This window comes from Bolinopsis microptera, chromosome 7 (assembly GCF_026151205.1).
Source record: "Bolinopsis microptera isolate Bmic1 chromosome 7, MBARI_Bmic_1.0, whole genome shotgun sequence".
Lineage (NCBI taxonomy): Eukaryota > Metazoa > Ctenophora > Tentaculata > Lobata > Bolinopsidae > Bolinopsis > Bolinopsis microptera.
The window spans coordinates 3,219,298-3,283,184 of record NC_087078.1 but is presented as its reverse complement, the minus strand read 5'-3'; the positions used below and the strand labels follow the sequence as shown (position 1 = coordinate 3,283,184).

The 63,887-nt window shown below is 37.3% G+C and overlaps 3 protein-coding genes across 4 annotated transcripts; 2 read left to right on the top strand and 1 right to left on the bottom strand.

The window, feature by feature from the left end:
* Positions 1-15,335: 15,335 nt before the first annotated feature.
* On the top strand, positions 15,336-26,332 carry LOC134817705 (calmodulin-A-like). Of its 2 annotated transcripts, none has more exons than XM_063826942.1 (5): positions 15,336-15,535; positions 23,961-24,018; positions 24,254-24,435; positions 25,205-25,311; positions 25,612-26,332. In XM_063826942.1, exons 1-5 carry the CDS (start codon positions 15,398-15,400, stop codon positions 25,685-25,687), a joined length of 561 nt encoding a protein of 186 aa, XP_063683012.1. In that variant the 5' UTR covers positions 15,336-15,397; the 3' UTR covers positions 25,688-26,332. The 2 variants fall into 2 exon arrangements, with proteins under 2 accessions (XP_063683012.1, XP_063683013.1); XM_063826943.1 differs by lacking the exon at positions 15,336-15,535 and adding an exon at positions 17,386-17,519.
* On the bottom strand, positions 26,266-47,054 carry LOC134817703 (dynein regulatory complex subunit 7-like). The gene is made up of 20 exons (XM_063826941.1): positions 46,822-47,054; positions 46,415-46,540; positions 46,085-46,222; positions 45,737-45,877; positions 45,418-45,573; positions 45,174-45,305; positions 44,907-45,026; positions 42,334-42,400; positions 41,999-42,127; positions 32,012-32,097; positions 30,862-30,968; positions 30,444-30,600; positions 29,935-30,045; positions 29,667-29,768; positions 29,331-29,441; positions 29,071-29,181; positions 27,588-27,666; positions 27,332-27,447; positions 27,043-27,182; positions 26,266-26,578 (listed from the first exon to the last, which is right to left on the bottom strand). Exons 1-20 carry the CDS (start codon positions 47,044-47,046, stop codon positions 26,494-26,496), a joined length of 2,439 nt encoding a protein of 812 aa, XP_063683011.1. The 5' UTR covers positions 47,047-47,054; the 3' UTR covers positions 26,266-26,493.
* LOC134817989 (glutamate receptor ionotropic, kainate 2-like) lies at positions 39,094-41,816 on the top strand. The gene is given in 2 exon segments (XM_063827393.1): positions 39,094-40,279; positions 40,282-41,816. Coding segments are annotated over 2 exon segments (2,721 nt in total).
* Positions 47,055-63,887: the final 16,833 nt, after the last annotated feature.

Here is a 63,887-nt window from a genome sequence, read left to right as displayed (position 1 = left end):
GCAGCTTTGCAACTTGAGTGAAGAGCAGAGTACGAAAACACATAGCAGGTTAGCAACTCATTTTGGTGACTGTCTCTCACCTACCATTGTGCGAGACATCGATTTAGGTTGGTTTTACAGCGAACAACACTCAAAATTCATGTTTTACTCAAACGAAGAATATTTTGATTCTGCAACGAAAGAACAAGGATATCGTTTCATTAAGAACTCGAACAGGTACTATCACAATTTTCAGAGCAAAGTACGATAGCTAAGTCAAAAGGAACACAATGAATGTAGGTAACCAACACCATGATATAACAATCATAATAACAACTGAATCAAATTGTTTTCTGAACGACGGGCAGCCATGCACTCCGTGATCCTGACCGAGCGACCAATTGTAATAGAGGTGTTATGTCACGTGACGCCGATCCGTCCACTCACAAACAGGAAGAGTGAGCAGACGGATATTATTATATATATCGTTTGTTAACTTTTCTTATCTGTATTTGACCCTCTGTTCAATTTGTTATCTCTACCACAGCTTGGCTCGGCAATTTCAAGGTGCTTATATCTGTACCGCGGTACACACGCCATGGTTACGTCATGAACTAGAAATAGTTGTACAGAATGCAAGTCACATTCACATTTCACATACTTGAATTAACATTTAACCCTAATTTTGATAGCTTTGAGCAACTAAAGTTCGTGGCTTTCAAGTGTCGCCAATCACCACACTCTAACTACACTAGTGAATTTTATAAATTCATAAGGTAAAACCTACAGGAGGACATGACAATTAGGGTAAAGTTTGACCCAATTTCCCGAGCTTACGAGGTTCTACCATGTGTCAGGAGCCGTTGGGACGCTCAATGTAAATAGTCCACCCCGGGTTTGACCAGGTGACATTTTAATCTCTTTTTGCTGTTTCTTTTAAACAAAACTCAGTTACAGAACTTTAGTACGTAAATCGTCCGATAGTTAGTGAGAGGAGGAGCAATTGGTTTACAATTATAGCTCAAAGCTATCAAAATAAACCCGAAGTGATTCGACTTCTAATAAAATCTACTGGAAATCCATTCATCACGGCCGTGAATCAAAATAGGATTTCTATCGTGGGAATAGCTACAGAGGTAGGGAACTATGATAATTATGAGAAACTCCGGCACCGGTCATATCCGGCGGTTTTTACATTTACGAGCCGACTATCCCCTAGCAACTATTGACAGCCTGACAGGGCGGCTAACTCAAATTTGAACTGTGACACGTCCAAATTCCACGTTAAATTGGGTTTAAATGTAGTAACCAGATTCATTATAAATAACATTTTTGTCATGATAATCAATATGACCATCAGCTGGTTAGGTCAGCGTGTAAAAAATATGCAATAAATTGTTGAACGTGAGTAAAGTGACCAGCCTTACAGAGCCTCTATGAGGCTGGTCAACAAACCAGCAGGACAATAAGAAAATGTAAAACATGCCCCGTCAATAGGTCTCAGCGAATCTTAACATTAGTTGAAATATTCTCCTTAGCATCACGAGGCTATTGTTAACAAAGAAGATTAACATTGTGTGTAACTGAATAACTTGATGAACGTGTTTATAAACTCTTCACACCACATTATATTTGCCGTACGGATGCCAATTATGGATCGCTTCCCCTGGTTTAAAGTTTTGACTGAAGATTGATTAAAAAAGGAATTTTCAACTAAAACGATAAATGAGGAAGGAATTTAAACAGGCAAGATATGATAGAATAATACGACAAAAATCAACGAATTTCGTAAAATTACGCGACTCTTACACCTAATTTTGCTCCAAAAGCCGCGCACCATCAAATATGGCACCTAGGCGAAACTCACTGATCATTCCAAAAAAGTATAGCAAATTTGGTACTGTGAAAATTCTCACAGTCTCTAGAAAACAATGGTACAAAAATTTTGAAAATCCGAGCAATTTTATTTTTTATCGTGCACCCCCTACTAATTTGGACCAAATATGGGCGTGGCTGCCCCGCGGGCACCGTTTGGCGGTTGGGGTCCGGAACCCCCTCAAAAGTTCGGTCACTGGTCCTAGTTTGTTGGTCAACTCCCCCCTCCCCCCCCCCCTTAATTGATCGAACAGGTACTAACACAATTTTCAGATAGAAATGTTCGTTGCAATATGTTTATTGCAGCTTTGCAACTTGAGTGAAGAGCAGAGTACGAAAACACATAGCAGGTTATGCAATAAATTGTTGAACGTGAGTAAAGTGACCAGCCTTACAGAGCCTCTATGAGGCTGGTCAACAAACCAGCAGGACAATAAGAAAATGTAAAACATGCCCCGTCAATAGGTCTCAGCGAATCTTAACATTAGTTGAAATATTCTCCTTAGCATCACGAGGCTATTGTTAACAAAGAAGATTAACATTGTGTGTAACTGAATAACTTGATGAACGTGTTTATAAACTCTTCACACCACATTATATTTGCCGTACGGATGCCAATTATGGATCGCTTCCCCTGGTTTAAAGTTTTGACTGAAGATTGATTAAAAAAGGAATTTTCAACTAAAACGATAAATGAGGAAGGAATTTAAACAGGCAACTAAGAATTTGCTTCATGGGTTAAGTGCTGACATGCACCCTGTTAGCGTTCACGTGCACCCTCTCAGTTTCTCACTTGATCTCATGCAGATGCAGAAGAGGTGCCGACCAGAGTAACAGGTTACTGTTAGAACAGTGATTATTGAACGTATGATAGATAACAACCAATACTACAGCGGTGGATTCAAATGTCACCTGGTCAAACCCGGGGTGGACTATTTACATTGAGCGTCCCAACGGCTCCTGACACATGGTAGAACCTCGTAAGCTCGGGAAATTGGGTCAAACTTAACCCTAATTGTCATGTCCTCCTGTAGGTTTTACCTTATGAATTTATAAAATTCACTAGTGTAGTTAGAGTGTGGTGATTGGCGACACTTGAAAGCCACGAACTTTAGTTGCTCAAAGCTATCAAAATTAGGGTTAAATGTTAATTCAAGTATGTGAAATGTGAATGTGACTTGCATTCTGTACAACTATTTCTAGTTCATGACGTAACCATGGCGTGTGTACCGCGGTACAGATATAAGCACCTTGAAATTGCCGAGCCAAGCTGTGGTAGAGATAACAAATTGAACAGAGGGTCAAATACAGATAAGAAAAGTTAACAAACGATATATATAATTATAATATCCGTCTGCTCACTCTTCCTGTTTGTGAGTGGACGGATCAGCGTCACGTGACATAACACCTCTATTACAATTGGTCGCTCGGTCAGGATCACGGAGTGCATGGCTGCCCGTCGTTCAGAAAACAATTTGATTCAGTTGTTATTATGATTGTTATATCATGGTGTTGGTTACCTACCTTCATTGTGTTCCTTTTGACTTAGCTATCGTGCTTTGCTCTGAAAATTGTGATAGTACCTGTTCGAGTTCTTAACGAGACGATATCCTTGTTCTTTCGTTGCAGAATCAAAATGTTCTTCGTTTGAGTAAAACATGAATTTTGAGTGTTGTTCGCTGTGAAACCAACCTAAATCGATGTCTCGCACAATGGTAGGTGAGAAACAGTCACCAAAATGAGTTGCTAACCTGCTATGTGTTTTCGTACTCTGCTCTTCACTCAAGTTGCAAAGCTGCAATAAACATATTGCAACGAACATTTCTATCTGAAAATTGTGTTAGTACCTGTTCGATCAGTTAAGGTGAGGATTGCCTCGATCTTTCGATTTCAGCTTAACTCCCTAGGCCCTAGGTCATGAGTAGAACCGAAGGATTAAAATATATGTTGCTTGTTGCTCGTATTAACTATATAAAACATCCATTTTGAGGGATGACGAAGAGTTTATAGGTTCTGAAACCTAGTTAAATCGATTTTTCGTGCAATTTTAGGTCAGTAATATTCATCAAAATGAGTTAATAAGAAGGTCGATTTCTCGGTTATTTTTAAGTTTTCGTTCAGAAAATAATTCGGGACCTTCAAAGGGGGGTAACAAGAAGGAGTTACAAGTGTTACAAGCGTTCTATAATATAAAATTTGCATCACCTCTTCAACCTGCTGAATAGAGGCGCCACCTAAAACGTAAACAAACAATGATCACCTCCCCGCCAGTATCCACATCTATATATAGTAAGATTGTATTTGGCAAATGGCTATGAATTAAATTTTCATTACCGCGGTATCAATTTGCATTTGCGGACGGTTATTCAAATTAATATCATTTCCTTTTGTTTGGAAAAGAGAGACACTGGCAGCGGTACACTCTACCCATGATTATGGGTTTTGGTCAAATATATATATATATATTTTACCAAAACCCATAATCATGGGTAGAGTGGACCGCTGCCAGTGTCTCTCTTTCCCAAACAAAAGGAAATGATATTAATTTGATTGACCGTTCTCAAATGCAAAATGATACCGAGAATGAAATCGGTCGCTCGCTTTTCCCATTCATTTACAATTGTAATAGATTAAGAAGAACTACCCAAAGGCAGCTGTACTCGGCAATAAAGATTCAATAAACTTCAGCTAATGCAATAAGTGATAACTACCACCCTTACCCCGAAATACTAGGTATCGACCCGAACGCAACCCAAAGAGATTTTTACAGCATCTGATTGACATGTAATCAATCGAAAATTATTACAATTCGTAAGCCGTGAATGAATGGGAAAAGCGAGCGACCGATTTCATTCTCGGTATCATTTTGCATTTGAGAACGGTCAATCAAATTAATATCATTTCCTTTTGTTTGGGAAAGAGAGACACTGGCAGCGGTCCACTCTACCCATGATTATGGGTTTTGGTAAAATATCATCTCTTTTTGATTATAATGTCAGGGTACTTTATAAAGTCGAAATATAAACTGATATCTTCATTACAATAAGGAGGAAGTTTCAACGATTTCGAAATTTTTCCTTTAAAAACATTTCCTTGTGTTTAGGGAAGCATATCGGTCCATCACTGACTGAATATACCACTTAATACTCATTCAAGTTGACATTAAATTCATATATAATGACATTAAACTGTCGTGGCAAAGCAGAATTTGTTGGAAATCACGAATGAGCAAAATTCTCACCTTTCGCACGTGCAAACTTTGAGCGGACGTTGCATGCGCATCCAATATTGAATCGCCGTAAATTTTTGTATGTAATTGTTTTATATATAGCTTGATAAGCATGCAAAGTTTCAAAGTATTTCAAGAAGAACTGTAATCACAACGGCACTCTAAAGTTGACAGAAAATGACGAAAACAGCAATTTTCAGTGATTTTAGCAATTTTCTATCAATTTGGGCGTGTCCCCACGTGTGCAACTTTTCGATTTTCAACTTTAAAACTAGCCTAATGCACAATTTATACCTATAAGAAGCAGAACTGAGCTCCACAACCCAAGGCATGGCCCAACACCAGAGAATACTAAATCGCAAAATTGACGTTTTTATAAAATAATTCTTCAAAAAAGCACAAACTTCAATGACAAATATCTTTATGAAGGAGCAAGCTAGAAAAACTTTCCGGTAGATTTTCAGAATGCTTGAACAATTATCTAAGGTACAAATTTCCTCAGATTTTGAATAAAATTACTCCTTAATGGGTTAAAATTAATTTTAAAAGTTATTACTTTGTCAACAAGAATTGCGCCCGTTGTTTCGTTTTGGCGGACGCTAGATTTCCATTTCACATTTACTATAAATTTAAGTATAAGTATAACTATAAGCTCCAATCAGCTCACTTCAATCTTCATGATAATAATATTGATCAATTATGCATCAAATACGGGAAACACTTGAAATTCAGTTCAATTGCCGTAGAACTTAACTTGTATCTGTAATTCAAGAAATTATCAGCAAAGGTAAACTATACTCGTGTACACATCAATACACTACGCGTGCCACGTACAAATTGGGTGTATTACCTAATAGTAATATTATACATTACATGCATTATATACACAGTCGCGCCGCGCATTCATAGATCACAGGCTATCTATACATCACATCTCCGCAAGCAATCCTCGCGCGCGCCCAACTTTTTCGTTGCATGGTAACGAACGAACACACGACATATTTAAACCCACCTATCTCGTTCTCCAAAATCCACGTTTTTCTGCAAAAACCTCCATTCGTAACCTTTCACTATTGCCTTTTTTCAAAAGGGTGAAAAGGAAAAAATCAAGTTTTAAAAACGGTTAACTTGATGACGTCATCAAGGGGTGTTTATGACGTCAAATAAATTTTTTATACAATGTAAACTAAAGTGTAAACAATTATTTGCAAGACCTGTGGTCGGAAATGGCTGTATCTTTTATACTTTTGAATCTATGGACACTTAAATACAGGCTACAATTGACTGGCAAAGCGTCTATCCCTGAATATATATGTATGTATGTATATGTCCCGACAATCTGTCGTAAATCAAGTGTTCTAGAAAACCCATTTCCCGATGCTCCTGAAACCTGAAACTTTTTTTGCAGTCAATTTGGTCAACGTCTAGACGCCCTGAAAAATTTCAGATCTCTAACTCAATTTTAACTTTTAACATGGTTTTTAGGGCACCTGAATATGGCGATTTTGGGTTTTTTACCGAATTTCGTATAACAGTGCTGGCGAGTATTTTATGGAAATTTCTTAAAAATCTGAACATAACTATTTTTTATTCCTGTCATCTTTGACATCAAATTAGAATGTTTTGAACTAAAAATAAATCTGCTGAACGACTTCCGATGAGTCTTAATGCCTGGAAAACTCCTGCCGGAGGCGGCGGCCTTCGCGTGCACAAAAGAGGCTTGTAACGTGTACCAAAGGGGGTATAATAGTAAAAGGGGGATAATAGTAAAGGGGGTATAATAGTAAAGGGGGTATAATAGTAAATGGGGAACATAGTATACCCACAGTAAATGCAACGGTCGTGCTTGCCAGCACTGTGATTCAGGGATAGACGCTTTGCCAGTCAATTGTAGCCTGTATTTAAGTGTCCATAGATTCCAAAGTATAAAAGATACAGCCATTTCCGACCACAGGTCTTGCAAATAATTATTTATACTTTAGTTTACATTGTGTAAAAAAATTATTTGACGTCATAAACACCCCTTGATGACGTCATCAAGTTAACCGTTTTTAAAACTTGATTTTTGACAAAGTATTAACTTTTAAAATTAATTTTAAACCATTAAGGAGTATTTTATTCAAAATCTGAGGAAATTTGTATCTTAGATAATTGTTCAAGCATTCTGAAAATCTACCGGAAAGTTTTTCTAGCTTGCTCCTTCATAAAGATATTCGTCATTGAAGTTTGTGCTTTTTTGAAAAATTATTTTATAAAAACGTCAATTTTGCGATTTAGTATTCTCTGGTGTTGGGCCATGCCTTGGGTTGTGGAGCTCAGTTCTGCTTCCTATAGGTATAAATTGTGTATTAGGCTAGTTTTAAAGTTGAAAATCGAAAAGTTGCACACGTGGGGACACGCCCAAATTGATAGAAAATTGCTAAAATCACTGAAAATTGCTGTTTTCGTCATTTTCTGTCAACTTTAGAGTGCCGTTGTGATTACAGTTCTTCTTGAAATACTTTGAAACTTTGCATGCTTATCAAACTATATATAAAACAATTACATGCAAAAATGTACGGCGATTCAATATTGGATGCGCACGCAACGTCCGCTCAAAGTTTGCACGTGCGAAAGGTGAGAATTTTGCTCATTCGTGATTTCCAACAAATTCTGCTTTGCCACGACAGTTTAATGTCATTATAAATGAATTTAATGCCAACTTGAATGAGTATTAAGTGGCATATTCAGTCAGTGATCGACCGATATGCTTCCCTAAACACAAGGAATGTTTTTAAAGGAAAAATTTCGAAATTGTTGAAACTTCCTCCTTATTAATGAAGATATCAGTTTATATTTCGACTTTATAAAGTACCCTGACATTATAATCAAAAAGAGATGATATTTTACCAAAACCCATAATCATGGGTAGAGTGGACCGCTGCCAGTGTCTCTCTTTCCCAAACAAAAGGAAATGATATTAATTTGATTGACCGTTCTCAAATGCAAAATGATACCGTGAATGAAATCGGTCGCTCGCTTTTCCCATTCATTTACAATTGTAATAGATTAAGAAGAACTACTCAAAGGTAGCTGTACTCGGCAATAAAGATTCAATAAACTTCAGCTAATTCAATAAGTAATAACTACCACCCTTACCCCGAAATACTAGGTATCGACCCGAACGCAACCCAAAGAGATTTTTACAGCATCTGATTGATGTACCTAATCAATCGAAACTTATTACAATTCGTAAGCCGTGAATGAATGGGAAAAGCGAGCGACCGATTTCATTCTCGGTATCATTTTGCATTTGAGAACGGTCAATCAAATTAATATCATTTCCTTTTGTTTGGGAAAGAGAGACACTGGTAGCGGCCCACTCTACCCATGATTATGGGTTTTGGTCAAATACACTATACGCTATACAGCCTACATACAGTTCGACGTTATCAGATCGTATGCAGATCGGCGAGATGCGAAGGATTGACATCGTGAATCAACTTCAAAGTTTAATTGCAATTTTTATGAAAATTATAGACTAGCTTGGAGCCCTATATAGGGTATCGGCCCTATATAGGGGATCGGCCTAAGTAAACTCGATTCGTTGCCAATTAAATAACTGGAGCCTTTCCGCGCGTGTTACCTAGTTTGCTCTATCCAGAGCCCTTGCGTTTAATTGCACTTGCAGTAGCACGCACCTGCCGACCCGGCGGTATAAAAATTGTAAAACAAGCGCGCCCGTGGCGGCGCGAAAGCACATGGTTACTGTTATTAGCTTGTTACTAGCTTGCTACTGTTAGTGTTATTCACTATTGATCGCTTTTCTCAGTCTCAGTTGTCAGTTCTCACGACCGGACGTATACGAGATTACGCGGAGGAGCTCAAAAAAGCGTTATAGGTTTATAACTTACTAAGACGCACGCTGAGTTGGACTCGTAGCGACAGTCTAATACTAATAGTAATATTTGAAACAAATATTTTATACGAGTATCACCTTATTACCCGTTAAGAAAAAGCGACGCTCATAATCATATTGGGATAGGCCCGCGCGCCTGGTAACCGTGTGTGCAGTATATATATATAGCACTGAGCTAGCTGAGCACGCTCCCGCCTTGAGAAGTATTGTCTATTTGCTATTAGTATTGACGATACCGCGAGTATAGTATAGACGTATAGTATAGACGAGTTCATCACGTAATAGAGAGATAAATATAGAGATAGAAATATAAAGATAGGGATAAAGATAGAGATTCATTTTACAAACATTACACATGTAGTAGGACGCTAGGTGGAGCATGTGTGTCTGGTGTCACGAACTTTAGATACACATGCGCTTCGTAGGTAGTCGGAAGTGTATGTGTTGCTACACGTTGTATACCATTACCTCTCTCGTGCACGCGAAGCGTGTACTCCGGCCGCGGCCGGATCAAAAGGGGTTTGCAGCGTGTTAACGCATTTACGTGTGTTATAAACGCAGGTGTGTTACTAATTTTTGGCAAACATGCGTTTCCATAGTGCTACGAACAACTGTCTCCAAATTCTCTTCACAACATTTCGAACCAAGTTGGTACTTGGAACTGCACTTACGGTTTCACTTTACTTGGGGACCCCAGGCTGATAGTGTTCATAAACACATAAATATAACTATAAGCTGCGGCGAAATGACAAACTGAGCCCGCTGCCCGGCCCAGTAAGTGTATAAACAATAAAGAGCAGAGCAGAGCGAATTTCCGTTTGAACTGTATTTATTTATTTATTACTATTAGTATGGTATTTATTAATATTATGGTCAATTTTTGTATTGAAGTGGCTTCAACTTTTTGTTTTTTCTGTCCAATATTTCTTTTTGAAGTTTCACCACTTTCTATTCACTATTGGCATTGCGGTGTGATCAGTTCATTCTTCAAGTTCGACTGGTCATAAACAACTACTGAATTACTGATCCGTGTAAATCGGCCCGGTCCTCGATTGACCCGTTGACTGAGCACCTCTTTCTTAGCTTTATTTTTGTTAAAAATGTTGACAATGAGATTATGTTTTTTACATTACAAATGATCCACGAGTAGTCAGTAGCTGCGATGGCGCTGATAAGCAGTGAACTGATAAGATACGAGTGAAATTACAACATAACTGAAATAAATTTTTCAAGTATAAAGTAACACCAGATACTATACCGAGATAAGCCCAGAGGACCGACTGTTTCTGCTCATAACAACAATATATTAACATACATTACCTACTTTACAGCACGATAATCTGTAATTGACGTCTAATGGAAGTAATTAAATGATAAATGCACGTGCTAAGCCTAAAGGTTGTCTACTCCTGTACTACTGATATTAGTCATTATATTAGTTAGAACCAAAATTGATACATCTTAATTAAGTTAACAATAAGTTAATGGAAGCTTTGTCTACGTTCTCTAGTTCTACAGGTTATGTTGCTATGTCAGTTGCTAAGTGTGTTGCTATGTGTGTTGCTATGTCAGTGTACATCAAACAAATAAAAACGTCGACTCTTCTGATCGTTGGACTCGTTTTTCAGAGAAGACAAAATGTAATATTATTTTATGAAAACTTTAAAATAACTTACATTTTTGATTATTCGCCAAAAATTATATTTCGCCAAAAACTAATTATGCACTTATGACTTATGAAAGGGCCATGTGCAATGTCGAGTAAACCAGTGATTAACTATTATTCGCACTACAAACTAACATTATAGTTATTTACGTCTTCAGTTTACAAATCAGTGAAACACAAACATACTATGCGGGGGGACTACAGACCCCCTCAAAGTCCTTTACAACGTTACTGCCATGGGTTACATAGCACTGAAAGTGAAAATCAATATCATCAGAAATTCAAATTCAAAGCAATGCCGTCATAGTATTACAAAGCCCCAAAACGCAACAATGCTTCAAACTCTATTATAACATGAGCATGCAAATAACATAAATCATCTAAAAACTGAAAAGGGTAAAATAAAATAAGAATATAAACTATGTCAACTAAATAGTACTAATACAACAACTCATCTATACTATAGACTGATCGTTACACGTCTATTACTGCAGTGGTTCGAGAACAGCAACGGATCAGACAGTGACTCAGAAAACGTTAGTTTCGCCTCTTGCTTATCACTTGATCTAGACGGCTATGCAGGAAAGAAGAGACTGGCGAAGAAGGAATACGATTTGTCATCCGAGGAGGTAAAGATTCTTAATCAAAATGTAAGTTTTGATAATTCTTCTTTTTGTGTTCGCATAAGTGTGATCAATCTCCAAAGTGAAACGGAAACGGCGGGGGCTGCCGGCAGGGTTCAAGAATTTCGAGGTCAAAGAATAACGATCTGCCTACAAAAGGTTATCTTTATTCGATGAAATCAAGATAATCAAATAAATTGCCAACATGATTGAGTGCAATTGAATTACAAAGGTGGTGAATAAACACTAACAGTGAATTAGAATATGAGCTTGGAGCTGATGACCCAAATCAAATTGTTCTCGCTTGTTTATATTTGCTTTTCCGTTACTGTTCAACTTCACGTATGACTATGTGGTATGTGGGTTTTTCCACAATGACAATTCGTTTCATCGTTACTTTCCGATTTCAATTATGAATGACATCCGATATTTTATATACGTGTTCTCTTCGACTTTCTATTGTTGCTTTCTATTCATTGGTTCACTAGACATTTGACAGGGAGTGGCTTGTAGAGAAACATAAGAACACTTGCACACTGTTAGTCTCAAGTATCGTCGTCGTATACATTTATAACTTATAACTTTGTCATACGTCATGACGTATGGAAAATCGTACGTCGCATGACGTACGTATGACAACTAACTTATAATAATCTTAATTAATTAAAGTCACTAATTGTGATGATCATTTGAAAGGATCTTCAAAACTAAGACATCTCTGCACATTTTGCAATTGTTTCTCGCATAGTCATATGCTCCTAGTCCTATTATAATAGCTCACAGTCATATGAAATGAAATCCGTTACCTGCAACACCCATCTCATTGATATGTTTTATTATTATATTGTCGTTCCATTCGATCGCTGGAGTTGAAGTAAAACACCAAATACTTTTACAATTTGTGGAGACTAATGCTACATGGTTAACATATTCTGTGATTAACGATGGTCGGTTTTAACTGATTTGGGATTTTAAAACCGTTTTAAAATTTGTTATTCAAGTATGTAATATCAAAATCAAACTTTAAAATCCTGAGAAGGTAGCACCTTCCCTGTTACCTGGGAATCCCAGGCTATAATGTTCATAAACATATAGAATAGAGATTCGGCAGAGTGACAGGCTGAGCGCCGCCCAGTAACTTCCCTGGAAATTTGTAATATTCAGTATCGAAGTGAAACGTTAAAACAGCGTACAACTACAACTTACAAGCTGCCGTAATCCTCAAAAATGTCATATCCAGCAGCGATTAGGCCATTACTCGGCGGCGCTCAGCCTGTCATTCTGCCCAATCTATATTATATGAACATTATAGCCTGGGATCCCCAGTACAGGTTAATTATGACAATGAGATGGACTCAAATTTTGAGTTCTCAAATTCCCGGATACGTTAGTATTTTTTCTCTCGTTTGTGATTTGAGAGGCCACTGTGATCGACGTCTATCTGTGATTTTTTCGTAATTCATTTAAAATCAAATGTAGAACTATAATAGATTCCATTGTGATTGACCTACGTTTCGACCACTAGCCTTTGGGAAACCTCACTTCTGCTCTGATTTAGAAGGTTCCATCCTACTTTACTTCACACGCTAAGTAGATGATATGAACAAATACTTAGTATCTTCAATCTTGAATCATGTGAACACTGTAGCTTATTTTCAGTTCCTGATATTTTAATTGCGATTGTTTATATTTTATTTTTACAACCCGTCCGATCAAAACTCGGTCAAATAGAACACGATTAAGTTAAAGTAAGATAAGATTGCAAAAAAGCATATACTTACCAACCCATAGTTATTAGTTAACCTTAATAAATATACCGGAAGTCAATACTCACAACAGACAAACCCAGTGTCTAGTATAATAGCCAGAACTCACAAATTAGCATATTGTGGTAGGTTTACAGCTGACTGGCATGCAGTCATGCACCCACGTGCCACACTGGAGAGAGAGAGAGAGAGAGTCAAAACTTTGCTTTTATCCGCAATCCGGGGTCGTTGATCCGATAGACTGCTTGGGCCGTGAAAACATTACGCACAATTAAGAAAAATCAGAGAGAGATATTTTTTTTCTCAGAGAGAGAGAGACGTTACTTATTAGTACGTGATTTTATCTATTTAGTAATGGAGGGTCATAGAGTTTATATTACGGAAACCGTTAAAATAACCACTGGTTGTGTCGTATTATATACTGTAGAGCTGGTAGAAAATATTCCTAGGTCTGCGGTTGCGACTTGTGTATATTTTCCGGGGAGAAATATTATTGTTTCTTGTGAATGTACGTGATTTTTCTTAATTGTGCGTAATGTTTTCACGGCCCAAGCAGTCTATCGGATCAACGACCCCGGATTGCGGATAAAAGCAAAGTTTTGACTCAGTGCGTACGTACGTGAGGTATGTATTATCTCACGAGGAAATGTTATCCCAGATTATGACTTCAGCTAACACTGTGTATGAAGTAGCCTAATGTTAGCCTAGCAGCCGCAGTACGCTGGCACATTTTGTATACCGTATGCTTATATGTGCGTGCTTATTTAGATTTACCTCATTTCGTCATTGTTAATTGAAATTAGGCTCCCTTTAATGAAGATTTTGAAGCTACAGCGGACAATGACAAATTAAGAGATCTCCTTTAACAACATAAACTTAATTGGACAAATTAATTTTCGAAGGCTCTGAGATTTTGTTACAATTAGGGCAGAAAGGTATGGTAGGATGCCCACAACAGGTCACAGTATGTTACTGCACTTAAATACTTAGCATTCCAAGCAGATGACTCTTTTGCTTCTACGTCTAGCAGCTAGGTAGGTGCTGTTAACATTATCATCTTGTGGTTCTTAAATTTCTCTTATTTTCTCTTGTCTCTGGTATAATATTTGGCTGGTTATATTTGATAAAAGGTAGCAAGATAACGGGAATGTATTTTGTTTCCAGAGTCCTCGTAGTACAGAAACTGACACGAGAATCTCCAAAAATAAGGAGATCCTGACAGTAAATGTCCAGACATCAAAATAGACTGAGTTGACATCATAGTGTATTTCGTTCCATGACTGCAATGATTTCTCAACGGTGGCCTTTAACTATGTTTATCTTTGAAAATTAATACGTGTAGCTCTGGTAATGTTGTTGAAGAGGAGTGAGGACCTCAATTTATCAATAATCGAAAACAATTAGTTATGGATCGAGGATCAGCGCGGTCTTCTATGTTAGAAATTACGATGTAATTGGCATACTATTTCTTAGGTCTTTTGTTATACTGGAAATCAGGAAATGTTATTATTCGAAAGTCATATTTAAGCTAGATACATGCACTGAATGATTCAGTGAATCTTTAGGCAGAATTATGAGGTCCGAGCTTTAGAGTTCTTAAGTTTTTACCGGGTTTTAGTAGGTTTTAAAACGTGTTATATTATTATAATGTTGTTTTATCTTTTTTGTAAATGGGTCATTAGAACCGCCACCACGGCCAACAAAAAGAATTCAATATTTTTAAAAATCTGTAAACCTTGGTGTCCATTTCGGATTTAGAAAGCACGCCGCATTGTGCTATAAATCCTTAGCTTCCATACTAATTATAAATAGTGATTTCATGTTCTTTAAGTTTCAAACTGCCGTACCAAGTGTTCCATAATTCATTTTAAATCTCGAGACCATTGGTCTAAGAAGGTGTGAAGTTCTTTGAACGACTGTTCTTTTTGTAACTTTAGACTTCGAATGGGACATATAAATTATCGTATCCGTCCAGACTATGACACAATATAACATTTGTTTAGTGACTGAGGAGATATTATTCATCTTATCCTATTCCAATTACGAACTTCCTCGGCAGCTAGCTCACTAACTGTTCTTATGCTCATAGTTGCAACTTTTTAAAAGGACAGCAATCCGTTTATACTATCGTTTTGAATCAAGTTTGATGTTTCGATTTTTGATTTAATTGAGAATCAAAGAAAATTCCTGAAACTAACCTTCTGTTCTTTTGAGTATAGTACTCATACTGTATGTAATCAATTACTACTTGCATGCACTTATCGGTTCCACCCCCCTAACATCATCCCGATATTCATAAAGCAGATGCTAACAAAGGACCTACGAGTTCCTTTAAAGGGATGCTATTAGACAACAGACGATATGAATAAGAAAAAAGAGAGACAAGAGATGGCGCTCATGTACACGCTTATCAGTAATGAAGAGGACGCTAAGAAACTGCCGAAACCGGCTAAATCTAGCTATGATAGCGACATAATGCACAACCTTACTGACATGCAGGTAACTCACCAATCACCACCACCTTTCTTTGCAGATTTAGCTTACAGTTTGTAGGTACTAAGTTTAACATAAACAATATTTCATTGTTAATAATAATAGGTAATTGTAAAATATAATTGGCCGGTATCTTACTTATAATTCAAAAGATTATCTTTGTATGTCTGTATGTCTGTGCAACCACCCACGTCAAATTACGTAAAAAGCAAAAGGTTGCATAGTAACCATGGTAACGAGGATTGTTACACGCACGTGCACGTGCAAAGATTTGCGAGCGCTATTTTGATCGGTTTTGTAGTAATTATGTTGTGTTTAACGTGTTAAGAGGGGGGGGGGGGGGCCAATGGGTATTTTTTGGCCCAATTTAGCCAAATACCCTGAACATGCCCAAAACCCAGGTTTAAGGTGCTTTACTTGTAGCTAGTGGTCTCCTGAACTCGTATATGAAATTTCATTAAGATTGGACAAAAAATGACTGAGTTATGAGCCAAAAATCATATGCCCATATTTGGGCATACGCACCAAATTTGGTAGATTTCGTCCCATAAATTAGCCAACTATCAATATTTTTGAATGAAACTTACTTTATATGAAAGGTAAGCCTAAACTACATATTCTCTGTAAGTTATAGCTTTATATCTGTTTAAATGTGGATACTAAGGAAGCCGATTTTTGATTTAAAAATTGGCGGCCAAATTCCAAAATTTGCCAGGCAAAATTCAGACGATAAGCGTACTTATAGCTGACAAGGTCTGAAGTGAATTTTGAGCACGAGGTCTGAGCTAACAAGCATATACCGTACGTGCGTTCACCAAATTGGGTTCAATTATCGGTCAATCCTTACTTGGTCTGGTTTATTAATAGTTAATGATTTTGTGACTGGTTCTAATGACATGGATTAGTTTTTAGAAACACGATATATTCACTGAAATGAAAAATATATTCAAACTGCAGTTAAATTCACGGACGCTCCTGCCTTAATTCCACGTCAACTGAATAGTATCCTGTTATATTGGAACGTGATTCAGGGAAAATGTAGCTAAATTGGTAAAAATAATCACACTTATGCACTTTCAAGTATGACGTCATTGCTACTAGGAAGTATGCACTACAAGGGTTTTAAGGCTTACACCCCGGGCCCCGGCGTTATGTTCCCCAGTCTCGCGCTGTTCAGTTAGATAACAACATCATATCAAGGTATCAGAATGCGTGGCACTGTCAACTGTGTACTGGCCAGTACCACCGTGTACCAAGCTATAATACATGGCACCGTGTACTAAAAGTAAACAGTATAGTACACTAATTTAATTTTATACATATTGACTGAAAGTCTGAAATGTGTGTACTTGGAATCATAAGGTTAGACTTTAAGATGCTGAAGTGGAGGCAGAGAGGCTTATATAGTTATAACATGAGGCACTGACATGGGTTTCGGTCACCACCGCTATACTTTAGATACTCTTGGACGCATATTTTAGACCCGTTTTAAAAGATTCTATCAGTATCAGGTCCACTTGTTAAGCCTCCTGTACAGAAATACTGAATATTAAGCGCAGTTTGAAGTTTTCAAATCTGTGAGGAAATCACAATACGGAAAAGAGAATTCCTGAGCACTCTTTTTTCCGCACAGCTGCGTACAATTCTGAAATATAAAGGAATCTCATCAAAGACACTGTCAACAGTTCGGGATGGAAAATGAGGCGGACTTTTAAAAAAGCTGTGTTGAACGCGTCGTCACCTCAGCTTTAAATACAATGATACACAGCTCTTTCGAAAATCTCAGCTGTGGCCATTTCTGATACCCGTAGCTCGTTGTTTTAAACCAATTTTCGTTAGTTTGAACATGATACCTGGATATGCGTGCTCTTGTTAAAATTTAGTGAGAGGATGTGAGGTACTCGGAAAACCACGTGCAAGCTCCGACTCATCTTAAGGAGGGATGAGAGGAGGAGGATCCAACAATGAGAACAAAATCTCTGATTTTCAAGTGAGTGAAAATAAAAATATGGCAATAAAAATATAAATGAAAATAATTTAAAGGAGGAGAGCTAAGGTGTTGTCCGGTGATTTTGGGCTTGATAATGGTTTGTAACCGGCTGTGAAATGTTCAGTAGTTTGTGTCACAAATACCTGTTTGATGTTTATGAGGGGGATGCAACCACTATTCTGAATTCTGACTTTATTTTTTGTACGACCATTTGTCAATTTTTCTTTAATTCTAACGAACTCTAAATTTGTCCTTGATGTTCTAACGAACATTAAATTTCATAATTTAGTTCTAACGAACTTAAAATTTTATTATTTATCTCTAACTAGCTTATTTTAATTCCTAAGTTTTAACTGCTAACGAACTTTAAATTTTATTTTTTAGTCCTGTCGAACTAAACATCTATTCTTTATTCATTAAGTTCTCACGAACTTTTAATACTTTTAACTCACGAATAACATTATCGACCATTCGCAAGACACGACCGCGTTGGATAATGTTACTAAATTTTAACATTGGGATACCAAAGAATGAAATCTGAAAGGTATAATTGACCGATAAAACAATTCTTTTCAAGATCACTAGATTTTCCCGAATCCACTGATCGTCAGCGTTAAAACTGTCAGGATATCAACCTTTAAAAAAGATCGCGAAAGTTGTGCTTGTTGGATCTGTTAACAGAGCAACCACATCGTAATCTCATTAATGTTTGTGGAGTACCCCGTCACGCAAAATAATAAAAGAGAATAGTTTTGCCGTGATTTTACATGTTTTCATTGGGCACGTGTTGGAACAGTGTCGCAGATTAGCAGATTAGCCAGGTAATGTTCCAGAGTCGCGCTATATTAGCTCCATCAAATTAGACAGAACCAAGGTTTGTATGTTGATAGTGTTACCATGGCAATGTAAGGTAAATTATCAGCTGTAACTAGGTGAGGTTGATCATGGTGATCAGGTACAAGCAAGACAATGTTCGTGTACTTGATAATTATTCGTGCTTATTTTGCTCCGTCATTATCAAGGGTTTAACCCACGGAAGACGTGTCTACTGATAAATTTCACATTTTTATATTCCAAATCTCATCTGGATTCTGATCACGTGATAAGCTTGTTAAATAACGTTAAGACAATATTTCTTCTATCTGTGTATAAAGCAGGCAGGATGCAGATACATCTTATTCTTACCACAACTATAATTGACGACATATTCGCCATCTAGATACGTTAAAACTTAAACGTAATGATTATCAGCTGCATAACTGGCGGGCGAAATTGCACCGCAATTGCAAAGATATGCACACTATGATCAATGATTGCACAGAAAATGCTCGAATTTAACTCATTTGGACATTTGTACTTTCGTTTTGTTGAAGGGCTGTCGGGATCGTGCTTTATTGTTTATACAGCCCTAGTATTCAGTTGTTAATTGTTAAGTGAACCATATTCCTACTCAGTACTGATATGATATGAGGGTGGTAGCATTCGCCGGTTAGGTATTCTCAAACTGGTACGCCTGACTTATGTCACCAACCAAGCCTTGAGCTGCAAGTTATCAGTTAACAAATGCGCGTATTCACCCCCATATTCATTATTCACTACTAGTACTAAACGTGGTTTTAAACATGCGTTTAGGTTCGCTTACAACAGTTTAAATTTTTGAGAGCAATTGCTTATGTAAGCCACATTATAGGGAAATGGATGGAAGTGCTTTAACCAGGTGCAGCCAGTCCACACCATGGCTCCATAATATGAAGGATTTGTTTTAATTCTAAATGAAAAGCTCGGATAGGTCGCCATTACTTGAAATATTGCAATTATTGTATTCAGTAGAGGAATTATATATATTTTTTGTTGATATAGAGCAGCTTGCCACTTAGGTCCAGGATCATTATAAAACATAACGCCGGACTTCTAAGCAGTGTGCTTGGTTGTAGGACAGAGAAATTATAACTACTAAATAAGTTAGTAGTTAATAGACAGAGGAATCATAACTACTAAATATTAAGATATTAATATTACTAAATATTAAGATACAGGATACTGGATAGCAGCTACGACAATAAATATAATCGTTTCTACTCTTCTACGTAATGTAAACAGTAAAGCACTCCTAAGAAACGATTAGAGTTATTAGTTAGCGCACTGTTAGGCTCATAAGACGTTGCTACAGCACACGGTACCCATATAACTTTGTCATTTAGTAGTCGCCATTTTACAATTTTCTGATATACAAGTAGAAAGATGTTGATTAATTCCCTAAGAATCAACCGGACGAGGCAAACAGTTTGGCAACATCTTTAATTCTTTTTCTAGTGTACAGTGTAACGATTTTGTTTCCTGACTTGACTGTAAAATCAGCTCAACAAATGTGACAAGTTGTTGACCGAGTGACCGAGGCTGAAAGATGCAGATGGACAGAGTGGCATCCCTAGAAAACCCTGAATCATCGAGGTCAATGAGGAAATACCCCCTACATCGGTCGTCAACCTCCGGCCCCCTAATTGTGTCTTCTGCTCGAGAAGAGCCACTGGAATTGTCTTTGATTAGAGCTTCCCCTAGTAGACCTAAGACCGGAAAAACTTTAGACTCCAGAATGAAAGAACCATTGAAAGCAAAGCTGAAGCTATGTGAAAGTAGCTTCCCCTTCATGGATAGCTCAAGTGTAAATAGCTTTGAAGAAGCAGATGTTGAACTATCCTTACCGGAGGTACATCAAACACGTTATAATTGTAAAACATAATATTTTTAAACGTGTTATTTCATATTTTCAAACGTGTTCTTTTCAAAGTTAATGTTGGGGAGCCCCCAATGTTATCAAACGTATTATTTTCAAACGTTTTTTCAAATCACCCCGAACCAAGCCTGGTTACTGGTTAGCAGTCGCTCACAATCACGTCGATAGTAACGATGGTAACGTATAATATAAACATAGAGCTATCCCAAAACCTTATAAATCTACTTATTTACAGGAAATTAAACTCACATAACTGTCACGTTCCACACAAAACCATTTAAGGGGCCAGTAAAATAAAATATATCGGTCTATCTTACCAGAACGTGTTGTCACACTAGATATGCCGAATAGGTAACAGTTCATTATAAAAATCTAGGTAAACTATAGGTAAAAATATAATATTAATCATAAGCTAAAATGTACTAATCTTTGTATTCTAAATGGGGAAAAAGAAGAAACATTGTCAGTCAGTCGAGAAAATTGTCAGTCAGGCTATATGGCAGCTTTGTAGATGTTGTGACTATGCTAGTAGTGGTCCCAGGCTTGCGACTGGAATTGCGGTGTTAAATCGATTTAATGGTAGTACTAACGATCCACCTCCCACTTGTTGTTTGGTACTTAGCATTAATAGTGTTAGCTGTAGCCATTTATAGCAAGAATCTTAAAACTAAAGGGGATGACAAGGAAAAGAGGAAGGAAAAAGAATAACGGGACAAACAATTAATTAAAGTATTTATAGGAGTATTAGATATTGTAATTACAAGCTTCAATAATAAATCACTGACTAAAACTTCTAATTAAAATGACACTTGGTACGCTCGCATATATTACAAATTATATTACACTTTACAGATATCACGTCATGTTTTCAAGGAAGCATGCACCCTGCCCCATTTCAAGTACATAATGCGATTATAATGTACCAGTCACGTGTCGGTCAGGTGTCAGAGCGGAGACATGGCACCATGTTCACACCAAAAGGGAACATTCGCTATTGTTCGACGTGTGGTGTTGTTACATTTCTTATTTTAAAGACCGGTGGTTATTAGACCACAGCAGTCAGCACGTGTTATAGAGTGAGAATATTAGCAGTAGACAGCTCGCATGTTGTGAGGAATGCAATGTCAGGGGAGTTTCGGCGATGCTCATCACAAGGACTTAGAGGACTTAGAGGACTTAGAGGACTTAGAGGACTTAGAGGTCGTAGAGGATGAGTTCTGGGATGATGAGGTAAACCTAAAATACTAGCAGATTAAAGACCAGAACCACTTAAGACCAGAGGAGAGGGAGAGGGGGAGGAGTAAAAATAATTTTTCTAGTTATAACATAATATGTAAATAAATATGCTGGAGATGAACAAGTAGGAAAAAACTGCATAAAAATCTGACCTTGCGTTACAGAAGGGCAGCCGTCACTCACCAAACCATGGTGTAAATGGTAGTGGCTTTCATTAGAGCTGCGAAAATAACACGAGTGTATATGCATGGGGTTGCGTCCCGACTATACTGCAGGGAAATCTGTACCGAAAGGACCGTGGCCGCACCGCAAAAGAAAAGTAGATCGGCCCCTCGTTCCTAATCCTAGCTTGCTAGGTTCGCCATTGTTGTTGTTGTTGTGTTGCGTTGCTGAGGAATTGCGCGCCAAAGTTTGAGGTTTACCCGAATTGTAATTACATGTAAAACTTTAACTTAACTCAAAAAAGTGAAACCTTATCTTATGGAAAAGACTGGCCACTCCCAAGACCTGACACTTGGCACAGGTGTTCCTTGGTCGGTCACCTACACTGCCGATTTCTCAGAAAAGGAAGTAAGTTCAATTTTTCGAAATATGGCAAAATTGGTATCAAAATTTTCATAAGAAAATTCTCTACAACATGAGCTACATATTAATGTATGGAAACGTTGTTGCATGCAATTCTCAACGAAGTAAGTCCCAGTTGAGAAACAATATAATATGTTCGGTTTTAGCCAATTATTTTCTGAGAGAAGGACGTAAGTCCGCGGACTTACTTCCTTTTCTGAGAAAATCTTGAAAATTTTCTGAGACAAGGAAGTAAGTCCGTGGACTAACTTCCCTTTCTGAGATAAATTATCTGTGATAGGAAGAAGTAGCTGAACTTACTTCCTATCAAAACATGCTAAAAACGGAATTTTAGAAAGCAATTCCCCAAAAAAGATAATAACTTTACTGCCGATCGATATTTTCGCTTGAAATTTTCAGAATCGATGTATAATTACATTTCAAACTTACGTTAGTGATCAAAATTTTCATTTAGGCCTCAAAAAAATTTGGTGGTCAATTTTCAAAAACGCCGGATTTTAGTCACAAAACATGAAGTTTGAACACATGAGCAGTTATTGAGCTGTTATAATCGCAGAGAATGTTTAGTTTAGGTAAATCTTTTAGATCAAGTTTATTTTCATCAAAATATCGATAAGTTCATTTTATGCACTGAAATCTTTCAAAATTGGCGAGTTTGCCTAAGTATGGGCAAACTATTATTCAAAAACATTTATTATATGACATAGAGCAATTTAGATTTACCTAATTGTTTATATTTGACAATATAATATAAAATACATAGATCCCAACCCCAAAAATTTAGTAAAAAGCTTGGACTTACTTCCTTCTCAGAAAAATATTGAACAGATATTTTTTCTCAGAAAAGGAAGTAAGTCCCAGTTTTCTCAGAAAAGGAAGTAAGTCCATCCAGTATGAAAAATTAGATCAATTTATATTTGGCATAAAAGTGGTTATTTTTAAGTATATGGAAGGCTGAACGCTTTAATTTTTCTGATAAATTAAAATTTGACTAATTATTGATAACTCAACATGTTTACTTTCGATCTTACGCAAAAAAGAAGCGGAGAAAAAACCAAAAACACAAAAGTCGCAATATCTCGAAATGGCAAGTATGGACTGACTTCCTTTTCTGAGAAAACGGCAGTACAATCGTTATGTAACGGAATTTATAATTTTGCTTTTGTTTTGAAATATGAGATTAACTTTTCCCGAAATTCATTACAAATCACACTTGGTCACCGATTTCCCGCCTCCAATTTCTCGGAAGTTGAAAACTCCCCAAAAATACTTGCAACTTGCAGTAGTTGAAAATATGAAATACCATGGTATGTTTTTAACGTGAACGACCTCATCGCTGCATTTAACATTATAGCTGTTGATAGGAAAGTGGGGGAGGTGTGGGAAGTCTACATGTCGGGTCTACTGCACTCTACTAATACTGTACAGTAATTACCTTTGCAACACAACTTGAAATTAAATATTAAAGGTTCAAATTGTCAGGAGTGAGCTGAAGATCTTTAATTTTGCATTTTCTCTATCTTATCTTTGTGTGTGTGCTGTGCGTGCGGTTAGTTCTGAGACTTGGGTTTGCTGAAATCTGAGGAAACTAAAATTACCGCTCATAACAATGCAACTTCACTTTATCAATATAATACAAATCACTAACACTAACCATTATAGCCAAACCAAACTAAAACTAAACACACTAAAATTCAACCCTAATCACACTAAATTTCAAAAGAAACCACGTACACTTCAACTAATCACACTAACAACGCACACTGAAAGTTGAAACTAAACACACTAAAATTAATAAAACACACTAAAATTAATTAAATTGATAAAACTAAAAGTAAAACCCACAAATCGGAGACTTAACTAGTACTACCCGCATATTATTTCAGGTGAACATGTTCAGAGACATTTTCAACATGTACGACAAAGACGGTAACAACACCATAGGTCAGAATCAAAATTTGAGATTTTTCGTTTTTCAATCTGATGATTTAAATATGGCACATGTATGTAATGTTCATATAATTATATAATATATAATATGTGTAATGTTAAATGTTCATTTCGTTGCAAATCCTTATAAATTAGGAACATTTTTATGAATTGATTAATTTTGTATTTTACTCTGACGGCAGAGTATAAATTGATAGTTTTGTATTTGTTATTGATTAATTTTACGCAGACTGCTCGGAACTGAAGCTGATTTTAGAAGAGCTGGGGTACGAATGCAGCACGGAGGAGGTTCTCCAAGTGATATCAAAGTTCGACCTGAACACGACCGGAACAATCGACTTTAACGAGTTTTTGAGTCTTATAGGCGACTGGATGTCGAATGATGAGAATCAGATCAGGGATGCTTTTGAGGTTAGTACTGAGTCACATGACTAGGATACTGGGCTCTGATTGGTTAGTACTGAGTCACATGGACTAGGTAATGGCTCTGATGGTTAGTTCTGAGTCACATGACTAGATACTGGCTCTGTTTGGTTAGTTACTGAGTCACCATGACTAGGATACTGGGCTCTGATTGGTTAGTACTGAGTCACATGACTAGGATACTGGGCTCTGATTGGTTAGTACTGAGTCACATGACTAGGTACTGGGCTCTGATTGGTTAGTACTGAGTCACATGACTAGGATACTGGGCTCTGATTGGTTAGTGCTGAGTCACATGACTAGGATACTGGGCTCTGATTGGTTAGTACTGAGTCACATGACTAGGATACTGGGCTCTGATTGGTTAGTACTGAGTCACATGACTAGGATACGGGGCTCTGATTAGATTGGTTAGTTCAGGTGCCACTTAAAAAAAACCTGTTCCAGGTACAAACTTCACACCTTTTTTAAATGCGTTTGTAAAGAAAATGCTCGAAAGTAAAGTTTTCTCGCTTATTGCATAATATGTATGCTGTAAGGAACCGTGTGAATAAACCTGTTTTGTTGTCCGAAAAGTTAAAAACCTGGCTAGTACTCTCGCTACAATATTCTAGTTGCAGAACTGAGAACTAGGTACAATTACATGCGCAAACTTTGATAAACTACAAAAGAGACGAAACTGAAGTTAACTGTAATATATAAATTGTACTTTGAAATTTCAGATTTTTGTAATTTTAAATTTGGTTACCTGACACAGGTGTTTGACAAGGAAGGTAACGGGTATTTGTCGTTGGAACAGCTGAAACGGGCACTCACTACGTACGGGGAGGCATTTACTGACAACGAAGCAGAGGAATTCTTTAAGTGAGATAATTTTACAATTAACAGTACTCTGTCACTACTCTCAAGTATAAGATATGATTTTAGCGTTTGAATATTACCGGTGATAGAAGATATTACGGGTGATAGAAGAATCAACCAGGCTTTAGATTCTCATTACAATGTACAATTAAGTTTCTTAAAATCTAAATCGTATTGTTTAAACGTACTATTTTGTCATTGAAACCTATCTCTGATCAAAAATAGGCCACTTAAATCAATCACAATTGTCTCCTGAAATTAATTCACATATTTCACATATCTCACAAATTTCACATATTTCAGGGAAATAGACGTGGACGGTGACGGCACTATAACAGCAGATGAGTTCATACAGTACATCAAGGGCGTTAACAGCTAGAATCACAGACACCAAACTTAAAGTTTACCAGAAAACGTGCCCCCAAATATTGAGATCAATAATAGCAAGAATGTAGCAATATAGCAATAATAGCAAGAATCAGACACCCATTTCAAGATTCCCGCATCTGTTGCATTGGACGATCGAACTGATTCTTGTATCATGAAGCTATATTGAATTATCGTCGGTACTCTAGTCAGAAATCTAATCTATTTTTATGACGGAGCTGTTACAGACCCCATAATATAGCCAGACGCATGATATTATCAGATTCTTGAGACGAGGATGAAGAGGACGATTGCCTGCGGAGTCCCAGAAATAAGGTTTTTTAATAAGAGGTGTGACTCGACAAAATGACAGTGTTCAACATTTCTCTATCATCTCAAGAAATTACGTTGCGACGAACGCAGAAGGGCGTGATTTGATCTCTTTAACCAACTGTAAGATTTCGATTTGCCCAAGATGCAAGTTTTCGATAATTTCGAGTTGCTCGAGAAATGAAGGAGCTATTTAACCAAGTTTATATATTGTCTTCATTTGATTTTGATAATTGAGCGTGAAGAAATGAAAGAGCTTGATCATCACCATATAAATCAATTTTCTCCGTATGTACACTTTTTACACAATAAATTTCATTTCAACTATAAAATCGTCGTTTTACTGTGAATAATATCAGTTTATCCTCGCTTCAAAAGTGGGAGTTTCCTAGCAGAAACCTCAAAAAATGAGAAATAAACGACACTAAAATTAGGGAATATTCCAGAAACCCGGTTACCAGAAGGTCCCGTGCAAATCTGAGTTTATCATCAGTTAAGAAACTCCGCCAGTCTGTTGTCACCTCTGAGTCTTGATTCCAGAGCCACGTACTTTTGGGGGGCCAGCTCTTTGTGCCTGAAGTTTGATGTGCGAGTTAGTTATCACGATAGTTTGTGTAGGGTGTAATACGCTGTAGTGTTCTAGGCGAGTTTAATTGAGGCAACCTCGCTTATTTGATTTGAAGTTGGCAAAAAGTACAAGTACAAATACAAGTACAAGTACAAGTACAAGTACAGGTACAAGTACAAGTACAAGTACAAGTACAAGTACAAGTACAAGTACAAGTACAAGTACAAGTACAAGTACAAGTACAAGTACAAGTACAAGTACAAGTACAAGTACAAGTACAAGTACAAGCAAATACTACTTCTACAGACAACGTCGACCAGGCAAAAAATTAAACTTTTCAGAAAAAAATCGAGATTTTCGGAAAAAAATGTTTGAAGAAAAATTCGGGGGAAAGGAAATACTCGGGGTAAATCGGGGTTTGCAGTAAATCAGGGCGCGGTAAATCTGTTTTACTGTACATAGAATCAAACCTGTTAAGTCGCTCTTCTAAGATATGTATCCGGAACATGGCTTCACTGCAGTAACTGACATATTCCTCCTCCTCCTCTTTAGTCATCGTTGTCTGGTTCTGCTGGTACCAGTTCTGTTTCCACTGCAGTTGCTGTGTTTCCTGGACAACAAATGTTTATGTCTCATACCAAAATACATAAATAATCGCATACTTCTTGGCCTTGGGATAGAAGATAGTATCATAATTGATTGTTCAGTTTATTTGGTCCGGATCTTCTTTGGAAAACATACTCTTGATGATTCACCAACCTTTTCAAAGCGGCCTTGAATGAGGTTAGCCATGTCGATCAGTCTCTGTTTGAGGTCTTCTAAACAGTCTTCCTTGAGCTGTTGGGCCAGTTCTGCCGTCATCTGAGCGGGATCACCTGATACAAGGGATCAGATCAACTACACGATTTCAAGTATTTAGCATTTAAAGACTTACTGCTATTATCTCTATTAAAAAATAGGTAACGGAATAAATAATCTAGTGGGTCTAGTAATCTCAATTATAGCCAGATCTTACCTATTCTAGCCAGGAATGGAGCGAGGTAGTCTAACTCCATCTCTTCGCGCCTGGCTTCATCATCTCGCTTCTTACGCTCCTGGAAGACATTTTGTTACATTTCCCGCAAACGGTAAAGTGTTTTAATGGCCCAACTTTAACATAACATTTATATTTACATTAAACCTGTATTAAGAGATAAATCGAGAGACGGCGCTTTACAGTTTACACAGATATGTATCTTCACTGTTACATCTACTAAATCAGAATACATACTATAAACAGTATTGTGAGTGCATTGAAATAAACTACATGATTTTTTCTCCGCACAACGTAGAAGCTTGAAGTTTGTAATGGAACCAAACGGTAATTTGAACTAAACACACCGATCAACAGTTTTGTCAACACTACAAAACTGACCAAAACTTCCTCAGTAATACTGAGTCAGTATTCCTCCATTTAAGTTCATTTACAAGTTCTCACTGCTCCGTGGAACAATCTGGCCGATAAAGATAAAGATATCCTGAATCGAACAGAATTCTGCTCAAAACCTGATGCAAGATGATTGAGCAATGAGTTACCATGGTTACGGACACCTAGACATTAGACAAGTCGAACCTTTTTCGTCTCACAGTTTTCAAGACCGACAATGCTTGGCTTTACAAATAGTTCCAATAAGACTTGCTGTTCTGTCTCTTCTGCTAGGCCAAATATCATCTGGTTTCGACTTTTGATTTCTTCTTTAATAACATTGCCACTTTGATTATTCGACTTCTGTAAAGCGTCTCTATACAATCCCAGTTCTGTTTTGACTGTGTCCTCAACTGATGCTACGATTGTTGTCTTCAGATGGGTGAGTTGCTGTTCTTGATCAGCGACAAGTTCCCTCTGTAAGTCAATAACAGTTCTCTGATTGACTATCACATCAGATTTTAGTTGCTGAGTCTGCTTCTCCAAATGTCTTGTATACTGGTTTTGCATGTTTACGATATTCAACGCGGAAGTCAGTTTCTCAGCCAAAACTTTGTTGGTGATATCTGGACGAGATGTGAACGAATTAGACGTAACCTCTCCAACAGTTTGAGTCTCAACCATTTGAAGAATCTGCTTCACCCACTCAGTTCCATCGTCCAAAATATCCTCGAAACTGAACTTTTCCATTATCTAAACCCTCAGTAGCACTAGTAGCACTAGTAGCACTTGTAGCGCACGACGAGCCTCTGCTTGAATATCAAAAATAAGCCGACATATATTCAGAGAGCTGATATTGAACAACGCATGTAAAAGTATAAGACTGCACTGGAATGTAAAAATAAGCTGTAATCATGCATGCAACTGTAGCAGGCTGTAATTAAGAGTCGAACATCAGTTTCCGTAGTTATGTTACTCAAATCCACTCCTGTTCAATTTAATACTCTCGAGTCAAGAATTTGAAAGTGCAACAGATGAAAACAGCCAAGAAATAAACAAAATAAAAGAGGGTAATACTAAAAACTAGACTCACTATTTCTTCCCGCCTCTTCTTGGCGGTGTCGTTTCTAGCTGTGTCGTAAATGGACACACTCAGTTCAGTGGTCAACTCTTCTTGTGTCCTTTGTTCCAGCACATCTCGTACCTGTAGATTACATTAAATCTAGCAAGCGTAGTAACCAAGAAGTCGATGGATTTTAATTTTGCTAGTTTTTAGCGTACACAATACCTATTGATCATGTTGTTAATGAAACAACAGAGAAATGAGACACATTGGAATTATCGTTAACAAACCTCTTGTTCGCTGATTCTGACGTTCTCGATACACCGCTCTTCCTTTTCAATCAAACTCATTATCGTTTGGTATATGTGCATAAGTTTGGGATTTTTAGCCCTTCTTTCTACCTGAAGATGACATAAAGCGGTTAAAATAAAAAGTAAAATGAAAACATCTTGACGTGGATAAACTGAATATATGGAGGGGTGTCCAACAGTAACTTCTTGTTCATTGCAGAAGGATAGTGGTTTGAATACCTGAAGCAGAAATAAAGAGGCGAAAAAAATATACAATTCATACATTTCAAATATTACATTGTAAAGGGACAAATTGTTGAAATAAACTGGAAATACCTGGAAGGAAGAGACCATGTCTGTGGTTATCTGAACCTGCCCCTTATCTTCTGATTGTTGTGGTTTAAGGTATTCGTGTGTGCTGGCTATTATTCTCTGATCCTGGAGAGAAAAAGTTTACCTAAGACTCACGTACAGGTCTGTTTATAACTAAGAGAACTGTCAAGAAAATCTTAGTCTAAATTGTCCGAAAATTAGCTTAGAAAGGTGAGCAACTTGCAGCTTAGATTTTGGAGCTGATGCAACTTAAACTGAAGAGTCTCCTTACTTGTAGATGGTGTTTAATGAATATCTTTTCTTCGTTCAACAAGAAAGTAAGTTCAGCGATATCATCGTCAGCTGGAATAGAGGGATCCCTGCTGTAGAACTCCGTGACTTGCTGAAATCGGTAGACTGTGACATAAACTTGGCAAAACTGTGACAAAAACTTAATCATAGAGTCATAACGAAAACCCCAGTGCTCCCTTTGCTATTTTTTCGACGGCTGTCTATCTATATATATGTGTATCTTTATACTAGTCGCTTACCTTTGTTCGTGTGCACGTTGACTGTATGCAATTAGCAATTAGATCAAAAAAGGATATATTTTAGGAGTTCAGGACCACCTGGTATTTTGTGCGCATAACGACGGTTGCTAGGTTACAAATTGGTTTCTTGCGCAGTTCTATCAATAATATTGTCATCGCGCTCGACGAGAAGTAATTTTATTGTTGTGACCGAAGAATCGCGCAAACAAATTTTATTGGCGGTAACACATAAATACTCACAAGCACTTACATTTACTGGTTTCTCATTTCCCTCAGCGGGTCCGAACTTCTTAACTCGTTTCGTGTAATTGACCAGTCGTTTAGTAAGACAGTCGTCCCTATCGCAGTAATGCTCGGTTAACTTAGCCGGCGTTTCTTCCCTTGCCTTCAAGCCGTCTGTACGAGCACTGAAATAAGTTCAAATGGTTACACTTTCAGTGACATCATATGTTAACATTGCTCAATATATATAGATAAACATAAAAAGCAAGGAGTTCATTCGAAAACCACTATTTTGTAAGAAGGGGTTTATTAACTTTTTGGAAAGTTCAAAGCTTTCCAAAATTTAAATATCATATATAATATCTTTTACTACTAAACGGATCGAAACGGACGCTCAACAAAAGGTTTTAAAAACAGATCCCCGTAATTGCCTAGTAAGTGGTTACCTGCCATCAAACTCCATAATACGAGTAGCCTCAGATCCAGTCTGGTTGGAATAATAAATGTGTTGTCTCAGAGCACGCTGTCGTCCAGCACCATACGTCTCTGTTACCTGGTATGAGGCAAAAGATGAGGTGAAATTAAAGGAAAAATGGAGATGGCAAGGAAGATCAAATTATTGTTGTACTGATATTTGTTTCAAGATCGAGGCGAAAGTAAAATATTAATGTATGTCTGTACACTTTTAGAAATTAATTAGGCCTGGTTAATGATTATCGTCTTTATTATTAGATGGTCGTCTCCGCTTTAATATGAATTGTGAATTAGAAGACAAGCAAATGAAAGTAAGGGGTCGTTAACACATTACTTTAAATCATTATTAGCCAATGTAATTACCCCGAATTATGTTCTGATTATACTAGCTATTATGTTCTGATTATACTAGCGTCTGATTATGCTAGCGTACGTAAACGTAATCATTTAGAAACCCCCTCCCTCCCTCAAAGTGTGATCGACCACTTAGTGAGTTGGGTTCTACTGTAACCATGTAATTTAGCTACTTCAACATTTAAACGGTTTATAATAAGATGCAAAGTGCACACTGCTTAAATATTTGCATTACATTAGAAGTTCCGTGATTATATAGCTACAGTAGAAGCCGCCCCACTTATTCCCATTTACTCGTCTCCTAGTTTGTAACATGTACGTAGTCAATAGCCAATGGTTACGATGTAGAAGTTTATGGCGAATGAATTCACCCCAACTCTTCAGTTAAGCTCGCATTTTCAGTGGCATAAGATGTAAAATGATAGGAAGAATAAAGATTGTAAATCTTATTATTAAGTGCTTCTTAAGAACCCCAATATTTTGTATTGTTGCTGAACAGCCCTCCCTCGGTTATAAGATGATTTAGTGACTTATAAGCTCTGTTTGTTTTGACACGTGACCACAGCAAGAGTATCTTAGTGGCTGTTTTTATTAGTCGATTATTATAATCGTTGACACGTGTTAACCAAAGTGGCACCGCCTCCGAAGAATGGAGGCTAGCCGAATACCAACTTTATCTGATAAAACTGAACTGGGCTCCTGAACAACGTTTAAGAAGTTCTATAAGCTCATTTTTATCATTATTATGTTCATTATGCTCAACTTTACCTTGTTTGTGACGAGATCAGTTTCTCTCGTCTCTAGTTTATCTACACGGTGTTTGAACCACTCCATAGACTTCACAGGCTGTGTCACTGAAACAACAAATTGTTAAAACTCTTTTTTCTGTGTGATAATTTAACACAGGTCCAAATACCTTAAATCCGTAAATTTTTAACCTTCATGACAGCTGTTAAAGTTGTGAATAAATTCGCACAGATAGGTACCAGACTCATAAATCTGTGAGCAGTTTATTTAATAAGAATCCTCCTTTTATTACATTCGTCTATTCTACTAAGTTTGACAGGAATTTGATGTCATATTATTATGTAATTATATTTTTTAAATCAGTCATTAGAAGTGCCGGCACCGTCCGGATTCAAACAAACAAACAATTAGATAAACTAATTAACATAAATCTATTTTGCATATTTGTAGGACCAAGATCCTATCATTAGTGTGACCGTCAATTTACAACATCCTAGCTTTTGAATTTAAGCAATGGTCCCAAATCGAAATGACTGAACTGTAAAAAGATGACACGCTATGTTGGTACTGACGACTAACAATGACAGTTTCTAATAACTGTCTACTTACTGTAGTACGTGATGGCTCCAAATTTCAATAATCGGTCCAATTTACTGTCTGGATCTTATCTTTAGGTAAATAAAAATAATACAATTCAATCTGCAGTCATTTGTCTAAAAACTGATCATGCATATTTCATTGTGCGTAAGTTATTATGTAGACACGTAGCTGCCTTTCATATCTCGCATATTTTTTGTACCCTTCTACTCGTACATTCCTGAATAATGGAATAATTTAAATGTCCTATAAAATTGTTGCTATAATTGATTTAAATGAAAGTTTGTTCTTTTCTTGTATTTATTGTTTTCTTGGGTCTCCAAAAGTTTTATGATATTATAAGAGTCTCTTTATTAAACAGTTTTTATTGAAGCTAATTCATTGTTCACTTTAGACTGGTTACCTACTTAATTAACACTTTAGACTGGTTACCTACTTAATTAACACTTTAGACTGGTTACCTACTTAATTAACACTTTAGACTGGTTACCTACTTAATTAACACTTTAGACTGGTTACCTACTTAATTAAGGTACTTCTAAGGTTTATAATCGAATGCAAACTGCCGACACCGGCATTCGGCAAGACATTTGCTATACGTTGCTAAGCAGAGGGTACCCGGAAGTAAGTGGTAAGGAGCTTATGCTCACTAACTGGTATTTGGAGTATTCCAAGCTTAAAGTTGCTCCCTTCGGCTAAGCTTGTTGAGCTAGTCGTTGCTTAGCGATTAATTGGTGGTGATTTTGATGCCAATTTTCAAAATTCCCGTGTTATACATCTCAAGCAAACCATATCAGAAAGAATTGTTAAAATACGGCGCCCAGTGAAAAAGAAGTAAGCCCACGTGTTGGGTAGTGACATTTGTGCCCTCTTACAAGTGCTGAAAGTATTATAAGTTAAATAATTGTCATGTTAGTGGTTTTCTGTGAACAGTATGCGTGTTTTACGGCTCATGATTAAGATATCATTTTACAAATCACCACTATATTTCAACTATTCACACGGTTGGTTAACATATTGTCTGTGTTATAACTTTATAAAAAAGAACTTTGTTAACGATCAGTCATTAACTTTTCACTGTTTTCTGTTCCATAAAAATAGCTGCATGCTCACTGCAACCGGTAATGATATATGTTTTCAAATTTCTTTGATTTGGCCACTCTTTCTACCTATTATATCATAGTTTTGTAGGGGGGATGTAGCAGTCTATAAGGGGGGGGGGGGGATGTAGCAGTCTGTAGGGGGGGGGGGGGGGGGATGTAGCAGTCTGTAGGGGGGGGATGTAGCAGTCTGTTGATAAAGACCACGCCCTTAGGATCTCTTTATAGACCATTGTAATATAGACAATGATATGTACTTACATAAAGTATAGACCATACAATAAGATCCAGTATAACAAGTCTAGATGTCATGTTAAAGCCAAGAACATAGTATTTAGAGCATTAGTATCAGGATTAGTGTTGGTAAGACACCCTCTAAGAAGAAGAGAAGGACTTGCCACACTCATCTTCATTATCTCTGCTCATTTTACTCCACATACCCTAGCAAAATGGAGTATTTGTTTGCAGTAGCTTGAATGTTCAGACATGATATTCTGTATACTATTAAGGGGACATACACCAAAACCGTTTTTGGTGCCAAAAAATTCGCCTTTATATTTGTTAAGCTTTAGTTCTTTAGATAAAACTGCAATCTTGAGATATTATGCACTGGATATGATAACCGTTTGGAATTCTTGTTGATTTGTAATTCTTGGAATTCTTGTTGATTGGTTAATACGTGTCGGGCCAACAATCCCCTGATTGGTCTGCTTGTTAATTGTAGTTAAATCTCAGCGAGCCTTCTCGTCTGGCAGCTCCTAAACTTCCACAATAAGCCACAAAACTTCAGCAGAACTTCCACAGTAATCATAGTCGGTGCCAGAATTAGTCCTTGTAGATTTTATAATTGCAGGCTATTGCAAAACAATGTCGGTTATCAGGTAATATAAATATAATGGATACCGTAAAATACCGAATAATGGGTAAATAGATCCGGATACTGATAGATATCCAGATCTAGATGTCAACAGCTGGGAGACGTTAGTGGTTTTACTCACGTCTCCTATACGTTATACCCGTCTCTAATCACTCTTGAACCACTAGAGGTTATGAAGAGTTTCAAAGCTAAACTGATCTACACATGCACTGCTAATGTCAACCACTTTACCAGTGATTAAAGGGATTAAAGCTTATTCCTGTTTGGGCAGGAAATATAGTTTATAATTATATACACCATTTCGTAATGCTGCCAGCTTTCGTTGATGTTCTGATTGTAGGCAGTGTAATATTTCCATTGAAGCATATAATATCACTCTAATATATATAACATCACTCTAATATATATAACATCACTCTAATATATATAACATCACTCTAATATATATAACATCACTCTAATATATATAACATCACTCTAATATATATAACATCACTCTAATATATATAACATCACTCTAATATATATATATATAACATCACTCTAATATATATAATATCACTCTAATATATATAACATCACTCTAATATATATAACATCACTCTAATATATATAACATCACTCTAATATATATAACATCACTCTAATATATATAACATCACTCTAATATATATAACATCACTCTAATATATATAACATCACTCTAATATATATAACATCACTCTAATATATATAACATCACTCTAATATATATAACATCACTCTAATATATATAACATCACTCTAATATATATAACATCACTCTAATACATATAACATCACTCTAATATATAACATCACTCTAATATATATAACATCACTCTAATACATATAACATCACTCTAATATATATAACATCACTCTAATATATATATAACATCACTCTAATATATATAACATCACTCTAATATATATAACATCACTCTAATATATATAACATCACTCTAATATATATAACATCACTCTAATATATATAACATCACTCTAATATATATAACATCACTCTAATATATATAACATCACGCTAATATATATAACATCACTCTAATACCTTAGTTCCCAAAAATTTGTGCGCCATTATATTGAGCACAATTTATTTGAGCCCGAAAAATTTGGGCAGAAAATTTGAACTCATTTGGGCGACCGAAAATTTGGGCACAAATTCTTCGAAAAATTAACGATTTTCCACTAAAATTTCAGTTAGATATTTGCCTTAGTTCATTATTATTCCTTATTGTTCAAGTCATTTTGCTTTCAATTTTAAGCAGAATTAGAAAACTAAAATTTCAAATATTATTTCACTTGGATATGAAGAAAAAGCCATCTTTCTATAGATTTCAGGGCCACAGGCCAAATGCCAAAAGTTTGGTTAGCAAAAAATTTAGCGGACGGAAAAGATTTATGCAATTAATTTGGTCTGCAAAAAATTTGGGCGAGAGGCCCGCTCAAATTTTTTGTCGCCCAAATTTTTGGGAATTAAGGTATATATAACATCACTCTAATATATATAACATCACTCTAATATATATAACATCACTCTAATATATACAACATCACTCTAATATATATAACATCACTCTAATATATATAACATCACTCTAATATACATAACATCACTCTAATATATATAACATCACTCTAATATATACAACATCACTCTAATATATATAACATCACTCTAATATATATAAGATCACTCTAATATCAATAAATGTTTTTGCCATGAAACGGACCAAACTGATCCTAACTCATATTCCACTCATCATAGCATATCGCTTCAGCATGTACAAAGGGCATAACCTCAATCAGTTTAATGTAGTGAAATGACTGGTGTGAATGAAGTAGTGTACTAATACAAGTTGGAGAGGATCAGGTAAGCTTAGTCAGCATCCATGATGTTACAAACCCTCTGGGACATTACTGCGCCCAGTCTCCAAAGTTACAGTAAATTCCTACTACGGACAAACAAACACAGACAAAACACCAACAAGAATTTGTTTGTTCAGGGAGCAGGCTTGCCACATAGGTCCAGGAGTACCGAACGTTTAGGCAGGGTGCTAGGTTATGGAACACACTCAACTAGTATAGGTAGTCTGAGAGACGAGAGTCCGAAAATCTCCAAAAGGAGATGTCATCAGAGTGTGATCCACTGCCTGACTAACCTGTGGGTAGAGTTCATTAGACTCTATAATGATGACAGGTAGTATCTTCTGTATGTTGCTGAGATCCAGTGTCCATGGTACCTATTTTTGAAGTAGTTGGAAGAAGGATAATTGATAATATTGAAACCACTTTCTACAAATTAAACTGATAAATAAAATAAAAATTCAAAAACCAATAATAAATATAAGGATAAATACCTTGACTGAAATAGTGAATGTCTCTGAAGAAGGAGAGATGATAAAGCATGATACGACACGGTATGTTGAAAGAAAGCCTGTGTCTGATGAAGGAGACACGATAAAGCATGATACGACACGGTATGTTGAAATAAAGCCAGTCTCTGAAGAAGGAGAGACGATAAAGCATGATACGACACGGTATGTTGAAAGAAAGCCTGTGTCTGATGAAGGAGACACAATAAAGCATGATACGACACGGTATGTTGAAAGAAAGCCTGTGTCTGATGAAGGAGACACGATAAAGCATGATACGACACGGTATGTTGAAATAAAGCCTGTTTCTGAAGAAGGAGAGACGATAAAGCATGATACGACACGGTTTGTTGAAAGAAAGCCTGTGTCTGATGAAGGAGACACGATAAAGCATGATACGACACGGTATGTTGAAAGAAAGCCTGTCTCTGAATAAGGAGAGACGATAAAGCATGATACGACACGGTATGTTGAAAGAAAGCCTGTGTCTGAAGAAGGAGAGGCGATAAAGCATGATACGACACGGTATGTTTAAATAAAGCCTGTCTCTGAAGAAGGAGAGACGATAAAGCATGATACGACACGGTATGTTGAAAGAAAGCCAGTGTCTGATGAAGGAGACACGATAAAGCATGATACGACACGGTATGTTGAAAGAAAGCCTGTGTCTGATGAAGGAGACACGATAAAGCATGATACGACACGGTATGTTGAAAGAAAGCCTGTCTCTGAATAAGGAGAGACGATAAAGCATGATACGACACGGTATGTTGAAAGAAAGCCTGTCTCTGAAGAAGGAGAGACGATAAAGCATGATACGACACGGTATGTTGAAATAAAGCCTGTCTCTGAAGAAGGAGAGACGATAAAGCATGATACGACACGGTATGTTGAAAGAAAGCCAGTGTCTGATGAAGGAGACACGATAAAGCATGATACGACACGGTATGTTGAAATAAAGTCTAATGAAGTAAGTCAGACAAGCAAACGCTTCAGGTTAAATGGAGATATAAGTCGTCTCCATCCCAGAAATAATGAATGATGACCCAGTGTAAAATTGCAGAAATCGGCCTAAAATAACAGATACTAAAAGCAGTTAAAAAGTGACAGTATTCAAACACAAGGAAATTTAATAACATAGAACGTAACAAGGAATATCTTCCAAACGGAGTTTTCTTAGAGGGTGAGAGGTTCTTTAATAAGAGTAAGACCTAATGATTAAAATTAACCGGACTGCTAGCGAGGAATCGAGAGTGGGAATAAAATAAAAGCGAAATAAATTCTAAGATAACGAAAAAGTGGTACAGAAAGCTAATGTCCTAACACGGAGTCTAAGAAAAACCTGTGAACCAAATAAGCAGAATGGCACCCGTGCATGAAGTGTTAAAATAAATACCGTTCTAGAATGCCTGCGGAGGCATTTTACTCCTTTATAATGCATTATGCACGTGTTAGAAAATTTAGTAAAATTCTAATAACATAGAACGTAACAAGGAATATCTCCAAACGGAGTTTTCTTAGAGGGTGAGAGGTTCTTTAATAAGACCTAATGATTAAAATTAACCGGACTGCTAGCGAGGAATCGAGAGTGGGAATAAAATAAAAGGGAAATAAATTCTAAGATAACGAAAAAGTGGTACAGAAAGCTAATGTCCTAACACGGAGTCCAATGGCGTAACGAAGGGCCCTGCTGACCCTGCTGTGCAGGGGGGCGCCGTCTTAGGGGGGCGCCAAATCGTCGTTTGAATGTGGGACAATTTCGAAAACTTAACTAAAGTACTAGCAAAACTGCGCGTTTTGCTCTAGATACACACTTTTTTAGAGATTTTATCTGCGTATCCTCTAAAATCACCTAATTTGTTCAATTTTAGGGAGGGGCACCAAAAGGGGAGGGGCGCCAACAGGGGGGCGCCTTTTCGGCAGGGGGGCGCCAACAGGCAACGTTACGCCACTGACGGAGTCTAAGAAAAACCTGTGAACCAAATAAGCAGAATGAAACACCAACAAGAAACTGATATACATCACTCTAATATATATAACATCACTCTAATATATATAACATCACTATAATATCACTCTAAGTCGAACCATAATTAATCTACACAACACTTCAGGATGTATAAACTACTGCTCTTTATCTGCGCCCTCGCATCCTCCTCCTCAGAAACGAAAGTGGGATTGCTATTCTCAAAACAAGACAGGTACAACAATGCCCTGAAGAGCTTGTCCAGCTACGCCGCGCAGAACGTGTCCTATACTCTGGTAACAGTGGAGTATGATGACACCAACTTACAGAGCATGATAGAGGCATGTTGTCAGCTGGTGACGGACGGAGTTTCTATGGTTATCACCAAGGGAGATTCTTCAGACACCGCCATTCAGTCCGACATATTTTCACCATTGGAAATCCCACATATAGCAGTCTCAGCTACTGATCCGTTTCTTTGGAATAAAAATCGGGAATACATTATTCGAATGTTGGCATCGGATTTTTATCAGAGCGAAGCTATCTACAGTTTGATCAAATATAACAACTGGCACGAAGTTTCAATTCTGGCAACGGCAGATTCGTATGGACTAAACGGGATGGTAAAACTAGAAAATTTATTGATAACAGACTCAAGTGTAAGGATAAAAGATTTGATATTTTTCTCAGATAATACTACAACGGACATATCAGGTCCACTGTCCCATATCCGGCACTCCCTCGTCAAGGTTATCGTGCTCAATGTTGCAGCTGAGTTTGGGAAACAAGTCCTGGAAAAGGCCCACGAGTTAGGTCTGATGGGACCAGAATATGTGTGGATAGTGACGGATGCCATAGCCTCACAACCTCAATATTTAGCGGAAGATAATGGCAGCTGTCTGAGTTTCTACGAGGGATTAATAGGGATCAAGCCAGCACAAATAAAAGGTAGCAAGTACAAGCAATTTAAAGACTCGTACATTTTGAACGGTGGTAGCGCTGAAGATTTGACCAGTTACACAGTCCTGACATACGATGCAGTAGGATTTGTTGACGCAGCACTGGGAGGAGTTTCAGAGGAAATTACACAGGATGCGGAATGCTCTTCTGGATCAGAAAGTTGGAACCAAGGTAAAACTGTACTGGACTCAATACTACAAACCAGGTATACGGGAATTTCGGGAGAAATCAGTTTCACGAATCACGGAGAAAGAAATGAGCCGTCTTACGATATACTGAACTTTGTTGATGATAAGTTCACAACGGTTGGTACTTGGACCAACTCATCAGGCCTCCAGATGACGAAAGAAATACAGTTTTTCGCTGGAACCACTGACGTCCAACTGGTGTAGCGAAGAATTTGGCAGGTAAACACTTGAGATTAGGGTCAGTAGAGGAGAAACCTTTCATGTTTTATTCCACGGAGGAATGCAAGGGAAATGCCTGCTGGTCGGGAATGGTAAACGACATGGTGGTCCGGCTTGCTGAAGAGTTGTCTTTCACATACGAGTATATTCCTCCGGCTGATTTAAAGTTTGGAGCAATAAACGAGACTACCAAGGAATGGAATGGGATGATCGGAGATTTGCTAGCAGATAAAACTGACATGATAGCCATGATCGATCTGTCAACCAACTCAGCCAGAAAAAATGTCATTGATTACAGCTTCCCTTTTATGGACGCAGGTATAAAAGCGGTGGTGAAGGGTGAATCAGGGACAGGTAACAGATTCTTCTTCTTGTCTCCATTCGACCCTCTTGTCTGGTCGATGGTTCTGCTCACATATTTCATCCTGGTTGCTCTCATCTGCTTTCTAGGCAAGTTCTCCCCCTATGGTAAGTACGGAGCTAAACTTAACGCAGTGAGAAGGTGTTCTTGTACTGAATGTGTAACACGGAGAGATGAAATGAAAAAGAAACAGTGCTCACTGCACAGCACAAAGAAATATAATTGCCTCGTGGAGAAGGTAAAGGAGGAGGAGGATGTTTCTTTCTACAGCTCGTTGTGGTTAATGAGCACTGGTCTGGTGGGACAAACAATTGGAGCACTCCCCCATTGTATATCCGGACGATTCCTCCTCATGACTTGGTGGACGTTCATGTTAATTGTAACCTCCATGTACACCGCCAACCTCACCGCCTCCCTTACTCTCAGTAACCTCGGGATATCCTTGAGCACAGTCCTTGATCTACTGGCACAGGATACGTACAAATGGGGGGTCATTGGGAGCAGACATCCTGAGACTCTTCTGAAGACGCACATGGACTCAAGTTACTCAAGACTTGTTAATGAAGGAATCAAGTTACAGGGACTGAACGATGCGGTGGAAACAGTACGTGATGGGTACTTTGTCTTCATAGACGAGTCGCCCGTCCTAGCATACAATCTCAGAGGGGACTGTGATATATTTTCTGTCGGAGAAGAGTTTCAATCCTTTGAATACGCTTTTGGTCTACCAAAAAACTCTCCGTATGAATCTCTTATAGACACATACCTTCTCAAGTTCAGAGAGGAAGGTTTTATTGATACTCTGTGGGAAAAGTGGGCAGCCGGAGCCACCGTGTGTTCCGCATCAGGAATGGGAGAGAAGGTCACGTGGGATCTGGATACTGTAGCCGGAGTGTTTTATTTATTGTGTTTAGGAGTCGCCATTTCTTTGACTTTGTTTTTGGTTGAGTTTGTATATGTTTCTGTTGCGGATGCAAAGCAGACGAAAGGCCTTACTTTCATGAACGCTTTGAAAATACGCTTTACATTTATCAGCAATGATTTGTCAAACGGAAGAAGAAGTCCTGATCAGAGAAATGAAAATGACGCCGAAATTAGAGTAGAAGATTTTATGATAGAAAATTTTGCTAAGGAGGCAGACTGAACTAAAAAATTGTATTCATTCGTCAAATTTGACGAATGAGTCATTTATATTCCATCGCTTTTATTGTAAATTTAGTAAATTGTACATATACTTGTGTTGAATAAGATGTAAATTAGTTAAAAACAGTGTTTAAACTTAAAATTAATGAACATATTTAACAATAAGATCTAAAGATAACGCACGTGCACTATCCGCGTATTCAGTGAGCCTTGAAACCATACCATCCTGCATCAAGTACTCAGCAAATATTTCATACTTGGCTTGCTTGTACAGTATTGTCCTCTTTCCTTGGGGACATCTTCGTTGCAGATCTGAAATATTGGTTTACACGTAAAGTTTCATCTGATTAAGAAAGAAAGCGTTTTTGATGATGACTCTCAAGCCGAATAATTAATGAAACGTATAATAATTAGTGTAATAATTAATAAAACGTATAATAATTAGTGAAATAATTAATGAAATGTAGCACGTATACGATGTAAGGCTCATATTGTTAGGACATAATTCAAGTACAAACCTTCCAAAGGAATGGTGATCTCGTTGACCCAAGAACCAGGCATATCTGAATCTTCTTCAACCTCGTCCTAAAAACAATTCCCTGCGTTCAGATACAATATTTAAACCTTTACAATCCTCCCGATTTCAGCCGATCGTTTTGACTTTTTGAGTGTGTTTTTAGAAGATGCACCGTTTTAAGCGAATCGTCCGATTATTGCAACTCCATCAATAAAATAGTCTCTCCTTGAGATGTGGAAGCCGGAAATTCAAGTCGAATATAATCGAGTTGAATTTATGAGGAATTATGTATGACTTATCTCAATTTTCCGGGAATAATAATTGAATACAGTACCTTTATTATGCCCTCATTTTATTAAACGCATATTTCTATAGAAAAAATTAGATTTTAAACTTTCCAATTATAGCGATTGTCCTGACTGGCTTCAGTATATTCAACCAATACTTTATTCCCAAGAATTGACTAAATATATCCTTCAGTGAGCGGAAATCATTGATTTAATGAATTATCGATTCTAGTTAATTCATAAGTGTCACTTTTATACGTCATTGCCTGATTAATTAATATGTATTATATGCTTTTAACAAGAAATTTATACTTAAGTAAATTCGTTAGCTCAGTTCTCATTTTCTATTCGTCCAAATGATCCTCGTTTTGAACTTTTGTACTCTATAAACAAGCTGGCTTTCTTTCCGGCGTATCAACAATGCATATACACTCAGCGGTATATAGCCCCATGCTAAATGGAAGACGACCTCCTACTTATAAACAGAGTCCAAATTCAAGCCCCAGATTAGAAGCAACAATCCCCGGCTCAAAAAGAAACGGCATCAACAAAAACTTACGGCGATCTATGACTGTAAGTAATATACCTCTCGCTAATATGTCTCCAGCCAGTATAAATTTCCATAGGCATAAGATGTCTCTAGCCAGAATGAATCTCGCTAAGATGTCTCCAGGCAGTATAAATCTCGCTAAGATGGCTCCAGCCAGTACAAACAGCTACGAATCGATTGAAGTTGATAATCCCAAGAAAACTTTGAGTGAAAAGACAAAGCAAGACGAACTTCTACAAAAGGATCCGCTTACAGTTACAGTAGAAGTAGAAGATGCAGTGGACGATTTAAACCTCGTATACATAAACTGTTCAGGGTTGCAGTATGTAATCACAGAAGAGACTTTAAGTCGGTTCCCAAACTCGTTACTCGGAGATCTGAAAGAACGACAAGCGCTGTATTCCCAGAAACTAGATGCGCTCTACCTTGACAGACACAGGCCGTGCTTCGAGTCAATCCTTCAGTTCTATCAAACTGGGATAGAATGCCCTCCGCCATTCATAGACTTTAACATTTATCGAACAGAAAAGGTTTTCTATGGTCTCCAGGAGTCCGGCGACAAAGTAATTGAGATTGAGGACAGCACCACGAAAGATAGCTCCCCCTTATGCTTTAGAGAGAGAAGAATGATGATTCACAACTTTCTGGTCAATCCTCCGAAGAGCTGCTTTGCCTCACTTTACCAAATGACGGATATTGCAATGATCCTTTTAGGGACACTATTGTTTTTATTGGAGTCAGAGGATACTCTTAAAGACAAATTTGATCTATCAAAGATGAGTGACGCGGCAATCAACGTATGGCTCTTTGCACTGAATGCAATGACAATGCTCTGGTTCACCGTAGATATTATCCTCAGAATGGCAACCTGGCCAAAGTTGATCGACTATTGGAAAAACATCATGAACTTAATGGACATATTATCTGTGCTGCCGTTTTACATAGAAATGGTTCAATTGGCGTGCACTTCAAACTCAGATATTGGCAATTACGGTGTTTTCCGTGCCTTGAAACTAATACGTGTAGTGAGAGTTTTCAAGTTTCTGCGCCACTCAGAGAGTCTTGTGCTAGTCCTGAAAACGATAGGCAAAGCTCGGCAAGAACTCCTTATACTGCTTATATGCATGTTCCTCTTCGTCATCACGTTTGGCTCCATTATGTTCTACCTTGAGAACGACCCTTCAAAAATTCATCAACCTCCTGATGGTTCAGGTCCCAGTTCCGGTTTCTCCTCCATTCTTATGTCATGTTGGTGGGTGCTGGTTTCAATCACAACGGTAGGGTATGGTGACATGTATCCGGTCACAATAGTGGGAAAGTTGGCTGGATCTCTGGTTCTTTGTCTGGGTGTCATCATGCTGGCTCTACCTATGACAATCATTGTAAGCAAGTTCAACGCTGAATTTCAGCGGAATGAGGAGAGATCTTTTGAGTCGAAATATTGAACCGGAAGTATTGGGTTACCGCTAGAGTTATCCTAGTAAAGAAGTTACATCTGCATATATTGTAGCAGCAAACTGAATTTAAGAAAATTTAAGATCTTATGTCTAGTACTGAATGAAAATCAGAACATCTACATCTTGCTGAAATATTTATATTTATATATTTAATAAAAGTTGTTGGGAAAATCATGTTGTATTTTGATTAAAATTCATTGTTTTACGATAGTTTTACTTGGTTATTTTCCTTTTATATAATATATTATATAATTTACAGTGCACTACAACGTAAACTAACCTCCTCCTCATCAAGTGGCATGTCATACTCTTCCTCTCCAGGCAGCATCAACAGTGGCTTATCGTTATGTGGAAACATGAACTCCCAGCGTGCAATGTCTCCCAGGTCATAGCTCATCTCCTGTCAAGTCAAAGAGTATAATTGAAATGTAATGTTTAAGTGCACCCATAAACCTTGAATTATGTTAAAATTACAATTTTATGATCCTGATGATGAGTTCTTATAATTCTGTACGGTAAATCTAAAAGAATAAGAAGAGAATCATACCCCAATACCATGAGAGCAGTCCTGCATGTTCACCCAGTAGTTGGTATTGTTCCACAGAGTTTCAATACCAAGATATTCGTCTGCTTCAACACAGTTACCAGTCGTCGGTTCAATGAAGAAATTCTCGGGCACCTGAAATTACTTATTTAAGATTCAATCATTTTAGCATCATACAGACTATTTTAAAACCATAATTTTGTTTCTTTGATAAAACTCAGAAAGTTAATATAAAACGGTCCAACACCTCACGTTTACCAGCCAACACAAGGACCCAGCAATGAACTCTCATTCCATATAACTCATCAGGAGCAGGTTTCTCCAGCTCAGCGATGCGCGCAAGTTCTGCATCTTTGACACGCTGCTCTTCATCTTGACGCTCCTTCACTGTGCGTTCCTCCATCTGCAATATTCCGTATTAGTTACTGTGCTGCTAACAAGGTTAAGGATTTTGTATTACTTGAGGGCCTTTTGAAATAGACATCACGTCATTGTTTGTATTTTCTTGGCTTCACTTTTTTGTTTGTCTGCTTGTTAATTAGAAAAGATAGTGATAAATCGTTGACCTTGATAAGATATTTGCTTCTGAGATCTCGAGGAGGTTTAACATCATACTTGTTCTCTTTTGCCTTGCCTTCTTCTTTTAGAACGGTATCTTTCTTTTTCAACAAAGGACACTGACTCCGACTTTGATCCATCAGAGTTACCTAGATACATAGTAAGTAGGAAATAAATACTTATTTTGCAAGCTTTTTTGGGCCACAGTTGCTCTGACTATTGAGAAACAGTGGATGACAAAAACTTTAGAAAACCAAAAAGTATCAATTTTATGTCATTGATTCTTGCATTGTAATTCTACAACTTTCGAACGTCTATCTACGATTGTCAATAAAAACAAAGCTATTTAGACAAACCTCTTTGGTGGCGTACCCACAGACACAATAAGCATCATAACCCGCTCCGAGGAGCAGAGAACAGAGAAGATTGGAAAAGTCAAAACAATTTCCTTTCTGACGGCGTAAAACTTCAGTTGGTGAAAACAAGCTTTCTGGCTGAAAATATTTTCATGACTGATATTGTCGATTATTATTAAGTATTAAAATACGTCGATTATTTGAAGGTAAGAATGAAAATTATTATAGATCTTATTCTATAATATGCTTTTAAGCGATTATTTAATCTGTATCGTTTATAATTACTTTAAGAAATACCTTTGAGCTGAAATAAATGTCAATTATACTCACAAGCTCATTAGGACACTCAAGTGGAACGTAGCTCAAATAATCACTGACAAACTGAGATGCACCATCCCAATCATAAAGCTCTTTGTATGGAAGTAAAGTGGGTCTCAACGTAGTGCAAACCAATTTCTGAAATAGAACAAGATAAAATGCATTTTTGGTGAACACCATCGGTACAATCTCATAGTGTTAAACGACAATCAATGTCAGCAGCTGTTTTTGTTTTCTGATCCGATATTATTGTATCTCTCTGAGGAACTGCTCAATATTCAGTACATATCAGTTTCACTACTATCTTATAGTTAAAAATTTAAATACATTTGAACCCCAAAATATTAAAAAAACTGTAATCTACAGTCTAAACGTTGTTTTAGTCATTGTTATCAATATTATGTAATCACAAAATAAACCTCTATGCTGAACTCGTTAGGAGGTGCAAGAAACAGAGGCTTCCTATCTCTGTAAAGGTGTACAAATTGTCTTCGAAAGTTCTCTGCATAGTTCAGGACCTCTATCTCTTTTGCGTTGTTTGACTTGTAAGAGTTAGGTGCATTTTTGTCAGGGACGACTTCGTTTTCTTGTACTTTAGGTTTGCTGACTGTGATTTTCGACAATTCTATGTCAAGATCCTCCATGTATGATTCAGGCTAGACAGGATTATATCCGGTTATTGACTTCAATTTTGATTGTGAATGATGAGTGAAGTTAATAGTAACTACTGTAGATGTAGCTGAAGGTCAAGTAAACATTTTTGGGCAATAACATTTAAAGAAGTGTCTGGACAATGTAAGCAAAAGCAATGATTAAAGACAAAATATACTGAAAGCAAATAAAAGCAAATACATCAGTAATAAATATTTTACATAAATACTTAGTCAGACAATATAAGGAAAATGTATATTACAGGGTGGCCCAGAAGTAACTGCCCACACGCAACCCTTTAATAACTCACGTAATTCGTGTCAAAATTGTACACAAATTTCAGAGAATGTAGATATAAGTCAAACTTAGATTTCCTGAAAGTTTCGTAAAATGTCATTGATTAAAAAGGGTCTGGCACACCACTTCCTCTTTTTCACTATTGTCACCATAAAGCGAGAACACTTTCAGCTAGGAACTCCAAAGTTTCTAGACACATTCGGTTTAATAATTAAAGTGCTCCCAAAATTTCAAGTTGATTGTTTACAACTAAGCCAAGTTATGACAATTTCAAGATCTTACAGATCATACGTTATCTGGTAATGAATCAGTGAGTCAGTGATATCTTCACTCAATCAATGGCCTGATTGGTAGGACAGCAACCGAAGCGCTATATAACGCAAACTTCTTTGATTTTAGGGAAAGTCACTATCAGTATTCACTCAAAGTGATCAGATCGTCATCCCCCAACATGCTCGGTACCGTTTAATGAGGCTCATTATTTCACTCAAGCGAATAGCTCCCTATGAGATTAATGGTTGGGCGACGAAATCACTGATTAAGTGCAGAGATCACATATCTGCAAGATCTTGAAATGGTGCCATAACTCGCTTAAATTGTGAACAACCAACTTGAAATTTTGGGACAGCACTTCAATTATCAAACCAAATGTGTCTAGAAACTTTGGAGTTCATAGCTGAAAGCGTTCTTACTTTATGGTAACAATAGTGAAAAAGAGGGAGTGGCGTGCCACACCTTCTCTAATCAATGAAATTTTACGAAACTTTCAGGAAATTTAAGTTTGACCCATATCTATATTCTCTGAAATTTGTGTGCAATTCTGACACAAATTACGTGAGTTATTAAAGGGTTGCGTGTGGGCAGTTACTTCTGACTGCAATTATATTTTTTAACAAAAATATCATTTAATAAGTCATTATATGAAAAAATTTTCCATCAGAAAGTAGTGAATGCAAACACACAAACATTTATAAGATAGCAATGTTACTTAACAATTTAGATAACTTGTCAAAATCTATTAAAAGTCTGGTCTTGTGATCAATGGCATAATTGAGCACTATCAGGTAATGGTCAATAAAATGAAATATATATTTATACTGTAGTAAAACATAAATATCTTGTAGAGAAATTATTTTCGGACAACGACAAACTACAATATCATAACCAATAACGACAAGTAGGCAAGTACAATTCTCAATTCATGTCATCCAAAATATTCCTAACACTCAATTACCCTTGTAAGGTTGATAATTCCCATAATTTATACCATGATATAAAGTTACAGATTGTTTGGCATAGACAGGCTGAACACACTTCATTACAAACCAAAGCACTCCTCCAAGAAGGGCAGAGAGGCTCATCACGCACAGCATTATTATTCGTGGAATGAAAAATTCATCTACTTGCTCAGTTTTATCATCACTGGTGTTACCTGTGGGATATTTCAAATATTTTAAAAACAATCTTTATCTCAAAACTGTGATTTAGTGGAATAAAAAGGAACTAATAACACAGACGAAAGTATCATACTTATTTGATGCACAAATAAGTGCTTGATAGTTGTATATCAACCAGCTGAACATTTAATGTCATACAACATAAGAATGTACATTGTACATTATCAGGTTTAATCTAGGCTAAGGCAGTTTTTTCAATGAAATTACCTCTAGGGATTAAAACAAGAATAAGTGTGACAACTGAAGCCAGAAGAACAGTAGCTGCTGTGATGGGTCCTCCATTACTCCACTGCATTGTAAGAAAACCTGTGAAGATGACAACAGTCCAGAGCACAATGAGTATGAACAATCCCACTCCGATTCCAAACACTAGAGCCATGGTGCTGCAAACTAAAAATATAGGTTACACTCAAAACTTTGATGAAACTGCAGGATTGAATTATCAATTCTCAATACTAGATTTTACAGTACTCTCCAAGCCAAGGTATCTTAGGGATTTAATATCCATCAAGTGAAAAGTGTTATGATTAAGTGTTGCCCATAACAGATTCTAGATCTTTTATCAGGGGTCCACACGAATTTGACAAAGAGAGTGCAGGCACCCATGAAAATTTGCTTATTTTTGTTAGCATTCACAATCCCTTGATATCGAATTCACTGCAATAATATAACCAACGGTTGATAGAACTAAAAATTGATTTAAAGCTGCAGGTTGCCTACTGTGAACAGAGACACAATTTTTTTAAATGCAAGAAACTGCACTGTAAGACATCCCAAATGTTCCCACTCCTCTGGTGTGGTAATATTGAATTAAAGTAAAACAAAATTTTTTTAGCCGCAACCACATTGGCGTGCGGCTAACCCTGCTGTGCGGGAGGGCGCCATCTTAAGGGGGCGCCAAATTGTCGTTTGAATATGGGACAATTTTGAAAAACTTAACTGCAGTATTAGCAAAACTGTGTGTTTTGCTCTAGAAACACACTTTTTTAGAGATTTTATAGGCCTATCCTCTAAAATCATCTGATTTGTCCAATTTTAGGGAAGGGACAACAAAAGGGGAGGGGGCGCCAACAAGGGGGCGCTTTTTCAGTGAGGGTGCCAACAGGCAGCGTTACGCCACTGTCCAACCACCCCTCCCAGAAAAAAAATTGTATTCCTTAATAGCTCAGTCACTGAGTGGCCAATACGACTTACTATCACCACTGGTTCGAGGAATTTGTCAAATCGAAAAATATTCGATTTCATTTTTTTCAAATGAAGGTTCTTTTTTGCATTTATTTTATAGTTTGGATAGTTGGATCGAGCTAAATTTTATTGAATTGTGTTTGGCCATTCGAATTACGTTTGTCCTGAAAAAATTAGAGATGTGTCACATAATCACCCAGTCAATTTTGTTAACGTGATACACAAAATGCTTGATAACTTCGTCATTTCTAATCCGTTTCACGTCATTTTTTTCAGATCAGATGCAACATTTAATAATCTACCGTCTCTGAAAAAATTAGGCGTCCAGCATGTTCAGAGAAAACAATATAGGTGTTTTAATTTTGAATGGGCGTGGTCTAAAATATTCGAATTTTCAAATTTTGACAACGGAATCCTTGAACCAGTTACCAGAAGGTACAGTATGCTATCTGCAAAGCAACAGCTCTCAAATACAAAACACGGCGGAGCTAATTAAGGCCAACGCATGTCCAGTGACTTTTGGCCCACCCTGTATTACCTGGCTCTGTGGAATAGCATATAATGTCATATACGCCTATTATATATATAATAAAGAAGAGGTATGAAATGGCTTGCGATGCTGCAACTGAAGGTACATCGTCATTTACTCAGTAATGAAGCTACGAAAGCATATAATATTTTATGTTTATTATACAATACTACTAGAAAAAGCTGGCCACGGGCCTAAATATTACATATCAATCAATTACAATTCATTAACATTATCATATATTAAAAACTGTCCTATCTAAGAAAATATTCTCTAGCCAAAGGGCTCAATATTTAAATCTAAATCTTCAATATAATTGGAATGTTTATAAATTTTTGATACTCGAAAATAAAATTTACTCAGGTTTCAATTTTCATGTCGTTAAGTTTTAACATTTAATGTACAATTTGCCTTGGGACCTGAATTTTTTTGACGGATGTTACTCGTCTAAATTTCTTCGAAGTAGCGCGCGCAGCTTTCTTCTCGAAAGCAAGTTCTCGATGGCAAGTGCTAAGAAGTAGCGCGCGCCGGGCCAGATCATTAACAATGGTCAAGAATTTTTGTGTTCATAATTGTAGGTTTATAACCTACCAGGACGCGCGCCGAGTTGGACTCGTCGACGGTCCTAATATAAATATATGCAATGGAACAAATATTTTACGAGTATCACCCGTTAAGTTCATAAACACGATCACGTTATTAAAAATATTCTATTATATTCAATATATATATTCAATATATATTATACTATATTAGTACTCAGAAGGTTGCTCTAACCAGCTAGCCCTCTCGCTTGCAGTAGCGCGTGACCGCCGAAGGCGCTAATTGTTGTGAAACAAGCGCGTCACGCAGTACGCGTAGATACATGGCTTTGTGAACTCAGAAGGCAGCATGATAATGCGCGGCGCCACAAATTAATAATTACGCGAAGCAATGCAAATTATATAATACGGTGCTACCAAAAACTTTTGAAAGGTCCCGACATGATATGAAATTTAAATCAACAAGGATCAATATTTATTTATTTTTGAATTGTGAATGCTAATCTTTAATTTAATTTTTGTTTTATTTGTTCGGTTCCTTTTAATTTGATAAAGCTCGAAAAGATCACTGCGCAAAAAAATATGTTCCGTTTAGTAAAATTAAAATCAGATTCGAGGTATACAATCAAAATTTAACAAGCGATAATATTATTATAATTATTAATTTAACTATGATTTTCCATTAACTCGTCAGTTTTTGTTTATATATTCTTGGGCTGAATTACTCGGCGCATAGCTTCGTGTGTGATTTTATCAAATTTGTTATGTTTTCGAAGAGTTTCACACTATGAAACTTCCTATCGCCGGACTGAACTTTAGAAAGGCAAGTTATGTTATCCTCAAGATAACGTGAGCTGTAAGATACACATTCTCAATGAATTTTGACAAGAAAGAAAGATTGCTAAATAGGGCCTATAAGTTAGATAGAGATTCATCGTCAAGGCCATTTTCTTCTTTCTCAAACTTGGACGAATGATGAGCCTCCCTTAAGTTTATAGGAAACTCACATTTAACTAATGATTCATTGACTATAAATGAATCAGAAGGAAGATTCTGTATACACTTGAATGAGAATCATTGTAGGTATGGGGTCAAGATCACAATTTGTTAGACATATTCTTTATGAAGCCTTACTAGTTTCTTCATCAGACACAAGACGGAATTGAACTATCTTTGGGCTATTAAAAGAGAACAAATCCTCTGGAGTTAGGAGAATCCTGGATTGTTGTTCTAAATAAATGTTGTTGTATATGTTGTCGACCTTTGATTTAAAGAACTGTGCACAGTTTTTAGCACTCATCAAGATATGAAGGAGCAAGAAGGTGTAGTAGTATCAACCTTTTTCTTTAATTGAGCAACTTATTAACGTGGAATAAGTCTTTTTACATCACCTGCACTATCTTGTAGACCTTGTGTTGTAGAAGTGATCTCTTGTGGAAAACAATGACTAAGGATGCCACTCTCTGATGCTTTCCTGTACAGTCGTTAAAAATCTGGGCAATCATGATTCTTTTGATACATTCTCTCAATCCTTTCTTCCTTCTCATTGCTTTTGCTAGTTGCACAGTGTGTAGACCCCATTCAGGCGTTTATGATCTTTTCTTGGGATGAAAGTTTTTCTTTAGCAAGCTTGTTCCAAAATACTGCACAGCACATACTCATAGATATCAACTGCACTACGAGGTCATTGAAGCAATCAGTGTCACATAGTTTTTGGACTTAAGAATGTCCTCAGAATAAAAAGCATCTAGGTCTAAAGCAAAAGCAATGTTTTCTGTAAGTAATTGGTTCTATAGAGTGCCAATGGGGCTGGAGATTACAAACATTGCAATTAAAAGAACAAAGTAGTGGACAGACGATGTGCCAGAATCAGTAATTACAGGATCTAGAACTTCAATGCAATCGTGAGTTTAAAAATAAAAAAAGAAACCATCCTGGTAATAACAAGATCTAATATGCCCCCAATCTCTGTGTGTTAGAAGCTGAAATTTGTTGCACCCACCCACAAGACCTTAAGTAGTGAATTAACTTGCAACATTTAATAATTACCGTCTCTGAAAAATTAGGCGTCCCAGCAAGTTCAGAGAAAAAAACAATATAGGTGTTTTTAATTTTGAATGGGCGTGGTCTAAAAATATTCGAATTTTTCAAATTTGACACGGAATCTTGACCAGTTACCAGAAGGAACAGTATGCTAACGAGCATAGCAACAGCTCTCAAATACAAAACACGGCCGCACAGGAGGACAAAGTGCAAAGAAAACTGTCACTAACTGCAACAACTGCCACTATGCTGCCACAAACTGCCACTAACTGTTACAAACGCCACAACTCTACTAACTGCCACTAACTGCCACTCAACTGCCACTAACAGCTACAATTCGCGCCCAACGCACTGCGCGCGCTAGTTTGCAGCAGTTAGTGCAGTTTGTAGCAGTTAGTGGCAGTATGTAGCAGTTATGGCAGTTAGTGGCAGTTTCTGCAGTTGCGCCGAGCCTTTTAGCAATTTGTCTTTGGCGCTTACATGCCACATGACTTATTGACATTTGAATAATTGGTCTAAAAACAATTTTGTATTATTATAAAATATATGAATTTTGGGGACAAAATAATTTACTATCGAAGGAAACAAAAATTACTTTTTACAAGAAAACGATTACCAACTAGTACTACAGTTTACACAAACAACTGCATGGCAATACGATTAACAAAATTGTTAAATGTTAAATAAATCCGGGTATCGCTATTAGATATTGTGCTATTGGTGCCAAAATTACAATATTATATGGTCAATCGTAATCATTTGCAATTTGGAAGACCCCTCTGCTGATAGTAAACGACTCCTTAACTGAACTTTGAGTGTAGCAACCGCGTGATGTTTTATTGATCACAGTTCGAATAGACGATAGTTATGAGAAAGCACAAAACTACAATTTCCATTACCAAAGTTTTAGAACTAAACCATGATTGAGGGTTCATACTTTTATTTGACTAAACAGGGCCTCCCAACGGATTGAACATTTTTGTGCGGAGAAAGAAGTGAAGAGAGTACGAAGCCAAAGAGTTTTCTCCGACAATTATACCAGCCAGCCTCGCAGCAGCAACGCCAACAGCAAGCAGGGACTATCCATGCAACATAATAAGTAAATACAATTACACCGCTGACCCAGAATGGACATGCCATCGTACCACTATAATATTAGCTTCGATTCTCCGTGATACTGAATAAGGCAATCTAGCAGTAGCAGAATTTGCTGCTATAATTCCCCGGGCGTTGCTAAACCTGTCATACCGCCCTATCAGCTATAGCATTTTTTAAGATCGCCATAAAAAATTTTCATGTTAAATCACATGTGTTTAAACTTAATAAAATGCAAAAGCTGAGCGTAGTTACCCAGGTACATTAATCTTTGCAAGTTGATATGCGTTTCTGAAACTACTCTCTGCACTGGTATTGGTTTTCAAAAGGGAACACAAAAAGATGTCGTGACCAAAATTATTCCAGCGCGACGCGATAAGATTCTCTTTACGGCATTCCTTTTTTAGTTAATCTGGGTAATTCGCGCGTAAAATCATATTGGCACTGTGCTTCCATGTTCTCAGACTTAGGCAACGTTAAGTTTATAAATCTTAACTTTAACTGTTGGAAACAGTGATCTTATTTTAGTGCTGGGAATCCAAAAAAGTGCTTGATCGGCCAGTTTCATCATTGTGTCTCGCTAAAATACTTGCTAGTTTCATTATGCTTCGACTAATCATCACTGTTGGCTTTGGGGATGGTATTCAAACTGTTGAGGGCCTACTGTAATAGCCATTAATACGCTTAATAGTTTGCAGACAGCTACTAACACGATATCCAGATGGGTTCCTCAGCCATAAACAATACAGGCTTCAATTCGGTGGCTCTGAAAAGTAAATCGAATAATATTGAAAAGTTCATGCGCAAAATTACCTAGTTTTAGCCGTCATTGATTAGGAGTACAGACCACGGAATTGCTCATCAGCAGATCTTGCGCTTTCCAAGCTGTATCGGACGTCTGTGATCAAAGCCGTAAAGTCGACCTCCCATCAATATGACAACAGGAGTCCCCCGAATCTCCTAGGTTTTCTGGGATAGAAGTTCACTATTTATGCTCAATTTCTCGAGCCGATATAGTCCTTGCTTAGAATTTTCAGACAATATCTTAAGATTCCTGTTGGTTTCATCGGTGTAATTAATACATATTACTGTTCACCTTAAAGTTAGCAAATATTGCTTTTCGCAATTGAAACTATAAAAGCGATATGATTAGTCTTGCCAACAAAAGGTGGCACGAGCACCCAATTCCCCCCTACATTCAGTAGGGTTTTGTGTTCAGCCCCGCATATATATCAGGGAAATGATAAACACACGAATCAGTATGTCTGGAAGGAGTTCTAGATGTTATGGACACGATGGTGGTTGACGGCGCAACAAAGAAGAAGATACTTTAATTTCGCAGTACACGTTCTACAGAGAGAAAATAGGCTTATATCTCTACTGAATTCTCTACTGACGCTGCCTCAAGTTTAGGCCAAGATTCTGACGGTCCAGTCTCATGGTGGAGCCAACTTCGGTTGAGAGGTACCCGAACTACAGAGTTTTCCAATGAAAGCGCTGTCGCAAATCGACATCACCTCACCCTGTGAGACGAATTGGACTTGCACGGACTGGGAGATAAACAAAAAAAACTGCCCGCCACAGTTAACAAGCAGCGAGACTTATTAATTATTTATGTTATTATATTTATGTTATTATATTTATGTTTAACACAAGTTTTGCGTCTTATGAAAAATTCCACGAATTAAGAGCAATAATTATTATTATTTGCTTCTTGCTATACTAGTGACTTATTTTATTCATTGTTGTTTATTTACTGCTAATTCCGACAACATAGTTTAATATCTCATTTAACCATTTAAAGTTAAAAACGGACATTAAAATGAACGCTCGGAGCCCCGAGGCATTCAAACGTTTACTTCGGGCGTTGACTTGAACGTAAATGGGGCCCCCCAGACCTATTTAAAACTTAAGGATAAACGGATATTAATAAATGTACGCTATGCCCTAGCTGGGGCCTCTTCTCAGACTCTCGAGCTTCAATTTGAATTGGTGTCGATTCAAATTAAAGTTAATTAAAGTTCAATAAGATAAACTTATCATTGCTGGTTTTGATTTTGAACCTCCTAGACCCTAGAATTTTGGATGTCGTAAGTTATGTGCGAGAATAGCTTCCCAGTCCCCACGCCAAAGTGATTTATAATTATCCTTATTTTTAAGGGAACGTTAGGTATGCGTATACTTATATATAGTTTTTATTATTACACGTACGTGACTCAATATTAATCCCCTCGCGATGTTTATTAACAAATTTAGATCTTTCACTCTGACAGATTCTTTCAAAAACAGATTCGCGCGTCAAATATATTTAGTTTGGCGCGCTTTTGGTACTCCCAAAATTACGTCAAAATGCAATTCTGTGAATTTGGAATTGCATTATTATAAATTTATAGTCATAGGAAATAAGGCTCCATGTCATTGACCCACGAGGAACTGGCACCGTTAACCTTTGTTTAACTTAAACTGTTGGAAACCGCGGCGGATTTGTTTAATGAAAAAATACTGTTTTATCGCGGCTCTTACAAAATCTCTCGCCCAAAAATTTCACGTGACTTTGGTTTTTTTGGTTTTGCAGCCGTAACAAACACGGTTTACATAAACCCAATCCCAACCCTAACCCTAACCATAACCCCGAAGCTATCATAATCTTAACCACAAACCCCTAACCCTAACCCGTGCCCTAAATAATCGAAATTCACGTTTAACTAGCCTGTCACGTGACCAAAACGGTTTTTGCCCATAACTCTCCAGGGAAGCATTTTAACCCAACGTCATGGGGGGTGAATCGGAATCAGCGTCCAAAAAAACACCGATCCAGATCACTTTCATATGCCTAAATGTGGCCTTTTTTCTACAAGAATTTTCTTAAAATTTGCGAGCGATTAGTAGGAGCTGTTTTACGCTTATGCCATTCGGGCCGGTAGAATTAGATCAGACAATCAGCCGTATAACCGATAAACGATAAAACAGTTAACGAATTTTATACCTTACCTAAGGCAATGGTGATGCAACGCTAAGGAATTCCTTGATCAGAAGAAAGAAGTAAGAACTTTGCTTTTGGCAAATCTAAAAACCACGGAAATTTTCACGACAACAATCTAAAAAGTAAAATAGGAAACGATTTTCCACTTCGAAGATCTACTTAGAGAAAGGGTAATCTTACTGTAGTGCGACCACTACTGTAATTCTACACGTACTCTAGTGCGAAGTCCGACAAAAACACCCTCAGCTGTCCGCACTAGGGTACGTGTCGCACTACCCATCCGGTAGCGTACACTACCTGCACAAAAATATCCTTACTTATTCCAAGCTCAGTCACATCCATCCTTCTTAAGTACCATAAGTGGATTCGTCGGGTCGGTTCACGTCACTTATTCGATTTGAATCTTGCGAATACATTCGTCGGTTCACTATCCACGGTTATCGAAGTGATCCACTGATCCAATTCCTTACGGGTCATTCAATCCACGTATGCAGTGTGAGATCCCCACCGGGTAACTCTTAAGCAGCAAATGATCCTCATTCCTATCACACGTATCGGATGAAGTATATCTTCCGATTTGGATAACAAGTTCATATTCTTGGGCATATATATAAAGTCACGATGATGTCTATCTACCCAAGCATCGACAACACAACATGTATTCTTCAATCACCTCCATGTCCTGACGCACTACTGGTTCAAGAAACGTTATCCACACGGATACCGCTACTGCCTGGATAATTAGAAGCGCGACGACAGACCCTACTGGCTATCCCACTAGGAAGAATCATGCCTCCGGACGCTCAGTCTGATGAACTACACTACAGTGACGCATTCGAAGACTTAATCCCACCCACCTACTCCTGCAGCAAACTCAGTCCACACAGCAAAGCACAAATGAAAACGGAAAGCTTCCGATACTGACCTCTCCTACGAAACACCAAATTGCAGATGCTGTTGGACCATATGAAGCCCTCTTGGATGAGCTCCTTGCTTTTGGAGTCGACACCTCATCAGTCATAGCGACTACGAGAGAGCCCTGATAAACGCTGTGAGACAACCTGTATACTACCAAGAGAGTAATGCTTTTCTTCCACCACAAGCAAGCAACTTTGGAGGAAAATGCAGCAACATGACCTAGTCCCGGAATACAACGCAGAGAAACTCAGCAGTATGGAAGTACTTTAAGAATGGATCGGGTGCTTTTGCTCGTGGACCTAATCCTCCGTGACCTAATCTTCGTGGATTGGTAACTTTGATTTTATATTTAACCCCATATATACTCATACACACTACACTCTGTTCATTTAAAACAAAACTAAAAATGGAAGTCAAATTTTTATTGCGTAAAGTGTTTTGTCGCCCTTTAGTTCGTGTCTGCACAGCCACTACAGTCCAGGAACGCGACTGTAGTGCGACAGTGTCGCCTGAAAATTTCCTGTCGCACTAGGGTACGTGATCGCACTACGATCCGTAGCGTAACTCTCCTAGCGACAGTGTCGACTTGGAGTTTCGCACTAGGGTAACAGCCTCACTAGAGTCGTGCGCACTACAGTACGTGAACCGAACTGCTGAAGGTAATTCGTTTAGAAGCTTACAACTCGATCCCGGTGTACGATAGAAGAAAAACATTATTTATAGTCTTGGACACTTAATAACTAGCTATAGCACAGACTACGTTTTTGTTAGGAAGAAATAGGTCCCGCAAATATGATGTCCCATTGTCCAAGATGAAGTTTAGTTTAACTTTGAAGACACCCGGCTTTAGTTGTAGTGAACGTTACGGAACTTCACTAAAAATAGTTTGTGAACGCGTCGCTATAAGATTTAACGTTTCGGAACTATAAGGTAAAGGAACGTTAATCAATTTGAAATATTAACACGTCGACACGCCTCCGTTTCCTCCTCCCGGCAATTTACTTGTTCTAGATGAGTTAGAAGAGATTTAGCGCTGCGAGCATGCACGTGCCAGCAGATAACTATTAAAATGTCTAATAATTTTTAGTTATTTAATGAAAAAATATGTTATCTCATTATCGAAAATGGACAGCATCCGCAATGTCTATCATCACAGCATCTCTACGTAATTGTGACACTGTAAAGTACACGGAATGACGTATCGAGCATTAAACAGATAAATGTGTCATCATTAATTATGGTTGAAAATACCTTTTGAACTATTGAAAGTTGATGATCAATAAACTCATGCGGTTTGAGCATACAAGTACAGTCAAGTTAGTAATAAGATCTGTCGAAATTCGAGTGAAATTATTTTTCATTCCCATACATCAAAAACCTGAGCCAAGAAACCTTATTAATATTTAGACATGATAAGTAAAAGCAAACTCTCAATCATACAAAATTTTCGTCTGGTGTATGCAGATTTTTCCCTCCAAATACTTACCGGCTGATAAACAATAAAAAACTTCCCATGTACACATCGTTTACCAAACAGTTTAAGTTAAAGACTAAAGTTACCGTACTGGACCAGAACTGCCATTGAGTGCACATTGCGAATTGATTTTACCACGAATTAGTATTAAATGTTAGACCAAGAATTGATCTAACACACAACTGTATTCGTGTACACTTCAATGATTGGGCTGATACTCCCAGTGAAAGGGCTGGTGACGATCTAGCGAAAGTGCTGGTGACGAGGAGATAGACCATAAACCTGGGATCCATCGGGAGCATGTAAGATTATATCCAAAGATGTTCGCCAATGGTTGTGTCTGGGTGTCAAAGATCTTCAAGGTGGGTGCTACTTGTGATGAACTCCTAAGAAGGAAGTGGATGGTAAGACTCGTCTGGCCGTCTGGTAAGCCCATATAAACCAGTTTTCAGAACCCGAATTAAGGATCAGGTCGGCTACTGCGAAAAAGTACTCCATAAAGTTTTTATTGGGTTAGAAAACAGCCATCTGGGTTTCCTACCCTCGCACAAGATAATTCTCAATTTTCTTGTTGTGTTCCACAATTCTACCAATAGGTACCAATACGTACCTTAATTTACATGATACTTTCTATAGCATACCATTCTCTAACCCAAAAAGTGTTTCGTCTCCCTATAATAATATATTGTACATTACAGACAAAGAACTTATCCTGACCGTCATCTTTTGCGGACCCTAATTCTTCCTAACAAAAACTTAGTCTGTGCTATCAGCTAGTAATAAGTGTCCAAGACTATAAAAAATGTTTTTCTTCTATCCGCACCCCGGGGGATCGGAGATGTAAAGAAGCCTTCTAACGAATTACCTTCACAGTTCCATAACTAGTAGAAAACCATACTAGTACTACTTTGTAAAAAAAAAATTCCCCCAACCCGGTCGCGATCCCCCACCGACTTCTTACTTTCTCAAATAAGAACTTGAAGTGAAAATCGTTTCGATTTTAGCGTTGATGTCGCTGAAAAATTTAATATCCGTGGTTGTTAGATTTGCCAAAAGCAAAAGTCTTTACTTCTTCTGATCAAGGTAATTCCATTAGCGTGCATCACCATTAGCCTTAGTAAAGGTAAAAAATGCGATAACTGTTTTATCGTCTTATAATCGGTATCCCGCATGATTTTCTGATCTAATTCCTACCGGCCGAATGGCCAAAGCGATAAACATATTTTTCATAACACATCCGCTTTTCCGACCAGTTAAAGTTAAACAAGGATAACGGTGACCAGTCCCAGTAGGACACTAACATGGAGCTATACCTATGACTATAAATTATAATAATGCAATTCACAGAATTACAATTTGACGTACTTTTGGGAGTACCAAAAGCCGCGCAAACAATATCTTTGACGCAGCAATCTGTTTTATGAAAGAAACAGTGATCAAAGTGAAGAGAGAATCTAATTTGTCATAACATCGCGCGGGAATAATATTGGTCAGGTACCGTGTAATAATAAAACTATACTATAAGTAATACGAATACCTAACGATTCCCTTAAAAATAAGGATAATCTATAAAATCACTTTGACGTGGGACTGGGAAGCTATTTCTCGCACATAAATTACTGAAACCAAAATTACTAGGTCTAGAGAAGGTTCCAAAATCAAACCACAATGACAAGTATATCTTATTGAACCTTTAAATAACTTTAATTTTGAATCGACATCAATTCAAATTGAACGCGCGAGAGTCTGAGAAGAGGCCCCAGCTAGCATAGCGTACATATATTAATATCCGTTTAACTTAAAGATCACTAAGTCTGTCTGCCCATATACGTTCAAGTCAAAACGCCCGTACGTAAACGTTTGAATCCTCCGCTCCGAGCGTTCATTTAAGGTCCGTTTTTAACTTAAATGATACAATGAAAAGAAAAAACTATGTTGTCGGAATAGACAGTAAATAAACAACAATGAAAAAAAATAAGTCCACCTAGTATCGCAATAGCAAATAATAATTAAAATTTATGTGCTCCTTAATTCGTGAATTTTTCATAAAACGCAAACTTGTGTTAACATAATATAATAACTTAAATTAATAACATAAATAATAATAAGGTATCGCTGCTTGTTAACTGTGGGGCGGTTTCTTTTTTGTTTATCACCCATTCGTACAAGCTCCAAATACGTCTCATCAGGGTTAGGCTGATGTCGATTGCGACAGCGCTTTCATTGGAAAGACTCTGTATGTTCGGGTACATCTCAACCGAAGATGCTCACCACCAAGAGACTGGACCCGTCAGAAACTTGCTAAAACATAGGCATAGCGTCAGTAGAGAATAAGCCACTTTTTCTCTCTGTAGAACAGTGTACAGCGAAATTAAAGTATCTTCTTCTTTGTTAGCGCCGTCACATACCACTTGTCACATTGACATCTAGAAACTCCCTTCCAAGGTAGTAGAATAATATTGATTGCTCAATGAAAAAAATATTACGAGTTAAAATGTGGTATATAAGTCGTTTCGATTTTGGTGAAAGTATTATCAGTTGCCATCATCAACACAACAACAACAGCTATTCCAATTCCTACATGTACTCTACTGTCTAATGGACGAAATTACTGGACCCCCCGCCTCCCGTCAGGTTGCTTAATCGTTTAATAAGCCTGACAACCACCGCTGAATGAAATTCGCGTGCGTTGAATGTGAACCCTGCTTGATTTTAGGGGATATGTGAAACCCTGCTTGATTCAGGGGATGATGTAACCCTGCTTGATTCAGGGATAGCGTCCAAAAATGCAGTAAAGATCTGGTAGACAGGTGTTTCGTGACATTGTCCCGCGGACATTGGTCCCGGGCTATCTCGATACTGCCGAAACTCCTCCAGACATCAGAATCGTGTGTTGATCAAATCCCTGATATATAAGCCGGGTGAACACAAAACCCTACTGAATGTAGGCGGGAATGGCGCTCGAGCCCCTTTTGTTGCAGACCAATCATATCGCTTTAATAGTTTCAATTGCGAAAGCAAAATTTGCTAACTTAAGGCGAACAGATAATATTTGTAATAAACACACCAATGAAACCAACTGGAAACTTAAGACTATTGTCTGAAAATCAAGCAAGACTATTATCGTCTCGAGAATTAGCATAAATAGTCGACTTCTAATCCAGAAACACTATATACGGAGTTTTTAAAGTGCCTGAAAAAGTGAACGTGCATGCATGCGCGCTAAAACACTCCTAACTAACTAGAACATGTCAAATTGCGGAAACGATAGGCGTGTCGACGTGTTGATATTTTAATCTGATAACGTTCCTTTACCATTATTTTGCGAACGTTAAAATCTTTTAGCGAACGCTTTCACTAAACTATTTTTAGTGGTCTGTACCTAATTAAATGACGGCTAAACTAGGTAATTTGCGCATGAACTATTCAATATAGGGACTGATAAATCAAGGCGTTTAGTGTCACAGAAATCGAAAGATTAGTGATTTCATAAATCAGTAGTCAATGACTAGACATGGTTAATGAAAATTACAAGAATAAAATGGCTCTGGACTTGGGACCAGCTCTATAGCACAGTTCATTAAGCAATCTGAAAACCATTCTGCTACTAAAAGTAAAAAAGATTTTGTTAGTAAAACGTACTGAAAATTAAAATTAAGATTAAAAATTTGAAAACGAACTGAACTAAAAAAAAAGAATGACACGTCATGCTAAAATCCCATATTCCGAAGTAAAATTAATCCCAAATTTATCCCCAAATGTTAAAAAACCTTGTCGACAAAAGATTTCAAACCGTTTGCGCAAGGTTCAGCAATATTAAAACTTTGTCGTGCACGTTTACGAACTAAATATTACATCTAAACTAAAACTGTTATAGAACTATTAATACAGCTAAACTAACGGACTGATAATTAATGCATCAAAATTATCATCGATCCTCTTGTCGAAAAGTTTTTAAAAAAAAATTTCCCTTTATAAATATTGATATGATAGTAATGACTAATATCAAAAAAGTCAGTTTTCACGGAACGAAGTATTATTTTTATTCCCTAATCATCTCTGGTCCAGGATAATTTTCACTAAAACTCGTTCTAATAGACCAAAATCATATATAAGACCATACCATGAAGATTATACTTTTCCGAGCCACACGTTAGCCTAAATGTTCTAATCTAAGGCTGAGACCCATTGGACAATCGGTTAGTTGCTGTTTGATAACTATAAGCGAAACAATGGCTGTTTACAGTAGGGACCCTAACAGTTGAATACCACCCCAAGCAAAACAGTGATGATTCGTCGAAGCATAATGAA

What these genes read in the sequence shown, in the direction of transcription:
- LOC134817705 (XM_063826942.1), top strand. Translation starts at nt 15,398, where the DNA reads ATGAATAAGAAAAAAGAGAGACAAGAGATGGCGCTCATGTACACGCTT. An exon ending in ACAACCTTACTGACATGCAG is followed by an intron (nt 15,536 to 23,960) that starts GTAACTCACCAA and finishes ATATTATTTCAG; the next exon opens with GTGAACATGTTCAGAGACAT. An exon ending in GAAGCAGAGGAATTCTTTAA is followed by an intron (nt 25,312 to 25,611) that starts GTGAGATAATTT and finishes CACATATTTCAG; the next exon opens with GGAAATAGACGTGGACGGTG.
- LOC134817703 (XM_063826941.1), bottom strand. Translation starts at nt 47,046, where the DNA reads ATGGAGGATCTTGACATAGAATTGTCGAAAATCACAGTCAGCAAACCT. An exon ending in GTGGGTACGCCACCAAAGAG is followed by an intron (nt 45,878 to 46,084) that starts GTTTGTCTAAAT and finishes CTATGTATCTAG; the next exon opens with GTAACTCTGATGGATCAAAG. An exon ending in TTAGAAGAGCGACTTAACAG is followed by an intron (nt 26,579 to 27,042) that starts GTTTGATTCTAT and finishes ATCAAACTTCAG; the next exon opens with GCACAAAGAGCTGGCCCCCC.